Source organism: Tasmannia lanceolata, unplaced genomic scaffold, assembly GCF_043159265.1.
Source record: "Tasmannia lanceolata isolate RefF3 unplaced genomic scaffold, GAP_Taslan_0.1 ptg000024l, whole genome shotgun sequence".
Classification (NCBI taxonomy): Eukaryota; Viridiplantae; Streptophyta; class Magnoliopsida; order Canellales; family Winteraceae; genus Tasmannia; species Tasmannia lanceolata.
In genome coordinates this window covers 2,846,449-2,918,537 of record NW_027518701.1, presented here as the reverse complement: position 1 = coordinate 2,918,537, position 72,089 = coordinate 2,846,449, and the positions used below count along the sequence as shown (strand labels likewise).

The 72,089-nt window shown below is 40.0% G+C and overlaps 4 protein-coding genes across 4 annotated transcripts; 2 read left to right on the top strand and 2 right to left on the bottom strand.

The window, feature by feature from the left end:
• Nucleotides 1–7,992: 7,992 nt before the first annotated feature.
• On the top strand, nt 7,993–8,853 carry LOC143857441 (uncharacterized). Its single transcript, XM_077367867.1, has one exon. The coding sequence runs from the start codon at nt 7,993–7,995 to the stop codon at nt 8,851–8,853; it is 861 nt and encodes a 286-aa protein (XP_077223982.1).
• Nucleotides 8,854–25,559: 16,706 nt separating this feature from the next.
• On the top strand, nt 25,560–30,178 carry LOC143857260 (glucan endo-1,3-beta-glucosidase-like). The gene is made up of 5 exons (XM_077367677.1): nt 25,560–25,767; nt 26,675–27,072; nt 27,422–28,003; nt 29,099–29,405; nt 29,904–30,178. Exons 1-5 carry the CDS (start codon nt 25,692–25,694, stop codon nt 29,930–29,932), a joined length of 1,392 nt encoding a protein of 463 aa, XP_077223792.1. The 5' UTR covers nt 25,560–25,691; the 3' UTR covers nt 29,933–30,178.
• Nucleotides 30,179–38,495: 8,317 nt separating this feature from the next.
• LOC143857244 (luminal-binding protein 5) lies at nt 38,496–45,381 on the bottom strand. The gene is made up of 8 exons (XM_077367665.1): nt 45,245–45,381; nt 43,108–43,375; nt 42,784–42,998; nt 42,411–42,653; nt 40,862–41,341; nt 39,946–40,100; nt 39,309–39,391; nt 38,496–39,193 (listed from the first exon to the last, which is right to left on the bottom strand). The coding sequence occupies exons 1-8, from the start codon at nt 45,300–45,302 to the stop codon at nt 38,698–38,700; spliced, it is 1,998 nt and encodes a 665-aa protein (XP_077223780.1). The 5' UTR covers nt 45,303–45,381; the 3' UTR covers nt 38,496–38,697.
• Nucleotides 45,382–48,161: 2,780 nt separating this feature from the next.
• LOC143857439 (protein FAR1-RELATED SEQUENCE 5-like) lies at nt 48,162–49,700 on the bottom strand. The gene has a single exon (XM_077367864.1). The coding sequence runs from the start codon at nt 49,698–49,700 to the stop codon at nt 48,162–48,164; it is 1,539 nt and encodes a 512-aa protein (XP_077223979.1).
• Between the last annotated feature and the right edge of the window lie 22,389 nt (nt 49,701–72,089).

Here is a 72,089-nt window from a genome sequence, read left to right as displayed (position 1 = left end):
AACGCTGCGTATTGTTAACACATAAATCCAAAAACACACTTTCGTGTTCGGATTGTTAACGGGTCACCGTGGAGGGCTGATTTGACCCCTAATTCCGTAACAAGCTTTTGACTTTTCATCTGATGAATTATATAATTATATTGATTGTGTGTTTGTACACTAAGGACCTATTTGTTTTAGATTATGAGAACCGATTGTGACCCCAAAACTATCTGAAACAAGAAACAACACTACTTTACTTCATTGGAAACAAGTTTGAACTGTGGTAATGACTGCCACTAAAACCTAAACCTTTTAGGTGTGGTCGCTGGACCACTTGTAAAAGTTATAGTGGCGGTTTTTTTGGTTATCAACGGCGGTCATGACTATCGGTAAAAATCATTTTGTTGTAGTGAACCCAAAAGAGGGTGAATTGGGTTTCATAAAAATTCTTGCCCTTGTTAATTATAAATTAAAACCAAAGAGCGAATTCAAACAATTAAGCACAAAAGAAGATAAAAACCAAATACACAAATAAAAGATAGAGATAGAGAGAGAATAGAGTGCTCTGGGATTTATAGTGGTTCGGTTCTCAACCTAGAGGCCTACTCCACTCCACCAAGATAGCTTGATGGCACCCAATCTACTTATGGTGAAGGTTAAACCTTTTACAATCCGAGGATGGTTCCGCGCCTCACCACTTGCAGTCGGAAAAGGCTACGCGTCTCTCAACACTCGTTCTAGCAGATGGCATTGTCTCTCCAAATGCTCGCTAATTACAAAGATGAATCAAGAAAAGAAATAATACAAAATGCCTTTGCAAGGCTACAAGAGATGTATAAAGATGTACAGATGAATCATATATCCAATCCCTTTGTATATAGTTCAATGGAGGCTCCATGGGGTTTCCAACTCAAAATTATATTCAAAATGGGTCTTGGAGTATTAGAATTGAGTTTCAAGGGTTGGGAAACCCTTATATAGGCTCTAGACACAAAACTAGCCGTTTTAGGGGCAATTCCATAAATTCCAAGCAATATGAAAAAGTAGCCGTTATAGCCCTAACGGTCACATTGGTCGCCAGACCCGGTCGACCGAGGAACAGTTTCTGTTCATTTTTTATATTTTCGGCCCAATGGCCTCTCAGTCGACTGACAGTCGACCGGTTCGTTTTTCCCTTCTTTGGGTTTTTCATTTTGGCTTCTTTTGGGCTTTGTTCCATGGTTTTTTATCTCCCACTTTAACATTCTTTGGGACCTTATTTTAGTTGTCTTGGAGCCTCTAAAGCACCTATGCTTGGGGATTGGACTTTTACATTCTAAACACTTCAAACTATAGAATCTTCAACTAGATCTTCTAGGCTTCAAGTAGGGCAATCTTGGATCTTATAAGGCTTCTTTAAGCTTCTTTTGATGCTCCATTTATGATCCAATGCCTTGATCGAAGCTCCCTTGATTTTTCTCAAATACAAATATAGATTTCTACAACTTACGAGCAAACTCATTAGTATCAAAATCACTAGTGTTTGGAATCATGAAATGCTAAGGATTGAACCTTTGGGCTTACAATGTGTATTAGGACAGCCATCCATCTATTTTATGAAAGAGAAGAAGTCATTATTCTTACTTCCTATTTTGTTCTATCAAAAAACCTATTTTAAGTGTTCCTGTTTTGTTCTTTCATTTGGTTATTCTTTATACTAATATTATTTCAAAAGTTTCTGACGATTGAATCGCTTCTCTAAGTCTGTACTTTGATGCTAATCAAACCCTCCGGATTGTGATGGATTTTGCAGCAACAGTTCTGCCTATCCATTGGTGATGGCACCTCACCCATCTGTACCAGATTGTTGTGGTCAATGCGATTGAGCCGTTGCGCATGGAGCATGACCTTTGAAGCCATGCAGACGGACCTTCGAAATTCAGTTTTTATTTTATTTTAATGTTTTTCCCCTTATTAGATACTTGGTTTTATAGTAGACATGGTAGCTATTAGATGCTTGGTTTTTATAGTAAACATGGGAGTGAGAATATTCTGTGCAGAAATATATGCTATCACGATATACTTTTGTGTGACATATCTAGCACATATTTGTAAGATCAATACCTACTTAGCAGTTAACGCTTTTCTTTGCAAAAATCCCCTGAAAGACACCCTGTTTGTTTTGGATTTTGAGAAGTGATTTGTGAGTCCAAAACTGACTATTGGTCTCAAATCCAATAATCAGTTTTGGACTTGCAATCACTTCTCATTCTAGGATCATCCAATCCTACATACCTTCTTAGCAATTCAGCTCGTGGTTGCAAATCAGATAGAACCACCTTTTCTCTTTCTTTTTTTTTATTTGCATTTAAATCACATTTTAGTATAATTTATAATTTACAATTCCGTTTGGATTGCAAGAAAAACGTTTCTGGTAAAAACACTTTTTGACTGTTTGAATTACCAAGCTGAAAAGGAAAAAAATTTCCAAAAAAAAAAAAAAAAAAAAAAAACGTTTTTCTTGTGTTTTGTTTACGGGAAAAACTTCTTTCAACTTCAATCTAATGCCACAACCCACGACCAGTGACTTGCAACCAATAGACAAAAAGTTGATGCACTCTACATGGTTAAATAGACATATATATATTTACAATTTATAAGTTTGAAGTAAACCAATTAACATGATTTAAAAAATAGAATAACAGATCTTGTATTAAAACAAGTTTCATAAGAGCAATGTTTGAGCTACTATAATAACTTATATGCCTTAAAAATAGAATAACATATCTTGTATTTAAACAAATGCCATAAGAACCATGTTTGCCGAGAGTTACTACAACCGTCAAAGAGTCTTTTTTAAGTAGAATATGAGATCAAAGCACAGAAGGAACAAAGTCAAGAAGCAAAATAACAAATCACAAAGCATGAAGAGAACTTTTTCTCTTGAATATTTTAATCAAAAACTAGTGAACAAGCCGTGCGATGCACGGGGTGTCAAAAGAAACTAACTTTTAAAAATATATGACAGTGGAAAAAATGCATTCAATAAGAAGAAATAAGGCAAAGAATTAAGATAAAAATATATATAAATGTAACAGGGGATAGACACCATCGGCTGTGCCTTAAATTTATAGCTACATACTAAAATCCAATTGCAGACACGGGTATTGAATTCTTTTCCATTCAAAAAGAAAAAAAAAGCATTGCAGGCTATCTTACAGAGAAATTATATGTTCATAAGTTCACATCAAAAAGGTCATTTGGAATCTTGCCCAACTGAACACTGGTTTTGCTACCTAACTGAACACATGCAATCCAAAACCCAAGGCTGGAAAGGTGATCATGACAAAAGAATAAAATAGAAGTTCAATACCCGTGCAACAAATACATGGATCAACCAAATTTCTGTAATGGATACCACAGTAAGAAATCAGTGTATTGGAAAGACATCTCTAACAATTTAAGATACTCAAATGTGTTATAGAATCAAGATAAGCCAGCAATTAAAAAAGGAGTATAGATGCACCTCTGTGAGACCACCAGGAGAACGATGAAATCCTCGTGAATGAGGATTGCCAAAAGTCTTTTCGTATTCTAGAGAGAGAGAGAGAGAGAGAGAGAGGTGGGGAGGTGCGAAAATCCTTTTTCTTTCTCTTTAAATCGTAAGTAATAAAGAGGGAGAGAGATTATAGGAGATTTAATTGGCTGCTACGGATAGGCCATGCGTCCAAATCCTCCCCACTTTCTCTTTATACCGTAAAAAATAAAGAGAGAGAGAGAGAGAGAGAGAGAGAGAGAGAGAGAGAGAATTAATTGGTTGCTAAAATGTAAAAAATAAAGAGGGAGAGAGATTATAGGAGATTTAATTGGTTGCTATAGATAGGCCATGCGTCAAAATTCTCTCCCACTTTCTTTTTAAAATGTAACTAATAAAGAGGGAGAGAGAGATTATAGGAGATTTCATTGGTTGCTATGGAGAGAAATAAGGAAGTTGTGGAATTCCTTTTCAAAGTAGACGTTGGAAAGAGCGGTAAAACGTAACTAATAAAGAGGGAGAGAGATTATATGAGATTTAATTGGTTGCTATATATGGAGAGAAAAATAAGGAAGTTGTGGAATTCCTTTTCAAAGTAGACGGTGGAAAGAAAGGTTCTCACGTGGCACAACCACGTTGGTTGCAAAAGAGATCAACGATTGCCCTGTGGAGCAAGTAAGGCTTACAGTTCCGGTTACAGATGACCCGACATTGCGAACAATAACGTTCAAAAGGTGTAAGGAGTTACAAGCTGTGTTCTTGTATCTTTTGTAAATCAATTCTTCGATTATCGACAAAATCCAATTAGCATTGATTCTCTATGCGCACAGATGATATCATCAGGCTTCCATTAGGAAACCTGATGATATCAACTCTTCCAACCAAATCCATGAGAATTCCAGGAACAAAATGGACTATGTCGTTGAATCCCGGGCCTTTCAACATAAAAGAGCATGTTTTAATTACCATCCTCGCTGACTCGGCAAATTTTTCTTTTGCACTGCTTGTAGTTTCGATAGTAATGTTTTTTATCATCAGAGAATTAACCCTTTAGAGCTACATACTAAAATCCAATTACAAGCACAGGTATTGAATTCTTTTCCATTAAAAAAAAACATTGCAGGCTATCTTACACAGAAATTACATGTTCATAAGTTCACATCAAGGAGGTCATTTGGAGTCTTGTCGAACACTGGTTTTGCCATGCAATCCAAAACCCAAGGCTAGAAAGGTGATCATGACAAAAGAATAAAATTGAAGTTCAGTACCCGTGCAACAAATATATGGATCAACCAAATTTCTCTAATGGATAATCACATTGAATCATGGAATATTAGCCACAATAAGAAATCAATGTATAGGAAAGACATCTCTAACATTTTAAGATAGTCAAATATGTTATAGAATCAAGATAAGTCAGAAATTAAAAAAGGAGTATAAATGCACCTCTGTGGGACATCCAGGAGAACGATGAAATCCTCGTGAATGACGATTGCCAAAATCCTTTTTCTTTCTCTTTAAAACGTAACTAATAAAGAGGGAGAGAGATTAAGAGGGAGAGAGATTATAGGAGATTTAATTGGTTGGAATGGAGAAAAATAAGGAAGTTGTGGAATTCCTTTTCAAAGTAGACGGTGGAAAGAGGGGTAAAACGTAATTAGTAAAGAGGGAGAGAGATTATAGGAGATTTAATTAGTTGCTATGGAGAGAAATAAGGAAGTTGTGGAATTCCTTTTCAAAGTAGACGGTGGAAAGAGGGGTTGCCACGTAATTAGTTGCTAGTGAGGAAGCCCGTGCGATGCACGGGGCAAACCAACAAAAGCAATACTTTGGTGGTACTGAGAAAGAAAAGAGAAAGAAAAAAAATAGGCCTAAATTGATCCATCAATGAACATTAAAAAGAAAAAAATTGGCCAATTTAGAAGTCTATGTAGGTAGATACCAATTTTGTGCAGTGATAAATCGACTCACAAATATCTTAAATCAACCCCATGTGTCTATCTCTCTCCTCTTTCTCTCTCTAACCCAGAGGAGAGAGAAAGACACATGGGGAGTCGATTTAAGATATATGGGGGTCGATTTTAGTATTTCTCTCCCTCTCACACGTTTCCAAACCATAAAATTAAGACTTTCAAATAGTAATCTAATAAAATCCCTAAAACTTCTACCAAAACAATAATAATTGGCCCTTTTAATCTTCAACCAAACCTCCAACAAAATCTCTAATCTATCCATATCCCAAATTTTCTCCAACTCTCTCTCTCTCTCTCTCTCTCTCTCTCTAAAACCTAGCTCTCATTGTCTAAAATTCCCAACTCAATCTTAAATCAATTAGGGCCAATTTGGATGCCGAGAAGATTTTGATTTGGAATTCTCACATTTACTGCCCTTTTGCGTTGACATTTGGATCCCGATCAAATCCTTGAATTTCCAATTCAGCGATTCACAGTGAAAAAATCAAATTTCCAAATAAGCTGTGGAAATAAGAAATTAGAAATCCACAGATCTGGCAGTTTCCTTCACCCTCTTGGCTCCTGAACCTCTCCCCTGCAGCAGGAATTACCCCCTTCCCTCTCTGTCTCCCTCAACATGAGCTGGCAGATCTATTCATTTTGTACTAAAAACTCAATTCCAAATCCAAATACAAAATTTGAGGTATCCAAATGGACCCTTAGTGAAATCTGGAACTACCTATAACATTCCTAAATAACTCCCTCGCTTAAAACTCTCCATGGATAGGTATTGATAGGATTCAATTACATTTGCTTAATTTTGATTTTTCAGAAAATTCAAAAATTAGAATAAAGTTTGCTATGAATGTCCACTAAAATATGAATAAATAGATACCCTTCCTTATTATTATTATTAGAATGTGAAAAGATATGAATCATAAAATTAAGAAAAAAATACGGTATATAGAGGCAAACCCATGGGTTGAAGTGTAATTTGAAAAAAAAAACCACTACGAATTGGGGATATGATAAATGAACCCCTTTTCATCTCTTGGGACACCCAGCAGCTGCATTGTACGTGCCAATCAGGTCACTTCATTCCTTAAATGTGAAGTTTTCATTTACAGATACACTGTAGTAATGAAAAGGGGCGCATTTATCATTTCCCGGAATTGGAAATTGACTTCTAATATAATCTTGATCTTAGCCATGGAATTATGGATGTCCTTCATTATGAATTGAGACCCTAGGTTGAAGAATGAGAGGAGGACATGTCAAAACATGAAGCTGAATAGACTAATTCTTCATTTCTTGTTATTTTTCCTTGAGAAGAATGGATGTGGTTTTCTGTTACGGCTCAGTTTTCTCTTCCTATTTTCTCTCCATCAGATTAGTAGTTTCTTTTGTTAGAAGATTTAGTTTTATTTCCTAGGAGTCCTAGTTTAGAAAGAGTCCTTTTCTTAGGTTGTTCTACTTTAGAAAGAGCCCTTTCCTTAGTTGGTTTCTTAAAGAGACAATAATGAATATGTATTGAAAATTGCATGTGGGAATAAACAGAAAAGAGTTATTTTAATATTGTGCATCTGCACCAGAGGAATCCCTTCCCCTCTTAAAATTGTGGGAGTTTGCTCGTTTGATCTTTTTTTCTTGCAGGTTGCCCTTGATAGGTAGTTCGATCCTATCATATGGTATTAGAGCCTTGGTTCTTGCATGCCAAGAAAGCCTAGCAAGATGGAAGAGCGTGTGGGAAAGTTGGAAGAAGAGGTTGCCCTGGTATCGAATGTCCTGAACGAGCTCCGGGAATCTATGAAAAATAAGTTCGATACTATTGCGAATTTGATAGAACGATTGACGATAGGGAGTCCAGCTACTACTCATTCAGTTTCTATTGGCAATAATCAAGGTATTGTCGTTGACAGTCGAATCCAGACTCGCTTTACACGAATTGATTTTCCCAAGTTCAAGGGTCAAGATCCGACGGAATGGGTCTATAAGGCAGAACAATTTTTTGCCTATCATAGGACACCTGACGATCAAAAAGTATTGTTGGCCTCTTTTCACCTAGATGGAGCTGTGTCCCAGTGGTTCCAATGGTATCACAACGTGCAGCCGAGCCTCACATGGAACGAGATGATTGATGCCGTCTGTGTTCGTTTTGGTCCGACAGATTATGAGAATTTTCATGGAGCTCTATCGAAGATCCAACAAAAGGGGACCTTGCAGGCCTACCAAGAAGAATTTGAAAGACTTGCTAACCGGGTAACCGGTTGGACAGAAGAAGCATTGATAGGCAGTTTTGTACAAGGGCTGCGTGAAGAGATTGGACTGGAGGTTATGATGTTCAAGCCATCTTCATTGACGGATGCTATGGGGTTAGCACGCCAACAGGATGCCAAGTTGCAACGCCTACGTCGGGTGGATCGAATTACTCAAAGCCGCTACAACTCAACAAACATCGAAGCAACACATGCTAGCAGATTTTCGTAGCCTAAGGCCCCACCAAGAACGGTGGTTGCCCCTATTAAACGTCTAACCTTGGCTGAGATGAAGGCTCGACGTGATCAAGGCCTATGCTTTAATTGTGATGAAAAATTTGTTCCGGGGCATCGTTGTAAGACAATGCAAGTGTTTATCCTTGCAGGAGAAGATGATGAGACAACTCCTGATGATGAGGGAACTACAGAGAATGAGGATAATATTCCAAAAGTGTCATTATATGCGTTGGCTAGCGTTACAAGTGCACAAACCATGAGGTTGCAAGCCTTCATTAAGAAACAGGTGGTGAGTGTGTTAATTGACACCGACAACACACATAACTTTGTGGCGGCAGAATCGGTTCAAAGGTTGGGTTATTCGATGAAATTGGGTCCAAGCTTCGAAGTTTTAGTAGCCAATGGTAACAAGTTAAGATGTCATGAAATTTGTGAGAGTGTGTGCATCAACCTTGGAGGTTTGGAACTTATAACAGATTTGTATGCCTTGCCATTACATGGATCTGACATTGTTTTGGGAGTTCAATGGTTGAAGTCACTAGGTACTATTATTTGGAATTTTGAAAACCTTAGAATGACCTTTGATTATCTAGGAGAGCAGCACACTTTACGTGGGATTCAAAATTCTAAAGTGCAAACTGTGGAAGGCAAGGAGTTGACTCAGTTACTGAAGCAAAAGTCATGGGGATTTTTGGCTCAAATTGATTTTAATACCCAACTTGAAGAAGGCAAGAATACACATGAGGATCTTGCAATATTACTAGAAGAATACCATGATGTATTTCAAGAACCAAAGGGGCTCCCACCTCATCATTCTCATGATCATCATATTCCATTGAAGTCTGGAGCGCAACCTGTCAATGTGAGACCCTACCGTTACCCACATTTGCAGAAAATGAGATTGAAAAATTAGTTCGAGAAATGCTTGAGACTGGAGTGGTTCGCCCTAGCAAGAGCCCATTTTCTTCCCCAGTACTATTGGTGAGGAAGAAGGACGGGTCATGGAGGATGTGTATCGACTACATGTCCCTCAATCAAGTCACCATAAAAGATAAGTTTCCTATCCCTACTATTGATGAATTATTAGATGAACTACATGGAGCGAAGTTTTTCTCAAAATTGGATTTGAGATCCGGGTACCATCAAATACGTGTGCATGAATCTGATATTCCTAACACAGCATTTCGCACTCATGAAGGTCATTATGAATTTTTAGTTATGCCCTTCGGGTTGACTCATGCTCCGTCAACATTTCAAAGTCTTATGAATGAGGTTTTTCGTGACCATTTATGCAAATTTGTCCTAGTATTCTTCGATGATATATTGATATATAGTAAGTGTTGGACGGATCATCTCAATCATGTCCAAATAGTTCTGGATAAGTTGCGGCACCATCATCTGGCGGATAAACGTTCAAAATGCTCTTTCGGCCAAATATGCATTGAATATTTGGCTCACATAATTTTGGGAGAAGGAGTTGCAGCTGACCCTGAGAAGATCCGTGCCATGGAAGAGTGGCCACATCCTACCAATTTGAAATCATTGCGTGGTTTTTTGGGTTTAACAGGATATTACAAGAAATTTGTGAAAGGCTACGGTGAGATTACTAAACCACTTACTGTGCTCTTATGCAAAGATGGGTTCCATTGGAATGAGGAAGCGGAAGGGGCATTTGTGAAGCTTAAGGCTGCTATGTCATCCACCCCCGTGATGGCTCTACCAGATTTTTCAAGGCCATTCGATATAGAATGTGATGCTTCTGGAACAGGCATTGGAGGTGTGTTGATGCAAGATGGGCAGCCCATTGCATTTTGTAGCAAGGTCCTATCCAGCCAACATTCGTCATTGTCTACATATGAGCGTGAGATGCTTGCCCTTGTTCACATGGTAACCACATGGCGTCACTATTTGTTGGGCAGGAAGTCATCAAAGCTTAAAGTATCTCTTAGAGCAACGTGTAAGCTCAACTGCTCAACAAAAATGGGCAGCCAAGCTAATGGGATATGATTATGAAATCTTATATCAAAGGGGTAAGGAGAACCTTGCAGCTGATGGGTTATCACGACAATTTGAGAATGGGTCAGTTGAAGCATCAATGTCAGCATTATCTATTCCATATAATACATTGGTGGAGGATATATGTAAAGAGCTGGAGCATCACCATGATACAAAAGAATTGCTTGACAAGCTTCAAATCAACTCACAAGGGTTGGATGGTTATTCTTGGGACAGGGAAGAATCGTGGTGCCCAAAACATCCAATATCATTGACAAATTGTTACAGGAATTTCACTCAACTACCGAAGCCGGACATTCGGGTCCTTTACGCACATACAAAGGCTTTCAAGATACTTTTATTGGCGAGGAATGAAGAGGCAGGTTAGGGAATATGTGGCTACTTGTGATGTTTTCCAGAGGAACAAATCCGAGAATCTTTCGCCTCCAGGATTGCTTCATCCATTGCCCATTCCAGATTTGATTTGGTCAGATATTTTTATGGGTTTTATCGAAGGGTTACCAAGGTCTCAAGGCCAAACAACTATCATGGTGGTGGTGAACCGTTTGTCTAAATATGCACACTGTATAGCTCTTGCACACCCTTACACAGCCGCTTCGGTGGTGCATGCCTTTGTTCGAGAGGTGGAGCGTCTACATGGCACACCTACATCGATTGTTAGCGATCGAGATAAAGTATTCCTGAGCAATTTTTGGCAGGAGTATTTTCGTCTCCAAGGAACTAAGCTGTGTATGAGTTCGGCTTATCATCCACAAACAGATGGGCAAACTGAAGTGGTCAACCGTTGCCTTGAAACATATTTACGTTGCTTTGTTGGGGCCCAACCTAAGCAGTGGGTGCACTGGTTGTCATGGGCTGAATGGTGGTATAACACCACATACCATGAATCAATAGAAATGTCGCCATTTGAAGCTGTTTACGGACGACCACCTCCATCCCATGTGACTTATACATCTGGCAATACTATGGTGGTACAACTGAACAAGGAGCTATATGACCGTGACCAAGTCTTGCATAGCTTTAAGGAGCATTTGACAATGGCTCAAGTTCGAATGAAATCACAGGCTGATAAGCATCGTACGGAGAGAGAGTTCGTTGTTGGAGATTGGGACTACAGCCTTATAGGCAATCTACAATAGCTGTCCGCTCTAACCTCAAGTTAGCCCCCAAATTTTATGGACCATTCCAAATAATCCAACGAATTGGGCCAGTTGCGTACAAACTACTCTTGCCGTCCTCTGCCAAGATCCACCCCGTCTTCCATGTATCATGTCTTAAGAAGAAACTTGGTTAAGGGATGTCATCCCAAGTAGACTTGCCTCCACTTACAGAAGAAGGGTTGCTAAAACCTGAGCCAGAAGCCGTTTTGGAACGACGAATGATCAAATGCAAGAATAGGGCTGTCACTGAAGTTCTGATTAAATGGACTAATATGCCTAAGGAAGAAGCTAACTGGGAGCTATGGTACAACATACAACAACGTTTTCCTAACTTTACACCTTGAGGCCAAGGCGTGTTTTCAAGGGAGGGTGACGTTACGGCTCAGTTTTCTCTTCCTATTTTCTCTCCATCAGATTAGTAGTTTCTTTTGTTAGAAGATTTAGTTTTATTTCCTAGGAGTCATAGTTTAGAAAGAGTCCTTTTCTTAGGTTGCACTACTTTAGAAAGAGTCCTTTTCTTAGTTGGTTTCTTAAAGAGACAATAATGAATATGTATTAGAAATTGCTTGTGGGAATAAACAGAAAAGAGTTATTTGAATATTGTGTATCTGCACCAGAGGAATCCCTTCCCCTCTTAAAATTGTGGGAGTTTGCTCGTTTGATCTTTTTTTCCTGCAGGTTGCCCTTGATAGGTAGTTCGATCCTATCATTTTCTAATTTGATCTTGGTCTCAACCATGGATTCCTTATGTCACCCATGCCACGATGCTCAAATTCTCAAAAGAGAGAAGTGAGATTGTGGCAGACAAGAGAATAATTTGGGAATAACAGAAAGCAATATCAAATCCTGGATAAGCATAAATCACACGTCCCGATAAACTTGTAGAAGCAGTTATCAGCTAAGAAAAAAAGACAAAATTTTGGCAATAACAGAAAGCAATATCAAACCCTGGATAAGCATAAATCCACACGTCCAAATAAACTTGTAAAAGCAATTATCAGCTAAGAAAAAAAGTGAAAATTTTGGCAATAACAGAAAGCAATATCAAACCCTGGATAAGCATAAATCCACATGTCCAAATAAACTTGTAAAAGCAATTATCAGCTAAGAAAAAAGAAGAAGAAATACTCACTACAGAGAATGAAACACTAAGATACTATCAACAATATTATTGACATCATGTTTTTGCGCGCGAGAGAGAGAGAGAGAGAGAGAGAGAGAGAGAGAGAGAGAGAGATTTAATACCAATAAAAATAACAAATCAAAACCGTCTGGCAAATATTGATGCATTTATGGAGTGAATAAGAGACTAAAATAGTTTAGATACCATTTTTTAAGGGGGACAGAGAGAAATTTAATAGCAAAGAAATTTCCATTAGAAAGCATTTAATCCTAAAGTACAATGGGCACACTTCTTAGGATGATCCAAACCGTTCATTTGATGGGCCACAACATAAATCATCTCTAGAAGATCCTAAGTCCTAACCCTCCAATCTATAAAGGTTTCTATATTGTGTTGTCCCTCTACCAATCCAAGGGTTATGATCATCCTAGAGGGATGATTTATAGGGTGGCCCAAAAAATAAATGGTTTGGATTATGGTGTGCGGCCCTGCATGCAAAAAAAAAAATGTTACGAACCTAAATCAGTTGGCAACGGTTTTGATCATCTTGGAGGGAAGATCAGCCTCTTGATCCACTTCGAGGGAAGGATCAATCCTCCTTTGTGCAAAAAAGACACACTTTCTAACATGTGCTTATATAAAGCACTTAAACATAAACATAGAGACAAATAAACATAAACATAGAAATAGCTAAATAAAGATAATCTCAATCTAAATTAGTATTCTAATCTATCCTAACTACTAAAAATAGCAGATCTGGTGAGATCTGATCTTATTATCTAAAATACCAACTAATTTATTCTTCCTAAGTGGGACCAACTAATTAGGCACGTAACATTCCACCCCTTGCCCTCAAGGTTGGAGATTAAGCCTTGGGGGAAAATCAAATCTTGCATACTTTTCAAAAATCTCGAGATTAGTCAACATTTCATATGTTGTTGTCATCAGAGGTTGTGGTAGTTCTATTTTCAAATTGATCTTATCGTATCGCTCATCAGAGCTCCTTTGTTGTGTGTTTTTTTTTTTTTTTTTTGGAATGATTTGGATGCTGACGCACGAATGATTGTGGGTGAGAATCTTTTCGATGGCGTTTGACATGTTGTGAGGAGCGGAAGACTCTTCGGCGGTGACCTTTCTTTAGTGACTTTTCGTGGTTTCTTCTATTCGATTTCTTTCGCTCTTCTTCTTTTCTCCCCTTTTTGTGTTTCTTCTTTTTATTGTGGAAGCCTTCTCGATTGCTATGCTTATTTTATTCAAGCCTTCCTCAAACCTTCGATAATCTTCCATCAAGTCCAAAACAAGTGCCTTGATCTCTCTTATATTCTCCTCCCACAGATCCATTGTTGCTCAGATTTGTTCCTACACGTGGATGGATTGTGCTGCTTTGATACCACTTGTTATGAACGTAAATCAGTTCGTAACGGTTTTGATCTTCTTGGAGGGAAGATCAGCCTCTTGATCCACATCGAGGGAAGGATCAATCCTCCTTTGTGCAAAAAGACACACTTTCTAAGATATTTTCTTCATTTCTTCATTGACAGTAACATGTGCTTATATAAAGCACTTAAACATAAACATAGAAATAGATAAACATAAACATAGAAATAGCTAAATAAAGTAATCTCAATCTAAATTAATATTCTAATCTATCCTAACTACTAAAAATAACAGATCTGGTGAGATCTGATCTTATTATCTAAAATACCAACTAATTTATTCTTCCTAAGTGGGACCGACTAATTAGGCATGTAACAAAATATAATGAGGCATACATTGGTTCGATGATCTAAACCAATTCACTTGGAGTTGGTCGGCCCTGACCCAAATTTTTTCTCCATAGGATGACCCTATCCATCCGATCCATGGAGGTTTCTATCAGAGTGTTAGGATCATCTTGTGGAGAAGAATTTAGAAATGATTGAAAGGAAATTTTATGTAGTGGAAAGATTTGTTTTACATGATAGATAGGATGAAAAGCCCGGATGGGAAATGGAGAAATTTTTTGAAGGAAAATCGTGATGATTTTATTTACGTTTTAAAACGTAAGTAATTGAGAGAGATTGTAGGAGGTTGAGTGTATTTACAACGAAGTTTGTTGAAAGAGATTTTATTAAGCTTTATAGAGATTTTAGAAGGCTTTAAAACTTAGATTTTCTTGAGAGAAAATTTAGGAAAAATTCATGAGATCCTAGATGGGGTAGGAAAATAGTCCAATTTAATTTGCCATTTTCAACATATTTTTAGGGAAAGAATTTCCGTTTAGGAAAAATTCATGCTATCCTAGATGGGGTAGGAAATAGTCCAATTTAAGTTGCTATTTTCAGCAGATTTTTAGGGAAAGAATTTCCGTTTACAAAGGAAATTTACGTTATGATTATGATGCCACGTAGGATTTAAGGCGGATGGGGAGGCTGTCCACGTGGGCGTGAACAGTGAAACCCCCATCCTGCTATAATATAATAGATAATTAGATATTTACACCACTTGCACTTCACATTTTTACACTTCTTCCCTTTTATAAACCATCCCAAAACAAACCCTAGAGATTCAAACTCCAAAATCCTATTCTAATCTAGCTTCCTCCACTTTTTAAAAACTAATAAAATCCCAATCTAACTCTACCTCTTTCTAAAACCTAATAACCATTTTAGAAACTTATTTAACTCAACCTCTCCGCCACTTTCCAAAATCAAGTTTGTTTCAACCCAACCTCCTAAAGCTACCAAATAACATTCTAACAGTAACTCCAGCAAAATTAGAAACTTCGAAATCCTAGTTTAACTAGGAAGCGTCCGCCTGCCTGAATTGGCCTATCTTCTCCGGCGCACGTGTAGAGTCTGCGATGACTCTGCACACTTCCCTCAGCGCTAACTCGCTACTAGTCATGCCAAGCTACTTTGCAGGCTTCTTCAAATTCGTTTGTTCGGTATTATCAACTTCTTCAAGTAATGTAATGTTTCTGCACATGCCGTATTCATGAAGTTTGGATTTGGCTTATGTATCAGAGAGGATATTCTAAGCTTGAATGCTTCAAACATCAGATTCCTCTAACTGAGACTCTCTCATCTCTTCAACTGTTTTTATCTGATGAACACCTGTTTTCCATGGATGTTATTGCTTCGGACTTTTAGGGCTTTCATGTCTAGGTACGACCTCCTCCAAAGGTTTTGTTGATTTGACACCAACATTGGAACTTCCGCTTTTAATTTTTCTTTCAGATTAGTCTCTAGATGTAGACAATATGGAAGACTAACTCGATCAGAAGACCACTATTATGAAGCTTCGTCATACACCACATTTCTTGAAACTTCATATGGCTAGTTTCTGGGTTCACACATCTCCAACCCTTCCTTTCAAAGTTATACCCGGTAAAGACACACTGTAGTGCTTTTTTATCAAACTTGTTGCTCAGATAGTTGGGCACAAAGAGATAACATACTAAACTAAAAGCTCTTAATGATTTGAGATTTTGATACAGTGGTGAGATAAATCCAAGCTTTCGCTGTGGATGATAATTTGTCACATAAGTGGCGGTTCTCATACACTCGGCCAAAAACCGAGACGATAAGTTCTTCACATGCATCATACCACGTGAAACTTTTGCCAAGTGCCAATTCTTTCTCTTTGCCACCCTATTTTGCCGAGGTGTATCAGTCACTCTTCACCTATTCTTAGAACTCTGTGAACATTCCAAGAACTTCTGATTTTTCTTTTAGAAAATAAACCCGCACAAAATGCGAGATATAATCAATGAATATCAGTAAATAATTCATACATCCGATGGATGGTATTCTCACTTTTCCAAAGACGTAAGAGTGCACTAGCCCGAGTGGTTTCTTCGCTCGAAACGTTGTATGGAAGTTGATGCGCCTTTCCATATTGATGCACGACACACACTGTGTCATGTCAAACCTCTAGATCAGGAAGTCCCTTCACCAGTTGCACGGGCCTTCTATTTATCGCAATTTGTAGTTTTACACACAAATTTCACTTACAATCCACAATAGTAGCTCCCACCAAGGCAACAACCATGAAAAATGGTAGTTTGTCAAAAAAGAAGAAGTAGAACTACGTCTATATTGATAGGGAAATGTTATCAGCACTACTGTATTTTGATGATCGCACTCCTCACTTTATTAAAAGTATGGTATGGCCCGCACCATACGATGATCCAAACCGTCCATTAGATGGGCCACACCCTAAATAGTTTGTGCCCCAAAAATCATTTCCATAGGTTGATCTCAACCCTCCGACCTATAAAGGGACTGAATGATCCTAACCCTCTATAGATCTGATGGTCAGGATCAACCTATGGAAATGGTTTTTGGGGCACAACCTATTTAAGGTGTGGCCCATCTATTGGACGGTTTGGATAATCCTATGGTGCGGGCCGCTGTGGACCCCGATCCGAGAGAGGCGGCGGTGAGGGACGAGCCCCACCCTCTAAGGTCTCTATGGATCATCCACGTGAATGGAGAGCTCTACCAAGGAACTCTCGAAAGAAGAATGCCCCTCACAGCATGAGTGGCGATAAAAAGGTGAGATACCTCTCAATTCGGGGACTAGCCCAGATTCGAGGCGTACCTTAAACAAAGAAGAGTCGCCATCTAAGGAAAAAGGCAAATGGGCCCTGGATCCCATACTATGCTCTGTTGCAACGGATAACCAGAGATATAAAATAAGGTTCGTGCCTGGTTACGAATTCGGAAGGTCTAAAGAGCACCTCATCCGCCCAAGTGCAAACACCTGGTCTCTTATGCCATTTACTTAATAATTTTGAAGAGTTTTGGGCGAAAATCATATGAAATGGGAACACAAATCTCCGAGAAGACGTCTATCTAATCATGCATGTCTCGGAGGAATAATAAACACACATAAAAGAAATAAAAGTGTCACCTGAGAATAACTAGGTTATGAATGTCAAACCTAAATTGGTGTCTAAGTTCTGGTGTGCAAACACATGCATGTTACAGCTAAAAGCATAAGGTCTGCGCAATAAAGTAAGAAAACACTGCAAAACATAGAAAATGACTCGATACCATACAATCCTAAAACTCTAATCTATACCTAGGCCCGAGTCTTTAGATGATCTGATGTTCATCCAAAGAAGCCTACGTATCCCCGCCTCCACAAGAATCAAGGCAACGTAGTTCTTCGCACCTATTCTAAGCTATGATGCCTAAGACATCTAGACCTCTATCCTAGACTCGATCTAAAAGACCGGACTAGTTCTTAAAGCTTCTTGTGTGATTATTTAAATTCCAATGGATTGTAGATTTTAGGACACCCTATATGCCCTAACTAAATGCAGGTTAGCCCTAAGCTAATGCAGGTGGTTCCTATAATCTATGTGTAGCCAGGCTGTATATCCTAGGAAAAACAGTAGGATCTATCGCATCTTAGACCTAGTCATCAATTAGCGATGTGGATCGCCAACTGACCAGACGGAGGCGTAAAACTCCTAGCTAGGACTCACTCCTAACTCTAACACAAACAAATAAAACACACAACAAACAAACAACGAACGAGGGAGCAACTCCCGACTCAAAAACTCTTTAACTAGGACAACCTCCTAACTCTAGAGGAAGATCCTTTCGAAAAAACAATATTTTGAAAGATTTTTTGCAATTTTGAAATATTTAAAATGTTTATTTTTAAAGGTTTGGCTGGACTTGGGATGTGGATCCCAAGCTGCACTACGTACCCTATGGAAAGGGATCAAGCCAACGTAGTTCGGAACAAATTTCCTAACTACTTTTAATGACTCAAGATTTTTGAGATTTTTGGTTTTTCAGATGTTTTTGTTATTTTTAAGTGTTTTTTTACTCAAGGGGAACAAATCCTATCATCATAAGGGGAGGACAGACTCCCGATATCCCGCAAAGGTTGGACAGCATCCTATGCTTTGCGGGGGAAAAGAACAGAAACACAGCTCTGCAAGGGTTGGACAGCATCCTATACCTTGCAGGAGCGGATAGAAAAACACAAGATTTGATGAGAGGTTGGATAAAATCCTAACCCCTATGATGATAGGACTGACTCCTGAAAGAAAAACAGACTCTCTAGCTAAGGACAGACTCCTAGGCTAAGGACTGACTCTGAAAATAAGATTCTAAGAAGGAGGTGCAAATGAGACAAAGCCTGTCTCCTAAAAGAAAAAGAGATAAAGAAGGGTGCTAGTGAGACTATCAAGCTAAGATAAAACTCACAAGTAACAAGGAAAAAGAGACCTTGCGCATATTTAGCAAAGGTAAAACACCCAGCCGGGCCGGACAGCTACCTAGCCCTAGGGTGCAACAAATGTGCAACCCAATACCCATAAGGGTAAGGGGTATGTTGCCAAGCCGAGTAGGGTGTTTTCCCAAAACCAAATGATGCACAAAGAGGAGGTTTAGTAAAAGAATGAGACTGGGTAAGTCTATTAGATACATAGGTAGGATAAAGAAAAATGTTAACAAGGAAAAAGAGACCTTGTGCATATTTGGCAAAGGTAAAAACACCCAGCCAGGCCGGACAGCTACCTAGCCCTAGGGTGCAACAAATGTGCATCCCAATACCCATAAGAGTAAGGGGTATGTTGCCAAGCCGAGCAAGGTGTTCTCCCAAAACCAAAAGACGCACAAAGATGAGGTTTAGAAAGAAAAATGAGATTGGGTGAGACTCCTAAACAAAAAGATGAGCTCCAAGAGAGGTGCTGACGAGACATGGCATGTCTCCTAAGGATAGACTCACTAATGAGACAAAGCTTGTCTCTAAAGGATACAACTTTCTCTGTCTGAGACATAGCCTGTCTCCCTGAGAGGGCTCTAGAGAACTCTTTCATTGCCCTTGCAATGAATGGATTTCTAATTTCTAGGGGATACACACCATAAAGACTTGGACAAGTCTTTAAATAAATGAGAGGAGTACTACTTGGACTAAGCAAGTCCCCTAAGGATGGGCTTAGGCTAGCGCCTTCATCGCCCTTGCAACGAGAGGGAATTCTAATATCTAAAGAATTTTAACAGAAATCTATAAGACTGTGTTAGTCTATCAAAAAGAGAAGAAAAGGCTACCAGATAATCGCCAATTTCATTCTAAAAATAAATCAAGTGCTAAGCAAAGAAGAATTTTCAAATAAAAAGAATATACAATCTATAGCAATCATAAAATGATAAATAACATTAATTAATCCAGACCAGCCGCTGGATAGCCTAATAAAGTAAAAAAACAATATCAAACACTTCAAAACCAACCACAAACCCCAATACGGGGACTCCAATGAAATCAGATGATGCCAAAGTAATCATCTGATATCAAATACACATGATAATATTTCTAATCCCGCCTTGAGATCAGACAGTACTCATGTCGATGATTCGAATAGAGTAGTTATCTGATCTCCTTCTTCCTATTAACAATTCATTTAAATAATAAGGAATGAGTATAATAAGCTTTGAGATAATCTCACCTGAACAATCTATTTATTACCGTCTTTGAACCCTAATTCAAAGCTTAGTATAAAAGAAAAGTAATAAATTCTCAATATTTTATACAAATTTTTCTAATGATATTTCTAATCTATACAAAGTATAAATTAAAAGAGGCATTTATTTAATATATGCAAGCAGCGAAATATAACTAAATCTAAAGATATGATATTTGCTATTGTCAGGGTGAAATAAGGCTGTTAATATCAAAATGGAAATGGCTACCACTATTAAGGTGTGAGAGAGAAAATTCTAAGACTTATTAAGGCTGGATAAGCCTAAAATGAAAAGGGGAGCGCTATTCAGACTATGTAAGTCCTCTAATAATGGGCTTGGGCTATCGCCTTCATCGCCCTTGCAATGATAAGGCTCCTAATGTACAAGGAATACAAACCTAAAAGACTGGGCAAGTCTTTTAAGTAAAGAGGAGAGTGCTACTTGGACTGATCAAGTCCCCTAATGAAATCAAGACATGATGATGAATACCCTTAAGGAGGTATTTCTCAAAGAAGGGAATTTTAAGTGCAAGAGAATGCAAGGCAAGACAATTATTTGCAAATGATATGTTCAAATGAAAAGAAAAAGGTTTAGTTTGCCATAGAAAAAGAATCCCAAGAATTTGGAAAGCATGGAAATGCATTTGGAAATGATTTGAAGAATTTTGAGAGCTTAAATGTCTAGGAATGCTAAGTTCTTTTAGTTCAAGTGCAAGTCTCTATCATAGCTCCTTAACATTTTTTTAATTAACCATTTTCCAACATCTTTTACAGATTTCCAATATGTTTAATTAAGATTCAAATCATTCGTAGATCACTTGTTCGCATATCAGTATCAAGTTTAACAAGGCATTGTTAAAGCACAACCAAACCCCCAATTTTTACTAAAACGCATCAAAATGTAAAACAAGTTATGGAAATTTACTAATACATGATTTATAACTTGCTAGTATGTTTACATATCCAAAATAATCATTAGAAATGATTTAGAATCAAAACAATAACAAAAAGCAAACTATATCATATTAATGACATAAGGTGTAGAAAATGTGATTTTCTGAGGAAAATTTGACCATCTAGACATCAAAACCATCAAAACTCACAATTATCAAAGTTGTAGATCTCATGATTAGTGACATTTTATCTTTTGACCACTTCGGCCAACTCCAGCCAGAAGTGGTTAGAAAATGATCATCTCTAGGTTATCGCCATTAAAAAGCACATTAGGTGTTTGGCTGAAAGTTTACACTCAATTTTGACACCCAAAATGTTGGTTCTGAAGAAATTGCACAATAAGAAAGTTTCAAGAAAATTTGTAAGGAACAACTTTCCTTTCTACGGTTCTGGCCAATTCTGACCATAAATGATCTGAAAACAGCCGACAATGTACTGTGTACAGCATGACAATTTTTTCGAAACAGCTGAAATCTTACAAAGGGATTTTGACAATCAAAACAGCGGTTCTGGTAAAAATTTGCACAACAAGAAAAGTTTGAGAAATTTTATATGAAGCAACTTTCCTTTGTACGGCTTTGGCCAACTTTGACCAGAAATGATCCGAAAACAGCCGACAATGTACTGTACATAGGGTCTTAACTCAAAATCGAACTCTAAAAAAAAAAAAAAAAAAAATCCTAGCTGAAACAGAGCATACAACGAAAGGAGAAAATAAAACAGTTGGTTTAATTATCAAGGTGTGAGGGCTGTTCGTATACAAATGGGATAGGGGCTGTCCATATACAAATGGAGCATGGGGGCTGTGAGCTTTGGCTTAATAAAATATGGTCTGTTAGGGGAAACAAGATAGAAATGGTATCGAGAGAATAATTTAGGGCATTGTGAGGCCACAAGAAAAATGATCTAAATGAGGCCTGTTAGGGTGAAAATGAAGGTGAAGGTAAAGGTGTTGGTTGCAAATGCAGAGTCTAATGGTATTAACACAAAGAGGTAACCTCTAACACATTTCTCTAATATGGAGCTTATAAATTATGCATCATTTTTAGCACTTATTCAGTGATCTACAACACAGCTCGAATCTTCAGCACAACTTGAATAAAAATATGCATAATAAACTTCAAACAAAATATAAAGAAAACAGAACAGACTTGTAGAATTTATCGTTACAAACATTAATCAAAACCGGTTGAAATGAAACCTAGTCTATAAACATCAAGGCAAACTAAAAGGAATAATTTCTTTGTTAAATTCAATGTGAAAATTTTTTATTCCTAAAAGACTAAAGAGTAGATGGAAAAGAGAGGAAAATATTATTAACCTAATTTAAAACCCTCAAAACCAAGAAGGTAAATCCAAATGAATAGGGATACATGAACTCACAGAATTTCTGCAAGAACAATTTAAACATATAAAGGGACTTATAGTGAAGATAAAAAATAAAAAATAAAAAATCCTATAATAATATAACAGAACTTACAAGATCAATAAAGAGCTAAAATTTCTCTAAAAAAAAAATCAAATCGAAGCATAGATCTTCTGTCGAAAGTACATATAAGATGATAAAATCATAGAGTCGATCGAAAGTTCAGATCTTCCAAAACTCAATTTAAAAGAATACGGTTCCTATCACAAATATATGCAAATCACGAAATTAATTAGGAACTTTGATCCTTCTAACCAAAGCCTAGATCTCTAACTAAAATCAACTAAATAAGATGATCGAAGGCATCAAAACCCCCTTAAACTTCAAATTTGTGCAATGAAAATACAAATCTAAGCCGAAAAAAATTGTAGATCTTAAATTCGGTTAACAAAATGTGGACTAGAAAGAATTTCTAAGATACACAAGTAAAAAAAAAAATTAACAATGATTTTTACGCAGATTAAAAAGAAGTAAACACACAAATATACTAACCTGAGAAGAAGGAGATTGTCTTGAGCTCGCCGAGGCTTGACCAGAGCTTGTCAGAAAAGAAGAGTTGCCGGAACTTAAAACAATAAAATCTGTGTTTCTTCTTCTTCTTCTTTTTCTTTTTTTTTTTTTTGAATCTGAACTCTGAGCTTTAAATCTGCTGAAATTATCAAATCCTAATGAATCTTTTCTTCTTTAATAGAAGATAATGAAGAAGACGAGCCAGCCGCTGTTGTTATGAGGCTAACGATTTCAGATATGAAATTCCTATGATCTAAATAAAGAAAATGAACCGAATCGCATCATAACAGAGCAGATCTAGTTTTTTTAAGAATGTTAGGGTTTGAAGAAGGAACGAAATGGTTGATCTGAAAAGAAATAAAGATCTGAGGGAAGAAAATGAAGAAAAATGACAAGATCTGCAACAAAACGATCGGATCTAAAGTAGATCTAAGGCATGAGATGAACAGATCTAAGTTTTTTTGTGAAAAACTAGGGTTTCTAAAGTGAATACACAGAGAAATCAGCAAATCTAAAGAAGAATAAAAGGAAGAACAATAAAATCTCACGATCAAGATCTGGCCGGAACTAAACCGGAGATTGATCGGAGAGAAAGAAACGGGAATAAAGGTTTGGGATTTGGGGAAAGCTCTCGTTCTCTCTCTTCTCTAATTCTCGTTAATTTGGAAAAATCCGATCCTTGAAAAATGAGCGAAATTTGCTATTTATAGGCAAACCGAAAAACTGATATCGGCACTCTATGTTGATGAGCGCACACATGCGCGACCCCAGCTGGCTAATGCACCCTCCCCACGCTTGATAACTGCACTAACTCCACTTGTCTTTTTCAAATTTTCTTGGTGGATTTTTCTGAAATTTTGCCGAGACAATTCTGAGATCCTAAGGCTTCTGAAAATGTATTCAATGGTATTTGGGGTCTTTGGATAACTTGAATTTTTCCTAAAATACAAAGTTTTTAGGGTAAAATGAAAAACCTAGTGGGCCACCCCCTATTTACACTACACACACCCTCTCAACCCGATTGCTGGGCAAACGAGTCCTGATCTCGATGAAATTCTGCAAGGGGTTAAAAGAGACCCTAATCCAGCCTAGGGCGAAGTTTGAGACCCTAATGCTGAGATTCAGATGGATTTGGCACGAGCCGGGAGAGTTTAGGGCTTAGTCAAAATGGGGTGTCTACAGCCGGCCACCGTACTTTTAATAAAGTGAGGACTGCGATCATCAAAACACAGTAGTGCTGATAACATTTCCCTTTTTGATAAGTGGATGTGAAGTGTTATCCACACTCCTTTGTTTTGATTGCAGCACTCCTCACTTTTCATTGAACACTTCTTTGATGACTACGGACAGCCTTCCAAAATTTGTGATACTAGTGTAAGGCAGGGCTTGCAGGGGCCTTGTGCTCTTCCTACATGTATCATTTTTAGGGTGCCATTATTAAAACAATTGAGTGCATATATCATCACATCCCTATGTGTTTTTCTTAAACATCCATTTGCAAGTCATTGATTAAAAACAATCACATCTAGGGGTGTAAACGAGCCGAGCCGAGCCGAGCTTGGCCAGGCTCGGCTCGGCTCGTTAAGCTCAAAAGCCAGGCTCGGCTCGGGCTCAGGCTCGAACCAGGCTCAGCTCGGCTCGGCTCGGCCAGGCTCGCGAGCCTTATCGAGCTCGAATTATATTAATTTTACACCCCTCATTTTCCCTGGACAGCCCTATCTAGTGTTTTTTTACTACACTTTTTACACTAGGGGCCTTTTAGTGTATATATTAATATATAATATATATATTTAAATATATTAAATTCTTAACGAGCCTTAACGAGCCGAGCCTGGCCTAACTCGGGCTCGGCTTGTTAAGCTTAACGAGCCAGCTGGGCTCAGCTCGTTAAGGATTCGAGCCGAGCTTGAGCCGAGCTTTTTTCGAGCCGAGCTCGAGCTCGAGCGAGCTTCTGAGCCCGAGCCAAAATTGACACCCTTAATCACATCCCTATGTGTTTTTCTTAAACATCCATTTGTAAGTCATTGATTAAAATTACAGGTGCACTTTGTAGTATTCTTCTTACAAATTTAATGTGAGAATACAATTCTGAAAATGTTTAAAAAGATTGTCATCCCAATGAGAAAAAAACCTTAACCTAAGAGAAAAGCTGTGAATTTCCATTTTTATATTGTATTAGAACTCCAACTTTGCCAGGAAAGAAGATTCAAAAGCAAAAGTACAAAGTGAAAAGGAAAAATATACACATTCCCATCTAAACTAAAGCAAGAAAATCACATATCAACCCCAACACTGGTAGACATTTTAAAACAAAAGAGACCTCCAAAATCTCCTTTTCCAAATTACAATCTTCTAGCTAAATCTTCTCTCCCTACCATTATCTCAAGTGGGTCTAATGCACTCCTAATCAAACTCTCCTCTTTCAGTTCTTTTGGCCACCCTCTGTCAATTTAATTGAATAAAAGCTTCAAATCACCTTTAATTCCATTGTTACTCTAGATTTCCAATATTTTTTTTAATGGGGTCAATTTGGCAAGCAAGTAGGAAGGAAAGAAAAAATATACAAACTCAAAGCTATATTCAAACCCTTACTAGAAGCATGCTCAAACCCTTTCACAAATTACAATCATGTATGCTAAACCTTCTCTCCCAAATTACAACAATAGAAGCACTCTTATTATTATTTTTCCATTTCAAAAAAAAAAAAAAACCCTCTCCGAACTTTTATATCAAGTGGCTCTAATCCTCTCCTAATCAAACTTTCGTCTTTCGTTTCTTTTGGCTACCCTCTATCTATTTAATATAATAAAAGCACCAAATCACCTTTACATCAATTGCTAATCTTCTTTTCCAATATTTTTCAAGTGGGTCAATTTGGCAAGCAATCTAGGAGGAGAGAAAGAAAAGTTAAAGACCCAAAGTTAAATCCAAACCCTTAATAGAAGCAACTTCAGGCAGAAAAGGTCCCATACACACCTTCAACATAGCATCAAGAAGTCCACAATGCAAAGAAAAGAATCTCCTCAAAGTTTCCTCTTAAACCAATGATTATCATCCTTCCACCAGTAGGATCTGTTCTTCATCCCTCCTTGAATACATGGAGAAAACCATAGGCGCCATCTCCGCTCCAATCGTCAGTCTCTCGATTTTCCTTGCTGTGTCCCTCATTGGAGGTACACAACTCTACCTTATCTTTCCAATCTATGAATCGGCATTTTTTGTAGTAATTTTTTTGTAGATATGGTTCTGTTTAGATTCCTTGAATTCCTCCTTAACCAGTAATTAGCTATTGAGACACAATGACAAGGTCTAAAGATTTTTTTTAAAAATTAAAAAAAAAAGACTATCGAGTAATTGGAAGAGTATTGGTTTTTTTTTGTTTGCAAATGAGACATTAAGGCCTCCTGGAAGCCATTTACTATGGATTTACCGGGTACCAACATCAGATAAATTAAATGAATAAGACAAAATCTATTGAATAGTGAGCCTATGAGGCCGCTCTCTCATGCAACAGCCAGTCAGCGAAATGCCCTCTGCGATCGAACCTAGCAAATCCCTAATAAATATTTTCAAATAATCATATTTAAAACTATTTGCGTAAAAGATTATATGCAAATAATTTTAGAGATATCCAAAGAGGCCTGAAAGCCCGAAAATCCAAAATAACAAAGAATCGACCAAAGATAATCTACAGCTTGATTTAAATGAGTAAAATGCAAAAAAGAGATCATAATTAATTTCTGTTAACAAATTCTAATCATGTTTAACATCAAAGTAAGAATTTAGCATACACACACAATAACAATGCTAAACTGAAGTGCGCCCTTGCAAAAACCAAATTGCAATAGCACCCCATTGTTTCCATGTCACCCCGTGCATTTATTATTCCTTTGATTTTACATTTTTCAGTGCCATTATAAATGCAGTTGGGTGACGTTGATCAAATGGTGCGCCCTTGTGGCTGGATTTTTGCAAGGGTGCCCTTCAGTTTAGCATAGAGAGAGATTATTTCCACATCTGATAATGTGGTTAGGCAATTATTATAGCTGAATAATTTGGTTTAGAAAATGATTTGTTCAGGCGTAAGGGCGAGCATTGGTGTCAACTACGGCACAATCGCGAACGACCTCCCCCCGCCGATTCAAGTCGCACGATTTCTCCTACAGAACACTCTACTCAACCGTATAAAGCTCTACGATGTCAATCCCGCCATCTTACAAGCCTTCGCCCACACCGGAATTCCAATATCCGTCACTGTGGCCAACGATCAAATCGGGGAGCTCACCGAGCTTTCATTTGCTCAACAATGGGTGAAAAGCAACATCCTTCCTTACACTTCCAACACAAACATAATACGGATCTTAGTTGGAAATGAAGTCGTTACTACTGCCAACAAGATGCTAATTGCGAGCCTCGTACCCGCAATGCAAAACCTTCACGCGGCCCTCGTCGGAGCATCGCTCAGCCATCGAATCAAGGTCTTTGAAGTATACATGATTAAATAACACTATCTCTAATAGCTCAAGCTTTTGAAGTAATTGGTTGTTTCACATGGTATAAGAGCAATTGTCACGAGGCAGGTTCTGGGTTCAAAACCCAACACCTCCTTGATATTAAAAATCCATGTGTACGGCAACCTGAAAGAGGGCCACATGTGACATTTGTTTGGCCAACTCAAAAAAAAAGAAAAAGAAAAAAAGAGGGGCCACATGTAAGAGAGACAGATATAAAGTATAAAGGATTAAATAGGAGAGTGTTAAAGTATAAATTAATAATTAACACCATCTATAATAAATTAAGCTTTTTGAGTAATTGGTTGTTTCACAGGTCTCCACTGCACACTCCCTCGGCATCCTCTCCTCCTCCAACCCGCCATCCACAGGAAAATTTCGGCGAGGCTACGAAACAACTGTCTTCAAGCCATTGCTAAGCTTCTTAAAGGCCACAAATGCACCTTTTATGATAAACCCATATCCATTTTTTGGCTTCTCGGGTGATACATTGAACTATGCTCTATTTAGGCCAAACCCCGGGGTTATTGATAGGAACACACAACTCACCTATACAAACATGTTGGATGGACAATTGGATGCCATTTACTCCGCAATTAAGCTTCTTGGGTTCAAGGATGTGGACATTGTTATAGCCGAAACGGGTTGGCCTTCGGTTGGAGACCCTGGGCAAGTCGGAGTTGATCTAGAAAGTGCAGCGGCCTATAATGGCAACCTTGTTAGACATGTGACTTCCGGCGTGGGCACGCCTCTCATGCCCAATCGAACATTTGAGACATATATCTTCTCACTCTTCAATGAGAATCTTAAGCCAGGGCCAACCTCTGAGAGGAATTTTGGGCTCTTCCGGCCGGATATGACTCCGGTATATGACATCAACGGTATCTTACGGCATAAGGTATGGCTCACAATCACATGCTATGTTCATTACTAGAGACTATTATACAATTTCTATATGTGTACATATATACTTATGAGATTAACTTGATAGATAAGAGAAAATGTCCATGACTAAGTGTACATGTGACATGTGTGTGGTGATCGGGACCATTCATATAATATCATCACTGGCTCCCAGTGCCGAATCGGATCTCCATTCGCAAGATTGAAGCGTGGAAAGAATCAATGGTTTGAAGGCATCTTAAAGGATATCTTTTTCCATTAAGCTTGATCAAAGGTCTAGAAACATCCCACGAAAGGCAGGACCAAGTGCAATATGCCAGACTCAACAACATTCATGGACCTGATCAGCATCATTCTCCATTTCTTCATGAAATTTTTTTCCATGGAATACTAGTTTATTCAGGGGTGGGAGAGGGAGAGAATTGGGAGGGCATGAGTGAGGAGAGAATGCGAAGTGGCTGAAAAACAAAAATAGTGAAAAGGAAAACTTTGCTCAAAATAGAGTTTTATTTTTCCTACTTCTCCGCCACTTCTTTTCCTCCTCTCAGTAGGGCCAGCTCAAATTCTCTCCCTCTCCCACTTCTTTGAAAAAATTGCCATGGTTGCCAAACATGGCCTTAGGCTCTATTTCTTTCGAAGTAAGATAGGCATAAAATGTATTTTAGTCCACCTCATCTATGCATTGGGTGGTGCCAACCATTTTACCTCATATTTTGATTGGGTAGGTCTCACGATCTTTGCCAAGCTCATGAATAATGTGGAGCCCGCCATTTTTCACCTCAGATTTTGATGGGGCGGGACTCATTATTTTGTACACCCATGGTTGAAGAATGCTAGTTTGTGGTATAAATTACAAGAGGAATGCTAAACTGAAGGCTTCCCGTGCAAAAGCCGTAGGATCCATGAAACCAAAGTGCATTATTTCTTTACTTTCACATTTTTAAGTGCTTTGATGGTGCGGATCAATGGGGGCGCCCTTTAGTTTAACATTCCTCAAATTACAAAAGTATACAATGAACAAGAGTGTCAAAATTGAAAGAGGGAGTGCAGATCACTATCGGTAATCCATTCCCTATCTTCATTGAAACAGGCAAAAGAGTCGATGCCCGGGAACCCAAGTCCGGCTGTAGTGCCTATAAATCCGTTGCCTGTCCAGGGAAAGACATGGTGCATGCCAAAACCAAGCGCGGAATCTAAGCTCTTACAAGCGAACATTGACTACGTATGCGGTCAGGGTGTCGATTGCCGGCCTATACAGGCTGGAGGTGCATGCTTCCTACCAAACACTGTCCGAGCCCACGCCGCTTATGCCATGAACGCTTACTACCAGGCCACAGGACGGAATGCTTATGACTGTGACTTCAGACAAACTGGAGTGATCACTGTTGTTGATCCAAGTATTGCTCTTAGCCTTCTCCAATAGCTTTATATTCTTTCTTATTTCCGAGATTTTATATGGTGCGTGCATGTGGTCCAGTATTTTTCAGAGAGTACAGTGGGGCCCACTTCGTAGGATGATCCAAACCGTTCATCTGTTGGGCCACAACGTAAATAGGCTGTATCTCTGTATGGTGATCCTAACTCTTCCATATGTAGAGGGACTGCACATTTATAGAAGCCTCTTAGATTGGAGGGTTAGGAGTCATCCTATGGAGATAATTTATGGGGGTACAACCTACTTATGTTGTGGCCCAACAAATGAGCCTAAATTTATCATTTCCCTCTGAAGGGTGGAAACAAAATAATTCCTAGGAAAAAAATTTCCCCAAGAAATAATTTCTCTGCAATCCAGATAGGGTAAATGACATGGCTATTAAAAGTTTGGCACCCTAGCACCACCTTTCTCTAAAATATTGTACTTTAAGCAGTAATTGCTTTAAATTTACCCTTTGTAGGTTATGGAAGCTGCAAATACAACTCATGAAGATGGTGAAGATAACAAAGGCCTGTCTACTGAAAATTCATGTGGTTTTGTAGTAGGTAGAGGATACAGGTTATGTATGATTCTGATTCGTGTAAGCTAGTTATTGTGAGTCTTTTCAATTTCTTCATATTGCTTCCCTTTTTTATTTTCCATAGAAAGGGGTTTATGATTAGAGGTGTCTAAGTAATACATTTTGAAACACATTTTCTTCTTTTCTTCCTACTGTATATATGACAATTTCATGTTTCAGCAGTAAGGATAGCTACATTAACATTGTTAGATGGGATCTGCTAGGGACCATGACAGAAGGCATTTCACGGGCGGGCTGTTGCATGAGAGAGCAACCACATAGGTACTGATTTTGTCTTATTCATTCAATACATGTGAGGTGGCTTCTCTCTCATGTAACACAGCCCGCCCACTGATTTTGTTGAGATATAAGTAGGCACTGATTTTCGTTTTTAACCATCAGTTTCAAGGCCACAGATCGAACGATTTGGATTATTGGATCATGTATACGTGTACAAACAAGTTTTGGTGGGAAATGTATAAGCCCCAAAACGGTTTTAAATTTTAGGAAAAATTACATTTACACCCCCTCTAGTTTCTGACACATCCACTTCTACCCCTATAGTTTAAAACGTGACAACTAAACCCCCTTTAGTTTCAATTTGTATAAGGTAGGCCCCCTCAGTTGACGGTTCGTCCACAGATTGAAGGGTTAGGATGATCTTATGGAGCTGATTTTTTGGGCCTTATCTATGTAAGGACCCATCAAATTTTAATAATGAGGGGGCCTACCTTATACAATATTAAAAGGTAGTGATAAATCGACCTCCATATAGGGCAGTGCTTAGAGAGAGAGAGAGACATGCGGGTTGATTAAAGATATTTGGGGCAAACATTTTTACAACGAATCAAACTCTAATTTTTTAGGCAAACATTTTAAACATGTTTTTTTGGCCAACTTTCAAAATTTACCCCTCCCATATTTGTAAATGAGAAAACTTCTCACCTCAGTTTCTTGTGTTCCGCAGTTTCTTGTGTTCCGCTTTTTTACTACGTTTTTTTAACCAATGCCATAGTAAACTCGAATTTTTTCCTTCCCCTGTTTTTTCCGAATCACATTTTGCTGACTATGGGCCTGACCATGGTATGCAAAATGCAGTTGTTTAATGATCCGTTCAAAACATTTACGGCAAAAATCTCTTCTGGAAAAAACATTTAAAATGTGTATTAAACTCGTTTTTTTCGCCAACTTTCCAACTTTACCCTATTTTGTAAATGACAAAATTTTAACTTATTAAATGCTTTTTTTGTAGTTGTGTATATGAATGTTTTTTTACTAAGTATTGTTTTCGCCTTTTCACGGCTGCCTAAGGTTAAATTTTAGGCTTTAATGTATATGTGACGTTTCCCACCATTTGACCTCTCTCTCTCTCTCTCTCTCTCTCTCTCTCTCTCTCTCTCTCTCTCCACACACACAAATAAACCGTTGGTGGGCCCAACAGAAACCGTTGGTGGGATGGTGGGCCCATCTATGAACAACGTAGGCCCCGCCCATACCTCACCATAGGATAATCCAAACCGTCCATTTGATGGGCCATAAATGTAAATAGGTTGCGTCACAAAATATCATTTCCATAGGTTGATCCTAGCCCTCCGATCTAAATAGAAACTACATCTTATGCAACCTCTATAGATTGTAGGGTTGTGATCATTCTATGGAAATGATTTTTGGGGCACAACCTAATTACATTGTGGCCCATCAAATGAATGGTTTGGATCATCCTATGGAGTTGGTTGTAAAGTAACATTAAGGCCCGCCCACAACATAGGACGATCTAAGCCGTCCATGGTTTGGATAATCTTATAGAGTTGGTCGTACAGTAACATTAAGGCCCAATCGTAGGCCCAACTGATATTTTTTCAAATTGAAGCGTACCGTCTACAACATAGGATGATCCAAGGCGTCCATGGTTTGGATCATCCTATAGTGTGGTTCGTACAGTAACATTAAGGCCTAATTTAGGCCCCACTCATATTTTTGAAAATGAAGTGTACCGTCCAAACCATAGGATGATCCGAGCCGCCCATTTGATGGGCCATAACGTAAATGGGTTGCGCCCCCCAAAATCATTGGCATAGGATGATCACAACCCTCCAATCTATAGAGGTTTCCATAATAAGCAATTTCTCTTTATATCTGAGGGCTAGGATCAAGATGTGGACGGTGGACCAACAGATCTGATCACACGGAGGCAACACAAGCTGTGCCCAGAGTCTACTCAGCATTTTCTTTGAAGACAATAAATTGGGTGAGTCTAATTAAAAAAACAAGCAGTTTCCTTCTTTTTTTTCTCAAGATTATGGCTGTTGGTATAAACCCGACTGTAAAATGGCAAGTTTTTTAAGATTGCGGTCAAACCTGGGTGGACCGGCCGGACGGTCCAAGGTTCGGAACTAAACAGAAGAATGACCCTACTGTGAGGTGCTCATTGAATGAAAATAACCAATGAAACATGATGCTATATATGAATGACCACTGTAAATTTCGGAATTTTTTTTTTTTTGGAATGGTAGCTATATTAATAAAAAGGACCGAGATGAGAACAGACAAAACAACAGGAACAATGAGGGATGCTAAACTCACAGTAGCCCTTGTAGAAAGTGGCTACAAGGGCGGCTCCATTGGATCCGCGTCATTTCCTTTAACCGTTATCAGTGCCATGTTAAATGCACTGGGTGCATTTGGATTACTGGAATCAAGAATCGGTATCGATATCACATTCCAATCCTATTCCAATTCCCACCATAAACGGTATGGAAATTCCAATTCAAACGTTTATTAGGGAATCATGAGCATCAACTTCATCTTCTTTCTCCAACCAGCTCTTGCTAAAACTCATTAAAAGTACACTAGTCACAAAAAAAAAAAATCTGCATAAAATCGAGAAACAAGAAATACTCTGAATAAACCTAGAAATAACAATACCCAAAATCACAAGTAGATACAAGAAATAAAAATAAATATGCATAACTACAAATCAAATCCATATGTTCTAGAAAGAAGAATGGCATCTACCAAACCTCTCTCTCTCTCTCTCTCTCTCTAAGCAAGAAGAACAGATCATGCCGAAGGAGTAACTGAGCAGAGCATGTCGTCTCCCATCATACCAGCAAGGGGGATAAAAAGTATAGGGTTTGGGTGAGAGTGGCGAGTGGAAGGGCTTTTTGAGTGTGTGGGGTGGAGGTTCATGAAAGAAGAGGGGTTGGGGCTGAGGCGAGGGAATAGGGCTTGGGTGAGGGTACTGATGGGGTTTGCAGCAAAAAGAAATTATATTGGTTGCAGCTGTAGGTAGCCATCAATGGAGTGGTCTATTCCATGTCCAGTGAAAATTTCTGGGCATCTTGAAGTGGGGAGGGCGGTGGTTGAAGGGAAAAAAATTCTCAAGAAAGCGTATAGAAGGAGATGGGAATCAGAATACCACCACTTAGGGTGGGTAACAAAATCCGCCCAAGATTCCAGGATATTTTCCGCCCGTCATATTCATTCCCTTACCAGGTTTTGAACCAAATCGGCAGAATTAACTTAAAAAGAATCAGATACCGATTCTCAATCCCTATTCCGACGATCCAAACGCACCCTTAGAGTTAGGGATGACGTGGATCCAATGGTGCGGCCCTTATGGCCGTTTTCTACAAAAGGCTCCTGTGAGTTTAGAAATAACAACAAACAAAAACAAAATCAACGGGGTAAAAAATTGAACAGCTCCAAATCTTCCTTCTCCTCCCCTTGTCTAGCAAGCTCATCTCCACACCTTTGCAGATCGAGGCGCATGCTTAAAGAAAATAGATGATGAATTGAATTTCATCAAAGAATCCCGCAAATCTCCGAGTATAAGGCCTAATGCCTTGGAGCAAGCGAATCACATTCAAGGAATCATCAAATAGTGGTTAAAGAGAGATCAACGGTCCAATCAACAAGAAAAAAGGCCTCCATTGAACAAAGTATATTTTCATCTCAGTCAGAAGTAGCACCTAAAGACTAGAGACTGACAGAATGAAGAGTTTTTCAAGAGAACAGTAGAATGATATAAGTGTCACTGTGTGGACCCCGATCCGAGGACGGTGCCGAGGGACGCGAGATCCCTCCTGCAATCATCTAAGATCTCCACAACGTGAAGGAGAGCTCTACCAGGGAACTCTCGAAACTATTGCCACCCTCACAGCATAGCATGAGTGGCGATATAAAAAGAAAGAGATACATCCTGATCCGGAGCCAGGGCTCGAAACTAAGATATATCTGAAAATAACTCAAAGTCGTCATCCATGGATGCGCCATGGAACCAAAACAAATGCTCTGTTTGCAATGGATAACCAGAGATACAAAAGGTCCGTGCCTGATGACGAATGGAGAAGGTCCGAAGAGCGCCCCCAATTCGCCCGAGTGCGAACACTTGGTCTCTTATGCCATTTTCATTAACTTCGAAGAAGTTTGGGTAAAAATCATGTGAAATGGGAACAAATATCCCCGAGTGAACGTCTACCTAATCACGGGGATGAAATAATAAACACACATAAAGTAAGATAAAAGATGTGTCACCTAATGACAACTAGGTTATGAGTGACATGCCTAACAGGTGTCTAAGTTCTGGTGGACGAACATATGCATGCTACAGCTAAAGGTATAGGTCTGCACAAGAAAGTAAGAAAACACAACAAAATATACAATATAACACAACAAATCCTAAAACTCTAAATGATTTAGCCCGAGTCCTCGGATGGTCTGGTATTCATCCAAAGAAGCCTACGTATCCCCGCCTCCACGAGAATCAAGGCAACGTAGTTCTTCGCGCCTATTCTAAGCTAGGATGCCTAAGACACCTAGACCTCTATCTTAGACTCGATCTAAAAGACCGGACTAGTTATTAAAAGCTTCTTGTACGATTATTTAAATTCCAGTGAATTGTGAATTTTAGGACACCCTATATGCCATAACTAAATGCAGATTAGCCCTAAGCTAATGCAGGTGGTTCCTACAACCTATGTGTAACTAGGCTGTATTTCCTAAGGAAAACAAAGGGTTGCTAACGTATCCAAGACCTAGTCATCAGCCGGCGATGTGAATCGCCAACTGACCGGACGGAGGCGCTCCTATAACTCTAGGACAAACCCCTAACTCTAAAACAAGCACACAACAAACAGACAACAAATCAAAGACAAGACCATAACTCTAAAACTCTCTATCTAAGACAAAACCCTAACTCTAGAGGAAGAATTTTTTCGAAAGCAATGTTTTGGAAGATTTTTGGTATTTTTAAAAGGGTTAAATGATTTATTTACAAAGGTTTGGCTGGACCTGGGATAAGAATCCCAAGCTGCACTACGTACCTCGTGAAAGAGGATCAAGCCAACGTAGTTCGAAACGAACTCTCAAACTACGCTTCTAAAAGAAACACTCAACACTTTAGATTTTTTTAAGGGTTTATGATGTTTTCAAATGTTTTTGAAATGCTTTTATATTTTTGACGATTTAAAAGAAGTGTTAACACCTTTTTAGCTAAAGGGGATCCGATAGAAGAGCCTCATTACCCACCATATCGCGGTAGAGTAATTTAGAAGGAAACGGGATCCCTAAAGCCTGGGGGGAAAGAAAACAAGCGAGGGAACTAAAATTCCGATACGAGACAAAAGATCTCAAAGAGATGACCAAAAGCTGACGAGGCTTAGCTAGAATCCAAAAGAGAGGAATTCTAACCTGCGAGGGAAAACCCTAAATAAACGAGAGATGAAAAACCTTCTAACCCTAAGGGCAAACTTCTAAACAAAAGGGACAAACAAGAACCCTATAGGAAGAACTACGGAACAATCAGCCACTAAGGAAGGGTCCTAACTAGTTAAACGCTCTGAGAGAAGGAAATCCCTTAACCTGCGAGAACTCTAAGGCAGGAAGGGAAGAGGTTGGCTCAAGAAACGTTCCATCGTCGCCGAACCCAAGAGAAAGATGAGAAGAGCCCCCAAAATCGATGGGATCCCGAAACTCGAAAATGATACAAAGGAATGCGCAAAGAACAATCCCGAAAAGAAAGGAAACCCCTCAAACCCTGTGAAGACCCTAAGATAGGAAAAATGATAGGAAGGGCAAGGGGTTGGCTCAAGAAACATTCCCTCATCGCCTGGCGTCGACAGCAGGATTTCCGAAATCAATGACAGTACCAAACATTGGAAACAAACCTGAACTCCGATGAGAACCCCAAAGACATGCGACTCAACCAACTATGACAACTATGCGACTCGCTGATTTCAAATAAAGCCTTTCCCAAAACCCAAAGCTAAGAAAGTGGTGTATGGATTCAACAAAAATGAAATAAATGTTTAAAAACACAGATAGCTTGAATTCAATTATAAACTGAAAATCTCAACGGCATTACAACTATCCAAAACATACCTGAATTCACATGAACTGCAGAGAAACATGTCCAAACATATGAAGAGATGAAATCCCAATTGCTTTATAGATACCAAATTTTACTAACATATCATGGAATTATCACTTGCTACTAATGATCGTTATGCAATCCCGACCTTTAAGGCTCCGTATGGTTGCCGGGTTTTTTTTGTTCCTGGGAGTTATGTGGGAGAAAAAATACCCTGTGAGATAGGTGGGAAAAAAAAGTCCTAGAAGTATCCTGGTAAAATAAAAATCCCATGTTTGGTTATGTGGGAGAAAAAAATATCCTGGGAGATATGGTGGGAAAAAAAAAACCTTTGTTTGGTTGGTTGAACTGTTGGGTAGAAAAAAATTCTTCTCAAGCTTATTTTTGGTTCCTGAGTTTATTTTTGTTCCTGGGGTTATCTTGGGATGGGATGAAAAGGCAATCATTACAAAAGTGGGATTAAAAAATTCACCCCACAAATAATCATTACAAGAGTGGGATTAAAAAAAACCTTAGTGCTAAAAGGCAACCAAACATGGGATGGGACCAAAATTTAACTTACTCTCCCACATAACTCCCAGGAACAAAAAAAACCCGGCAACCAAACAGAGCATAAGAGAGTTTTGGAGAGGCCCGAGCAGGTGGGGGGTTCTTCACAGAACAGGAAGATTTAAATGCTTCTATCTGTAACTGGCATTTCAAATAGTCCCCATTGTTTTGCTCCAAGCACTTCTTCAAAGCTTCCACATCACATTGAGACATCTTCTTCACGCTAATCCCAACCTTCTCATCCATCATGGAACCACAATAATAAATACAGATTATCAAGCTTTGACTCCAACTTGCCGTTTGTTTGATTATTTGTCAGAAAGGAGGGGTTGCAGCCGGAAAACCAACTTGGAACCCTAATTGGAATGGGTTGGATTTAACAGGATTGCCGGAATTGGATCCTGAAATTGGAGCGAAGGGGTGGTGGTAATTGGAATCGAGATGAAGAGTTGGAATTAGAGAGAAGGATGCCTGGATTTTAGAAATGGGTTTCAACAGAGGTGGAGATGGGTTTGGGGATTTGGAGAAGACGATGGTGGTTGGTGGTGGAGTGAAATGGCAGAGGAGATGGAGGTGGGTTTGGGTTTCAAAGGCACAGGGGATTAAAAAATTAGATGAGAAATTAGAGGTGGCTGTGGAATGGGGTTTGCCGGATTCCGACGGGGTGTGGTCGGAGAAGAAGAGATAGGGTGGAAGAGGGTAAGGTAGAAGAGGGTTTGGGTGTAGCAGGTGATGGTAGAGGTTGCAGATGGAGGTCAGAAATGGTGGCGGTGGCTGAGATGAGGATCGATTGGAGGTTGGAAATCGTGGTCGGAAGTGGTTGGCCGGTGATGGGAGGTGGGAGATGATCGGCTTCTTCCTCTCTCCCTCTCTCTGCAAATCAGAGGATTTTTTTTTCTCCCCTGCGGCTGCAGAAATATGAGGTTTTGGGTTTTGGGTTTTGGGAAGTGGGTTTTGGGTTCAAAGGAAGAAGTTCAAGGAGGTGGAGGTGATGGTGGTGGGAAGATGGGTCGGAGGTGGTTGCCAGAGTGGAGACCAGAGATGGGGTAAGGAAGACAAGCTGAGGCCGAGCCTCCCTCTCTCCTTCGCGGCTGCAGAAACCAGCTCCCCTCTCTTCTTCTTCTTTTTTTTTCTTTTTTTAGAAAATGAGATCCCTCCTCTAACCCTAATTCGTTTGGGGCTTAATAAAGTGAAGAAAAAACGTAAATTCGACCCCCCCCCCCCCCCCCCCCCCAAATTACTTACTGGACCAACCCCATGCAGTGTATTTGCGACTAATCCTTTGTTCTATGGGGGGGGGGGGGCTCGGGTAAGATGAATCTAAGTAAAACTAAAAATGTATTCTACCCCTCCTTTTCCAGGACAGCCCCCTATTGCATGGTGACTACTCTTTTGCCGGATAGGTGATTACATGGTAATGGCACCCTTCTTTTCCGTAATATGAAGCTATACTAAGGGCACAAACTCGGCTTGTCCTTTTGATTACCATGCTTCGCTCGATTCACTTGAAACCTTGCTGAGACCTACATAGGATCTGGAACTACCCTATAACTGATTTTGGGACACAGATTCAATTGTTTTAAGGAGATTTATTCAAACAGGTTTATTTGGGGTTCGGTCAAAATGGGGTGTCTACACACTGGAAAAAAAAGCTTCTACCTTTCAAAAAACAAGGTAGAAATGTAACACAATGTTTTTCTTCCTCTGTTGTCTCCATTTTCTTCTCTCTGTTAGCAAAAACAAAAGAAACTCTCTTAGCGTCTCGCTCTGAAAATCCTAAAGTTCATCATGAGAATCGTCATCTTCGCCTGACTCGCCACTAGGAGCACCACCAGATCTCTGATAAACGGCGGTGATGATTGGATTACACACAGCTTCCACCTCCTTCAACTTCTCATCATAATCCTCCTTGTCGGCGGTCTGATTCTCGTCCAGCCATTCCAAAGTCTCCTTCACAGCAGTCTCAACCTTCTCCTTCTCTTCAGATTCCAACTTGTCGGCTAACTTGTCCTTGTCGTTAATCTGGTTCTTCATGTTGTACACATAAGTTTCCAGGCTGTTCCTCGCGTCTATCTTCTCCTTAACCTTCTTGTCCTCGTCCGCAAACTCTTCTGCCTCTCGGACCATCCGATCAATCTCATCCTGGCTCAACCGACCCTTGTCGTTTGTGATTGTGATTTGCTCTGATCGTTTAGCGGCCTTGTCCTCTGCCCTCACATTTAGGATTCCATTTGCGTCTACTTCGAATGTGACTTCAATCTGAGGCGTGCCCCTGTTCATACACAAGTACTTAATAATTTGGTTCAAGTCTTTGATGGAGATTTGGGGGGCATTTGAGAGAGAGAGAGAGAGCATTTTCTACTAGCAGATAAAAGCAGAAGACAAACCTTGGAGCTGGAGGGATTCCTGAGAGATCGAATTTTCCTAGCTCCCTGCAGTCCTTTGTGAGACTCCTCTCACCCTCAAAAACCTAAAAAATTACCAACCAAATTCGCAAACGCATAAGCACAAGTAAGATCTAAACAGAATTTCATACAACTAATTGATGATTATGTCTAATAGAACTCAGATAGACTGAGGCCCCGTTTGTTGTGGATTTTGAGAACCGATTGCAAGTTCAAAACTGATTATTGAACTCAACAGAGTTTTGGACTCGCAATCAGTTTTCAAAATCCAAAACAAACAGGGCCTAAGATGGGTTTGCAGTGCTGAAAATCACAAAAATATGGTTATAAACATATTTTCAAAACCCCACACGCCATCGTCGACTTGCTGGAGTCAATTAGCTCTCTTTTACCTTGGCCGCATTATCTTCAGAGTATGCATTTTACCCAACAAAGACTAAAAAGTCAATAAAAACTCCTATGACAATAATTATGACTGTGGCAACGGGGTACTCAGTTACATAGTGCTCGATCGTGCCACACCGGGTCAACTGGGATTTGCATTGGCTGCATTTTGGCCCGCACCCACAGATTAAGAGACTTGTAAGATGTGTGAAATCAAGGGGAAAATGTCGAGTACCTGAATTGAGACAGTTGTCTGATGGTCCTGGTAAGTAGTGAAGACTTGAGATTTCTTTGTGGGGATGACGGTGTTTCTTGGAATCAGCTTAGTCATCACACCACCAACGGTCTCGATACCAAGTGAAAGAGGGGCAACGTCCAGGAGAAGTATGTCTGCATCCAGTAAGTCAATGAAATTCCGAGTCACTCCAGCTAACAACTATCAAAGCCCACCAAAATTAATAATAGTAAGCAGCATACAAATAGATGAAGCATTCCGGCCATTTCAAAACCAAATGAATCTTAGGGCATGTTCAGCAAGACTTCTCATTCTCAGCTGAAGAAATGGGTGGACATGGGATAATCATAATCTCCAGAAGCGACACAGTGTAGCTTCAGAAAATCTGATTCTTCCCTGGCATTTGTGCTGTATTTTTGAGAAATTGGTGTGGCAGGTCGGGTTTACTCACTGGAAGAGTTGCCAGAAACAGCCTCAGTTTTTTTGTTTTTTTTTGGGGGACAAAATTCAAAGCTAATATTGCCATACTACAATGAAAAATCACAACCAAGTGAGACATGGAATTCGATTGACATAACTTAGGCCCTGTTTGTTTTGGTTTTTGAGAACCACTTGTGAGTCCAAAACTGATTATTGGACTCATTTACATTTAGGCCCTGCTCATTTGGGATTGTCAAACAGATTATTGGACTCGAAATTAAACATAATTTTGAGCCCAATAATCACCTAATTTTTCCATAACTATAATTAAATTCCACATCATAGCAAATTATACTTTAAAATTATAAAGCCAATATTCCACTAAGATATCAGTCTTTGATACTATTTAGATTAGGGTCTATCATAAAAAAATTGAGGTATACTCATTTGATGGTTTTTTATTATTCATTGTGGAAAGTAGAAAAGAATGGTATACCTTTTGTTTCTTCACCACCTTCTCCACTTAAGATGCTTCCTTGTACAGCAGCACCAAAAGCAACAGCCTCATCTGGGTTCACTCCCTTGTTGGGCTCTTTCCCATCAAAGTAATCCTTAAGAAGCTGTTGAACCTTAGGAATCCTAGTGCTTCCTCCAACAAGAACAATCTCATCAATTTGCTTCTTCTCCAAACCAGCATCTTCCATGGCCTTCTTCACAGGTCCCATAGTCTTCCTGAACAGATCATTGTTCAGTTCTTCAAAACGGGCCCGGGTGAGCGGTTCAGAGAAATCCAGCCCGTCATACAGAGATTCAATCTCCACTCTGATCTGGTGCTGGCTGCTCAATGCTCTCTTGGCACGCTCAGCCTCCCTTCTTAGCTTTCCTAGAGCCCTGTTGTCTTTGCTGATGTCCTTTCCGTGTTTCTTCTTGATCAATTTGATAAAGTACTCCATGATTCTCTGATCAAAGTCCTCACCTGCAGGACAATAAAACATCAATTTCGATAAATGGCTCCTCACTCTACAATACAACCAGTTCTTTAGAACCTTTTAATTTTATGGAAGTTTGCATCCAGTTGATTGCATCAACTCGTAGCAATCCAAAGTGCTAATCTTATTCTGAGATATTCTTCAGAAATGTTTCTCAAAGTTGCCAAAAAAGCTCGGTTGAGTAACTTTTCATGCTATAAAAAGCATAACTACCAAGAAACTAGACGAGCAAGCTCTGATACTGAGAAATTCAACTTGGGTTCACTGAAAACTCAGTTGATTGAGTTTCTCATGTTTAAAAAACATTCTAAGTGGGTGGTTGCTTTTTCATGTTTGAAATATAAGATTTAAGTTTTTCAGAGCTAGAAGAAAAGAATAACACTTACAGACAACTTGGCAACCTTTTTTAACTGTACAAGGACAACTACACTTCGTGAACTATATTCATGTTTTGTACAAGGATAACAACACTTCATGAACCATATTTAAGTTTTGTAAACAATTAGCTACTAAAGTTTGTGCAAATTGTTGAATGATTCCCTATAATATTTCCCCAAGTGTTTCTCAACACGTTAAGCAACCTAAATGGTAACTATTTGTAGAAATAAGAACAATAAGAAAAAGTTAATGGTTGCTGAAAACTCAGTTGATTGAGTTTCTCATGTTTAAAAAACATTCAAAGTGGGTGGTTGCTTTTTTTTTTTTTTTTTTTTTTTTGAATAATTTGCTTTTTTCATGTTTGAAATATAAGAGTGAAGTGTTTCAGAGCTAGAAGAACAGAAAAACACTTAAATACAAGTTGACAACCTTTTCTAACTGTACAAGGACAACTACAGTTCATGAAGAATATTTAAGTTTTGTATAAGAATAAGTACACTTCATGAACTATATTTAAGTTTTGTAAACAATTAGCTACTAAAGTTGGTGCAAATTGTAGAATGATTCCCTATAATATTTCCCCAAGTGTTTCTCAACACGTTAAGCAACCTAAATGGCAACTATTTGTAGAAAAAAGAACAATAACAAAAAGTGAATGGTTGCTGATAAAGTTCTTACCTCCCAAATGAGTGTCTCCATGTGTGGCCAGAACCTCAAAAACCCCGTTATCAATTGTCAGGATACTAACATCAAATGTGCCACCACCAAGGTCAAACACTAAGATGTTCTTCTCCCCACCTTTCTTGTCTAGACCATAGGCAATGGCTGCAGCAGTTGGTTCATTAATTATTCTTGCTACATTTAGGCCAGCAATTACACCAGCATCCTTGGTAGCCTGCCTCTGGGCGTCGTTAAAATATGCTGAAGAGAATATAGAAGAAAAACCATGTAAAAATTTGTAGTCATTCAAAAGAGAAACCCATAAAATGGCATGTCAATAGCTTGAGAACAAGCAGAAAAAAAAAGGCATCCAATGAATAATTTTGTTTACCAGGGACAGTGACAACAGCATCCTTTATTTTCTTCCCAAGGAATGCTTCAGCTGTCTCTTTCATTTTAGTTAGAACCATGGCGCTGATCTCTTCAGGGCTAAAAACCTTGGTTTCCCCATCCTTAATTTTAACTTGGATATAAGGTTTTCCATCTCTGTTAACAATCTTGTATGGAACAAGCTTCATATCTTTCTGCACCTCTTTGTCTTCAAACCTGGGGCAGATATATTACTATTTCAGTAAGCATATTCCTGTTAAATTACAAATATAAGAAAAAGATAGCACACTCAGAATGACACAAATGGAACAGGGTGAAAACTCACTTTCTTCCAATCAGTCTTTTGACGTCAAAAATAGTTCTTTCGGCATTGACAGCAGCCTGGTTCTTTGCAGCCTCACCGATCAATCTCTCATTATCCGTGAATGCCACCCAAGATGGGGTGATGCGGTTTCCTTGGTCATTGGCTATAATTTCCACGTGACCATTTCTATAAACACCAACACATGAATACGTTGTACCAAGGTCAATCCCAATGACTGTTCCCAACTTGGTCGCCTCCTCTTTAGCAATGGTGAATGCAAATAGACATCCTGAGACAAAATTATACATACCATTCCATTATATCAGCAGATTGACTCAAAATTAAAAGAGAGGAAGAGATTACCAAGAAAGTAAAGTAGCCACGACTACAATTTAATCACAATGACCGTATCAACAATGCTAAAACGTGTGGCAGTATGAAAGAGATACAGTGTTTAGACACCAGGAAACTTTTAGAAAGGCGCTAATATTGTTACACCCTTGATTTGAATCATCCACACTTCCAACCCCCTGCCTTCTATATTAAAAATTTTCATTGGATGTTCCAGTTCCCTGAGCTGTACAAGAAAATGGAGGATTCTAAATGGAAAGAGGGTGGTGGCACCAAAGCAAGAGGATGTAAATATCAGCTTCATTCTCAAAATGATTAAATATCCTGGTTAGAGAGGCGGGCTACCTCAATTCGACAAATGAACCATGTGCCAATATAAAAAATGATGACTATAGAAAACATGGCACGATGAGACATCCACATACATGATGATGAAATCGGAAGACATGGTAATGTAAATGTAAGTAGAACACACAACAAAACTATCAAAAGAAAATGGTACAAAAAAAAACAGAGAAAACAAGAGTTATTCAAGAATGGGTGTATTTGTTACAGAGATTTTTTCACATCCATCATGACTAAGTGCATAGCCCAGAAATCATCCTTTTCACTTCAATGTGAAGGGATGGGATTCATCTGTCTAAAAATAATGTCTTTTAATCTCTGTCGTTCACATTAAAGTAAAAGGCTAATTCTCAGCAATACACACAGTAGAACGGAAGTTCACTAGTATAAAAAGAGGACAAGCGCAGTAGCTGTGAATAGAAGCTAGTTAAGAATGGGCAGTTGTCCATTCTCGTTGGTCTAAGTTGTGGAAATACAACAATTAATGGGGTTGCCACAGCAGTTCGTGGAGTCAATATTGCTTCGAACAATGAGAGCAGTTGTGTTGCACTAAGAGACAATAAAACAAGAAAAAATTTATGAAGTTGCACAAGAAAATGATATCGTTGTACAAAAAATTTATATCAAGCAAATAACAAGGGATGATTCAGTTCGTCATTTCCAATTTAGAAAAAGAACCTTGTTGAGATACTGTAATTTTGAAAGGGAAACATTCCATTTCAATGATTTGAGCAAATAACAGAAAATTGTTCAAACTTCCAAGAGACTTTTATCTTTAATTTTTTTTTTATCAATGATTAAAAATATTTTCAATATAAACAACCTCATGATTCTAGATAACTAAAACAAACTTCACAAAAAATCAAAGCTACTTTCATGATCCTCAGAGTACTATACCAAAAAGGCAAAAATTAATGTTTCAAGTAAGCAGATCTCTAATCTCTTCAGATTTCTGTTCTAACAGAATCAAAGATTTCTAATTTTTTTTTTTTAATGGACAGATTTCTAGTTTGTATTAATAGAAAAAGTGATTTCCCCTGAATTACTGGCAAGTAATTACTAGTATTAAATTGAACCAGATCCACACATCGCATTCTACATTAATTACTGATTATTACCTAAATCTGCGAAGAGAAATCATTTCAGAGCTTAAAAAATTCATGATCTCAACAAAAATTGCATAATCACATCAGATCCACTCCTAAAAAATTAAAATGAAAATAAATGCATCCAGCATAGTTATAAAATGAAAAAATTCGCATTGCTTCCTATCATAAAAGATCAAATCTGCAATGAAATTCAAAGGAAAATACAAAGGAATCGAAACAGATCTAATGTATTTCTCGAAGAACCTAAAAAGTAAAATCCAGTTTTTTCAAAAGAAAAAGTTCATACTTTTATTTTAAAAAAAGAGATCGAACTAAAAAGAATTAATTAAATTGGAGGAAAAATAAAAATTTACCTGATAATACGATCAATAGCAAGATCAGAGATCCTCGATCTCTCCACGATCGATCCATGGCGTAAATTAGGGTTTTTTTTTTCTTTTCTTTTTCCGCTTTCTGATTCTAATCTTCTTACGAGTGTGATTTAAAAGCTATTTATAGAGGGCTTCATGTCCGGAACGCGTCACGTAAAATAAGAACGAGGGAACATGTCATATGAGATGACGTGGACCAATAGGATTGCGAGTACTAAAGGTTTCCACCAATTGGAAGTGTTTTGATGTTGGGGCAATTCTGACCGTTCGATCTGGGTTTTCAATTGGTAGCAAAACAGGATGCGGATTTGATTAGTAAAAGGGAGTTTCTAAAAGTTTGACACGTGTATAAGAATAAGTTTTTTCAGTTGTACTAATCTCAGTTTTTGTTGGATTAAAGAAATGATTTTTCAGTTACATTAATCTCAGCCATTCATCAGAAAGGTAAAATCCACTGTTTCAAAAGGGTGTGATAAATTTGCACCCCCTGTAGGATAATTCGCCTCCGTTAATGCTTTTTTTTTTTTTTAACGTGTGCTTTTCAACGTCAATTCACATTAGGGGTGCGAATTTATCATTGCCCTTTCAAAAACGAGTTTTTTTTTATCAAAAAGTACTGTGGGGCCCATAGGATGATTCAAACCGTCTATTTGATGGGCCACAACGAAAATATATTGTGCCCAAAAATTCCTTTCCATAGGATAATCCTAGCCCTCTAATCCATAGAGGATAATCCTATAGATCCGAGGGTTGGGATCATATCATGAAAATGATTTTTGGGGCACAACCTTGTAGCACATCAAATGGACGATTTGGATCATCCTATGGTGTTTGCCCTACAGCACTTTTTGAAAAATACTTTCTTACACCATAAAAAAAAACGACTGCTATTATGGAGACCGAGTGTGGAACCATGATTGGAACCTAACAAATCTCCACATGCCACATGGCATGTTTTTGCCATTTTCATGGAAAAAAAAGCCAAAAATCAAGGACAAGAAAGGCTATTTGTTCGGTTCCACTCTGGGTCCCCAACTGGGTTATCTCCTAGTAATATTTTTTCTCCATATCGTCCGTGAGATCTCTTTCCGCGTCAGTTTCAGAGGTCAACGAAAATTTCTAGTTATTTTGTGAAGACCATTGCAATTTGAGGAATGATAGATGCAAGGAGCCCTTGCATAGCCTTGCATCTATCATTCCTCTTGCAATTTTTTACAAAAATGTTTTATAAAGTTTATGAAATGCTCAAGAATTTTCATTGAAGTTTTTGGGGAAAGGTTTGCTTTTTGTTTTTTCTCCAGAATTATCTAATCTTTGCACCCACAGATAAGCTACTGATATTCGCACTACCATGTTTTAATAATTGCACAAACTCACCATGTCTTTTCTTTTTAAATTGGCTTGTGAGAGCTTTTTGGGAACTGTAATAACCTTGGTCAGTAATAAAAGAAAAGACGAGTTGGTGCAATTATTAAAACATGGTTGTGCTGATATCACTTCCCTATGTGTGTGTGTGTGTGTGTGTATATATATATATATATATATATATATATATATATATATAACTTAGCTACACCGCCGGCTTAAAATACAATGGGCCCACATTGTTTTGGTGATCCAAGGAATTTATTTGATTGGCCCTCACATAGATAGGGTGTCCACCAAAAATCAGCTCCATAGGATCATTCCAACCCTACGATTTGTGGAGGCAAAAATGAACGTGTAAAAACCTTCACAAATTTGTCTATTTTTGCCTCCACAGTTTGAAGGGTTTGGATGATCCTATGGAGCTGATTTTTGGTGGACACCCTATCTATGTGAGGGCCAATCAAATGAATGGTTTGGATCACCAAAACAATGTGGGCCCATTGTATTTTAAGCCGGCGGTGTAGCTAAGTTAGGTACACCGGCAGTGTAGCTTCACTTTCCTCTATATATATATATATATATATATATATATATATATATATATATATATATATATATATATATATAGGGAGCTGATATTTCCGCTCCCCTTTTAGACTAATCAGCTCCAAGTTACTTTTTCACCCTAGCAAATGACAAGAACACCCTTTTGGCATGTTCTGTTATCTTCACATGCTAAATTTGCCCTTGATTGCTTTAAGCAGATGGTCAACGTCAAAAGCCACAAAAACATGCTGATGCCAAATTTGCCCCTGTTATCTTAGTAATGACTGCATCAACCCGTTTTTGGTGTGGCATCCTATTAGAAAATCTAAAAGAGATCATTATTTCTTTTAGTATATGCCAAATATATTTTCATGCATCAACAAAAATAATATGTTTATTTATTTCCAGTAAAAGACAAAAAAAATCCAAGGAACGAAACTAATCTTAAAACAACAACTCCCAGATCTCAACTAGCAGCCCATCCCAACTTCTTATCAATCTTTAGCCTGCAAGCATGACCAATAGTTACATATTATGGGGCAATCAAAAAATGAATTGGGGATGGTTGCTTCATTTCATTCAAATGCAAGATTGAAAAACTGAATAATTATTCTAACCTGCCACAAAAGTTGTGCCTTTACTCACTCTTATAAATGAACAAGGACTATGTATGTTCCATACCTGCAATAACAGATAAAATTTGAGACTACTTTTTTTTTTGGATTGGAAATATGAGCTACTTGAAGACAATTAGGATACCAAATTCTGTGCACACTTACTTGAAGACAATGCAGAGACTTTATATTGGCAAGTGCGACTGTTATGTCCAACGCCTTTGCATACACCAAATTTTCGGTTCCTTTCAACAATCTCAAATGCGGAATGATCACGTCTTGTAGAGCTATCGTCTTTTCTTTTCTGTGAACCCATTGGATGCCCTTTGTGAGGATGGACATTAGGTTCATGAATGAAGGGAAATGGAACATCAACAAGTTGAGCAGTTTGGATTCGGGCATCTTCCTTTTGGACTAGAGGCATTTGTTGGTATTTTTTCATGAAACTCCTTTAGTAGACAATCTATTTGTACACCTTCACTATCCAGTGCACCATCAATGTTAGTAAATGATCTTATGTCAATTCCCCACTGTTGGTGTATGTCATCAAGTTCCAATGTTCCATCTTTCTTAACCCTAATTTTGTGCGCACAAGGAAGACCCGCACAAGGAAGACCCATTGTATTTGAAAAATGACCTCTGCATGTAACCACTTGTGTGGCGGATGTGGCCAGCTCATATTGCTTAAAAATCTCTCCAAGTGCATGTATGGAAACATGAGTAACAAGTTCTTTAAATAATGGAATATGAAATTTATATTGAATGTGAACTTTTTCACTACAAAGTCTTGCTTTGATTTCTTGAAATTGATTTTCTATTGCAAGACAAATTTTTCCTTTGACCTCACGAAAGTCGCCAATCGAAACTTGAAGATATTTCTTGAGCATTGCATGTGCACCTTCTGCCCTTGATGTCACATGATTTCCAAAATGCATATATTTCACGGTCCATGCATATACAAATTTCTCTTTGAAAGGAAGCCAAGTATTTCTAAGATAGTTGAGAATGAATACCTTTTCTTTGTATTGGATTTCAAGAAGCTTCCAAGCCGTATCAAATGTTGATTCATCTGGAGACTTTATCAAATATGTCCAAGTTGATAAAAACATGTCCCACTCTTCTTTTTCTTCAAACTGAGACTTACATTTTGAAAGAACATTCTTTTCAATATGCCATACACATAAAAGATGTGTAGTCCTTGGAAAAACAACTTGAATGGCATTCATCAGAGCTAACTCTCTGTCAGACACAATCACCAAAGGATGACCATCAACACCCAAAAATTTTCCAAATGTCTCCAATGCCCACACATAGTCCTCTTCCTCCTCTCTTTGCAGGAAAGCAAAACAAGAATAAAATGAAGTATTGAAACTCGTTACACCAACTATATCAAGTAATGGCATTTTATATCTATTTGTCTTATACGTGCAATCCATCAAAAAGACATAAGAATAGCTATTTGTCAAAGCAACCGATAATGGATGTGCAAAGAACAAATGAGTCAAATGACCACTCTTATCATGCTTAAAATCATATATGAAACCACCTTGACCAATATCTTCAAATAAAGCTTGAATAGGTGTACGACCCAATAAGCTCTCATTTCGTATTTTCGCCTTTGCATTATATAAAGTTCTAGCAATTGCTTGAAGATTTTGATTACTTTGCTGAAGTGAAGTAAGTATTTGTCGTGGTGGAATACCGGCTATTGTCATCTCTTTGATTTGCTCAATCTCTTCTTTAGAAAACTGGCGACAAGAGGGATGTCCTGACATATCACTTAAAGATACATGATTATGCGAAATATTTTTAAGCACCACCCACCAAATTCCATCAACTCGTTTCTTTCCCCAAATTTCAAAAGGACAATTAATAAGCCGAGATGCCGTTGTTCTTTTCCCTCCACCCATTATTTTCCCTTGAGATACCAATTTTCTACGCCGCTACTTCCCTCCTCTATCACAACCAATAATAACATAACGATCTCTTTTAGATTTTCTAATACATGTTGCATATCCTTGAAGTAAGACCATGTCGCGAATATTAGCAATAAGTTCTTCGCAATTTGAGAAAGTTTTTGTTGATAAGGAAAACAATATGTTAGACTCAACATTGTTTGCTTGATTGTTTATCTCCACCTCTCCATCATCTACATATGAAGGAATAGATGGATGATAGAGTTCTGCAATTTGTTCTAAGCTATTAGTGCTAACGAGCTCGATGATCTCGGTGAGCTCCAAAATTCCTTCCGTTGAAAAACTTTGCTCCATTTTTGTTAGACCAAATTAGAAAATCAGAAGGACGAACATGGCGAGATAGAGAGGGCGAAGGACAAACATGGTAGTTTATGTGCTCTGCTCATGAAAGCCATGGCCCATCAAAATAAAATCACAATATATAATCATTCTCAGTATAAGTTATCTCTACAAGCTTTCATGGTCAGAAGGAGAAAAAAATGAGGAAGAGATGGATTAAAGAAATCAGTGAAGCAAAAATAGGAATTTCCATGAAAAAAGACGAATCAGTTTTAGATGAATACCATTTTTGCTGCAACTCCTCAATCCCCAAAACAATGAAATTAGGGTTTTTGCCAAAGCAACGCTTTTATACCCGAGATTTTACATGATAAGCACTTCCCTCAATAGGTATTTGGTTAATCTAAGCCGTTCATTTGTTGGTCCCACCAAAGATAGTCCATACCGGAAAACAGGTACCTGCTTAAAGCACTTCCCTCAATAGGCATCCTAACCGTTTGATACCGCTGCCCTCAATACGTTTTTGTGGCTTATGACTTTGACCATATGCTTAAAGCAATAAGGGCAAATTTGGCATGTGAAGATAACAGAACATGCCACAAGGGTGTTCTTGTCATTTGCTAGGGTGAAAAAGAAACTTGGAGCGGAAGTCTAAAAGGGGAGCAGAAATATCAGCTCCCTATATATATATATATATATATATATATATATATATATATATATATATATATATATATAATAACTAGTGGGACAACCCGTGCAATGCACGGGTGCACCTGTTAGTAACAACTCAAAAGTTATAGAAAGAAATCCAAAGTTTTAAAAGCATGTAGAATAGAAATAATAATTATAAACTCATAATCAAAGAACTATCAATGACTGAAAAATAATAAAAATATCAGTTGAGACTTGAGGCTAATAAAAGACATAGTAAGAGCTAAAAAACTCATAATCCAAAGTTTTTTGACATTCAAAACTGATGAAGAGTATTACGAACAAAGTAATAAGAAGAAAAATTTATGAGGGTTAGAATCCTCCAATTGGAAGATAGAGAGAGATAAATAAAAGGTTCGGATCCCATAATTTGTTCGAATCCCATTTTAACTCAATTTATGAATGCTTCGCTGTATTATGGGTTGCTAATGGCAATTGAACCTTCTCTGTTCCACTGGTGGGAGGCACAACCTTGTGTGTAAAATGGACATAGTTCGTATGCTGGGCGATAGTCACAGCATACAAGTCACTATGCACCTGGCCAGGTGGACCTCACGACATTAAATCTGGTCGCCATCTACAAAAGGATTCTCGTACAAGGATAATTTTGTAGGGAGAGGGATCTTCTTCTCATCTGTATCCTCTACCTCTTCTTCTTCAGCTCCTTCAGATTCGTCCTCCATCTCGGTCTCCGCGTGGGTTTCCGATCCAGAATCCGGTGGATTCTCACGGCTCGGTGGTCGGCACATCTTGCAGAGTGGAGGAGGATTCCGTGACAATTATGATCTCCGTCGGGGTGAGAGGTGTTGGGGGAGATCGCCCTAGATGGGCCAGTGGGGCGAATTTGATCCCTCTTGGGGTCCGGTGGATCAACCCCGAAGCAGGCCTTTTGGGCGATTCTGTAGGAGGTTGGAAGAAGTTTGGCTCTGAGCCGGCAGTTGGGCAGAGAAGCTGGCCTCACCGATCTGAAGAGGAGGAGTGGCTACCCGTCCGAAGCAAGAAGGGAAGACGAATGGAGAGTGCCTTCCACAAAAGAAAGAATAGAGAACTGGGAGATTGGAGATGTTGCAGATGTGCTTTCAGGAATTTTCGAAGGAGGGTTAGATGTTGGAAGTGTCATAAAGTCTGGTCCAGTTCGGACTTCAATTTTCCAGGGCACCAAGAACAGTCAACGGATCCGGTGGTGAGGAGGCGGCTTGTTCCTAAACCAACAGCGCCTCAAGCAGAGAATGTTAGAATGGAGCCGTTGCTTCCTGCAACTTCGGAAGGTGTAGCTTTCAACCTTGAAGTGGTCCCCCTTAAGTCTATTAGTAATGCAGACTTAGGCTTATGGGGGAAGATGAAAGAAGGGTGGGATGGTGATCTGGATGCGCTGGAAGACTGGCTCTCTCGCAATAGCAGTCAAGAGACTGAAGCTGTGGTGTATAAAATTGCTCCTTTAGAAATCCAAATTTCCATCCCAGCGGGCGCTAATCGATCTCACTTAATCAGAGATTGGTGCTCTCCATCCCATTCTCCTCTGGAAGATCTACAGAAGTGGGATACAAAATTTCCTAAGGCGGGGAAGCCTTCTTGGTGGAAAATAGAAGGAGTTCCGCCTGAAGCATGGTGCGCCGATAATTTTCAGCGTATAGGGAGGAAAATAGGCCAGGTGGTGGAGGTAGATTTGTCGTGTTATGCGGGTTTTGGATATGAAGTGGGTAGGATGCTGATCATGTCTGAAGGACGCCCCGGAAGTGAACTATCTCTCCAAAGCTCTATCGATGGCACAATTCGTTGGATTCTAGCCTCCCGGGAAAGAGTTGACGACGACCCGATCTCTGCAAAAATCTCCTCTCCTTCTCCGGCGGGGCAGATGGTTTCCGAAGAAGAGTTGGGTCTTCCTTTAAATACTCCTACTGAAGGGGTAAGTGAAGCTGAAGTAGTTCACCATCCCATAACTGCAATCCATGATGTCTTCAATGCCATCAATGAAGCCTCAGCATTGCTGTCTGTGCCGGAGATAAATGCTGGGGTCGTCGGGTTGGTGGAGTCGGAGATTCCTTCACATTCAGCCTATTGTGCGCAGAAAGCGGCACCGGTTAGCAGCATCTCACCTGGCAAAAATGTTGAATTTCAAAAAGGGGGTCCCCCACATGCATACAGGTGGTCCAGTGTAGCTGGTCCTATTCAAGACTCATCAGCAATAGCTACTCCTTACTCTAAGGTCAACAGCTTTGAAGATATTATCTCAGCCTTATCCCCTCCGCACCACAGCGACTCTCCTCGAGTAGATGTAATCTACGTGCCCGATTCGGGTCCAATGGAATTTTTTGAAAGAGAAGTTGCTTCAGAGGACCTTTGGGCTTCTCCACTGGTGATCCCTGGGAACCAGGAGGAGAGCCTCCTCCACGACTCAAGCACAATGGGCGCTACTCGCACGTATTCTGAGACTGAGGAGGAGATCGGTGACAACCGGGTGTGGGGGTATAGTCTGCAACGTCACAAGAGTAGGTGTATCCTTATCTCTCGTGATGACCGTTTCTTCATTCAGTGCCGGGTGGGGCAAAGGAAGGTGATCATTGATTATAGTGGTTTGGGAGGTATGAAGCATTTATTCTCTGGTGAAGTTAGGGAGTGGTCCTTTCGCTCGCTCGTCAGGGTATCGCTTGGAAGTTTCTCCCATCTTTGTCCACTGAGATGGTGTAGCAAGGCGGATTTTCAGCTCCTGCCTTGTGCCTCAGAACTCTCTTATGTCCCTCCACGGAATGACTCGGGCTTGGTTTCTTCCCAACAGGTGCTTGAATTGATGGTGGATCATACCATGCACATTAGTTCTCATCTGGGTCTAATATTTCCGGGTCCCGTTGAGGAATATAGGTCTAGCATAAAGGCGGCAGAACTACGGGAGGTCGCTGGAGTGTCATCTCCAGTCTCCATATCCGAAGTAAACCTGAAACGCACGGAGCGCGAATTGGTGAGACTTCAATCGGATATCATTTATGATTCTGGATCGCATAGCAAAGGTCTCACATCCCAGAAAAAGGAAGAAAGTCTGGTATCAGGGCGGGGAGGAATTCATCGGAATACAGTTGTTAATGAAGATTTTATCCTGGAATATAAACGGCTTGGGCTCTCGGGAGAAAAGAATTCAAATCAAAGCATTAGTTAAACATCGGCGCCCTGAGGTTGTTTGTCTTCAGGAAACAAAGATGGAGCAAATCCGTAACATAGATATGAGAAGCATGGGGTTCAATACTGACTGGAATTTTGCTTTCTTAGCATCCAAAGGAGCTTCAGGGGGCATCTTGGTGGCTTGGGATTCAGTCTTGTGGGACAGCACGGATGTTTGGCGTGGAGTTTTCTCTCTCTCCGTTGCTTTCCGAAAATGCAATGATAATTCAGTCTGGTTCTTCTCAGGCGTCTATGGTCCTTTGTCATCCTCTGAGAAGTGTCTTTTTTGGGAAGAATTAAATCAGACGCGACGCCTATGTTCCGCTCCTTGGTGTATCGGGGGGGATTTCAATGAAGTTCTAGGATCAAGAGATCGACTTGGGGGTCAGCGAGTCACTGCGGGCATGAGATCTTTCGCTGATTTCATCGCAATCAACGAGCTCGCAGATTTACCTTTGGGTGGCTCCTCTTTCATCTGGGCCAGAGCTTCGACCCGGAGTCGGCTTGACCGATTTCTTCTCTCGGGTGACTGGTTGGCAATTCTTTCTGAAGTCTATCAGCAGGCTTTACCCCATTCAGTTTCCGACCATTGCCCTCTCCTTTTGTCTCCTAAAATGGAGTTCTGGGGCCCGCCCCCCTTCAGATTTGAATTAGCTTGGCTGGAAAATCCCCAAATGGAGGCTCTCTTAGTCCGATGGTGGTCTGAAAGCGTCTTTGAAGGTCCAGGGGACGTAGTTATAGGCAAAAAATTACGCTTCATTAAGGGGAAATTAAAAGAGTGGGATAAGGAGCAGAAAGAAGTGGACCAAGGCAGGAAGAGGATTCTTGAGGACAGATTGATGGAGATAAATACATTGGCAGAGAGTGGTTTGGCCTCGGCGGAGGATTATGAGCAACAAGGAAGATTAATTCAAGAGCATAAAGAGTTGTTGATGCTTAAAGAAATCTCTTGGCGCCAAAGATCTCGAGTCAAGTGGTTGTTGGAGGGAGATAAAAACACAGCCTTCTTCCATGCCATGGCTAGTGCTCGCAGAAGAAGGAACATAATTGAATCCTTAGAAGTGGAGGGGGAGATTGTATCTGACAAGGAGCGAATTATTGAAGAAATTATTGAATTCTACAGATCTTTATACTCAGCTGATGGGATGTTACGCCCAATTCCTCAAGACATTTGTTTTGCTAGCTTAAGCCTGGAAGCCTCAGCCGGATTGGAAATCCCTTTCTCTGAGGTGGAAATCCGATCAACACTATTTTCTCTGGCAAAAGATAAAGCCCCTGGACCCGATGGTTTTTGTTTGGCTTTCTTTCAAACTTGCTGGGAAACAGTAAAATCGGACATTCTTCGATTCTTCATAGAATTTTTTGAGGGAGCCATCCTTGACAAAGGGACAGGTGCAACTTTTCTCGTCCTCATTCCAAAAATTGAAGGAGCAACAAAAAGCTCGGATTTTCGCCCGATTAGCTTGGTGGGCAGCCTTTACAAAGTCCTCGCAAAGGTTCTGGCGGATCGTATCAAAGTGGTTCTTCCTTCAATTATATCGGTCTGTCAAAGTGCCTTTATAAGCAACCGGCAAATTCTTGATTGTTCTTTAACAGCCAATGAAGCCATTGACTATTATCGGAGGAAGGGGGAAGATGGCATTCTATGCAAGCTTGACATGGAGAAGGCATATGACCGAGTGGATTGGGCAGCATTAGATTTTCTCATGGGTCGTATGGGCTTTGGGGGTCGGTGGAGAGGGTGGATCCGGAACTGCTTATCGTCCGCCTGGTTTTCTGTCCTCATCAACGGATCAGCAAAAGGATTCTTCAAATCTTCTAGAGGATTGCGGCAGGGCGATCCTCTCTCTCCTTTTCTTTTCCTGATTGTGGCGAATCACTGTGCAGACTGCTGAAAAAAGGAAGTGAGTTGGGGCTATATCAAGGGTTCCTTATTGGCGAGAGTAAGGTGGAAGTATCGCTTCTTCAGTTTGCGGATGACACTCTTCTGTTCTGTTCTCCGGTCATATCCCAGATTCTTAACCTTAAAGCTATGCTTCGTTGTTATGAGATGGTTTCGGGTCAAAGATCTAATTTCGCAAAATCTCGGTTGTTCGCGATCAACGTTTCTGAGAGCGATGCATCCTTTTTCGCCGGAATTATGGGGTGTGGTTTAGATGTCTTTCCAGCAACCTATCTGGGTCTTCCTCTTGGTGTGGGTCGACCGAAACACAACCTATGGGCTCCTATTATTCAAAGGATTGAGCGACGTTTGGCCACCTGGAAGCGCCGGTTGGTTTCCAAAGGAGGTAGATTAGTGCTTATAAAGGTGTAGACACCCCCATTTTGCTCTGCCTTAATCGATAAATAAATTAGGGTTTTTCCATCGGTTTTCCAATGTCTTTCCTTCCCGCGTTTGTTACATTTCGCATTTTCCCGCTAAATGTTGAGAATGATTATTCAGAAAAATCCGAGCAAAAGAGAATGTAGGGCCCGCTGGTGTGGGACCCGTTTGTGTGGGGCCCGCTGATGTGGGACCCGTTTGTGTGGGGCCCGCTGATGTGGGACCCGTTTTTGTGGGGCCCGCTGGTGTGGGACCCGTTTTTGTGGGACCCGCTGGTGTGGGGCCCGTTTTTGTGGGGCCCGCCTGTGTGGGACCCGCTTTTGTGGGACCCGTTTTTGTGGGGCCCGCTGGTGTGGGACCCGCTTGCGTGGGACCCGCTTTTGTGGGGCCCGCTGTTGTGGGACCCGCTTATGTGGTCAAAGAGAGAATATGGACAGTCATCATTTTCTTTGTTTTTAAAGTGAGCGTAATGAGTGGTTTTGGTTTTCGCATGGCATCCAATGCCATTTGAAAATTATTTTTTATTTTTTTATTTATTATTTTGCAAAAAAAATGGGAAATGGGAGGGGGACATGAGGGGGACAAACTCATCATGAGTTCTTCTCTCATGATGGTCTCCCCACTCAAGCTCTCTCTCTGCAAGGAAGAAAAACAAAAAAAAAAAAAAGAAAAAAGGAAGGAGAACGAGAACCAGAGGGGAGAGAAAAAACGACAGTGGAAAATCAAAGAGAGAAAGACCAAGGAAAAAAAAGAGAAAAAAAGAAAAAAAGAAAAAAGGAAGGAGAACGAGAACCAGAGGGGAGAGAAAAAACGACAGTGGAAAATCAAAGAGAGAAAGACCAAGGAAAAAAAAGAGAAAAAAAGAAAAAAAGAAAGAGGGAGAGAAAGAGAGAATTGCAGAGGGAGAGAGCTCATCATCTCCGGCAAATCCGCCGGAGATCCAACCTTCATCTCCTCTTCCCTCACCGGCCGCCACCACCGCCTTCTCCGGCAACCTCTACACCTCCAATCCTACGGCTTCCATTTTCTCCGGCCGTGCTCTGATCGTCTTCCCCCATTTTCCTCCGGCCTTTTCTGCAAATCTGAGATTCATTTTTTCCGATCTAAGCTCCGATCTGAGATCCTTCTCTGATACTTCTCCGATCCATCTCCGATTCATTTCCGATCCAAACCTTAGCTCCGATCGTCTTCTCCGATCTTTGTAATCCGTCGCGATCTCCTCAATTTACTGCAAACCTATTCTCTTACTGTTGATCGAGGAAGAACCAGAGTAGATTGGACCAAAGCATAGCTAGAATTGACTAAAAGAAGGTATTTTCCTTCATAATTCTTCTCATTTTATTTTCAATGCTTATGCTTAGAACTGGAAATTTAAATCATGTTTTCTTTGGATGTTAGCTTTTCCTGTGTGATTTTTTTTATATATACAAAGTTTATGTTTCAGTTGATTGTATTTGAGTAGATTTGATTAGGAATCTGGTTTCGTTGTTTTAATGGATGTTCCTAACAATTTGGTTAAAAAAAATAAAAATAAAAAATAATAATAATAATAAGAGAAAAACTACTGTGAAAGGAAGTCTTCGCTGGATTTTCTGAGATTTTGATATTTCTAGTTATGGGGGCCCGTTTGTGTGGGACCCGTTTACGCTTGTGTGGGACCCGCTGATGTGGGGCCCGTTTATGTAGGACCCGTTTGTGTGGGACCCGCTTTTGTGTGGGGCCCGCTGGTGTGGGGCCCGCTGATGTGTGGGGCCCGCTGATGTGGGGGGCCCGCTGATGTGGGGGGGCCCGCTGATGTGGGGGGCCCGCTGATGTGGGGGGGCCCGCTGATGTGTGGGACCCGTTGTGTGTGGGGCCCGCTGATGTGTGGGACCCGCTGATGTGGGGCCCGTTTATGTAGGACCCGCTTGTGTGGGACCCGCTTTTGTGTGGGGCCCGCTGGCGTGGGGCCCGCTGGCGTGGGGCCCGCTGGTGCGGGGCCCGCTGATGTGTGGGGCCCGCTGATGTGTGGGGCCCGCTGTGTGTGGGGCCCGCTGATGTGTGGGGCCCGGTTGTGTGGGACCTGCTGTGTGTGGGACCCGCTTATGTGGGGCCCGCTGATGTGGGACCCGTTTGTGTGAGGCCCGTTTCTGTGGATTTCTTCTTTTTTTCTAGAGTCTGTCATAGAGAGTTTAGGATTCCGTCCTTCCATCTTTCAGAGTCAGTCTTCAGCATAGGAGTCAGTCATTCAGTCTTTCAGGGGTCTGTCCTATCATCATAGGGGTTAGGATTCTGTTCATCCTCTCATCCAATCACGTGATTTTATTCACTCCTGCAAGGTATAGGATGCTGTCCAACCCTCGCAGAGTTGTTATTCTGTTCATCCCCCCCCGCAAAGCATAGGATGCTGTCCAACCTTTGCGGGATATCAGGAGTCTGTCCTCCACTTGTGATGATAGGATTTTGTCCTCTTGTGTCGAAAAAAAATCAAAAACATCTGAAAAATCAAAAATCTCAAAAATCTCGAGTCATTAGAGTGTAGTTAGGAAAATCTGTTCGGAACTACGTGTGGCTTGATCCCCATCGCGGGGTACGTAGGCAATTTGGCACTCCCAAGTTCAGTCGCACCTTTCTCTATCTTTCTCATTCCCTCACACTATTTCATCATCTCTTCCATCCTTTTTTTCACTAACCTCGAGAATTTAAATCGATTTGTCTTGTGTCTTTCGGAACCGTTGGATCACGGTTTCCGTCGTAAGAACCCTTAGATCCCAATTTAGGAACACTTACGTCATGTCGTGTCCTAGGTTTTAGGGAGTCTTAGGGAGTCCTAGAGTTAGGAGTCCAGCCTCATCACGGACGCTTGCTATGTATAGCAACCGTGCCATAGGTCTAGTTACACTAGTCACCCGATCTTTCCCTAGGACAAGCCTAGTAAACTAGGATGTAGGCAAACCTGCATTAGTCTAAGGGACAACTTGCATTCAGATAAGAATCATATAGCATCTTAGATGAAATCCTAAGATAATAAAATCCTCAACTTGAATTAAATAACTTCTTTTAAAACTGTTGAAACAGTCAAATCCGTCTAAGTCGGTGTCCTAGTTGAGTTAGGCATATGTAGCTTAGCTTAGGTGCACCGAACTACGTCGACTCTGATCCCAGTGAGGCTTGGGTACGTAGGCAGCTTGGATGTCTGACGGCATACCACCCGCGAGTCGGCACCACAACAAATTGTGGTGTTTTGTATATTAATTTTCTTGTAAATACTTAATCAAATCAGTTAGGGTTTTCCATGAAATTAGAATTCTAGGAGAACTTTCACTTAGAATGAATCCAGACAAATTAATAAATCAAGATACACATCTAGGATTCACATTGAAATTAGATTCTAGGATGCATGTCACTTAGTTCGCACATTAACATAGAGTTGAATGAGCCATTTAAAATAAATTTAAAAGAGTTAGCTTTTGGAATCGAAGACCGATTATCGGACAAGAATGGTGCATGTGGTGGATAACTCCCCATACCTTCCATTCTCGTAACCAGGTAGCGAGTCTAGATTTCTGGTTAATTATGGGTCCTAGATCCCACATCTAGGTGGCGACTCTGTCAGTCTCTTTCGTGTGGAATTCGGATTGCCTTAGTGATCCCAAGTCCACAGGAAAGACGAATTCAAATCAACACTAAGAAGCACACGCCAATCGCGTGGGTACGAGAGACCAAAAGAGAGAGACGTGACGGCTCGCGCCCCACCCCTCTCGCGGGATCGTGTCCCACAGTCTGGCGACTCTGCTGGGGACCACCTAACTTCATTAAAATTTCAAAAGATAATTCATTTGAATTTAATTTAACTGGCTCATGAAAACTCTATACTTGTTAGATTAGTTTGTCTCGTTTTATTTTCTCATCACATTTTACTCAAACTTAATTTAACAAAACCCGAAGGCATCATAGATTGCGCGAACTTATTGCACACACTTACATCACTTGCATCTAAACCCTTGCATCTCACATGCACACACGTCCTATTTTAGGAACCCGGAGTGTTATCTAGCATGGTTGACTGGGATTTCATCACCTGGTGCCTCTGTGCTAGAGAAGCATTCCACCCTTAGCCTAGTACCTTTATGGTGCGTAAACGGATCTCTTGTTCACGTACTGATACGCCGGACACTGGTACAGTATATCGAACATGGATTCGCGCTAAGGGAACTCTTGGCCTTACCCCTAGATTAACCCACACATGCATGTAGTATACGAACACATGTGTATCACGTGTGTAAGCCTAGTTTAGGATATCCTACCCATTTGTGTCTAGATTAGGCCGTAGTCCATCTTCCAATGGCTACGATCGGTCCTAGGTACACAAACAAAGTCATGAGTCGAGATCCTCTCTCCACTCCGCTAGATTAGGATTAGGGTTGATGCCTTCAGGTAACACTGTTAAAATGTGCGAAGACTAAAAACTTTTCCTTTGGGGTTAGGATATAAATCCCATCATTTCCAAAGATCTCATAGGATTAGTTATTCTTGATCTTCCCGTTGAAAGTAATCCTATGCAATCTCATCTAATCTCTCAATCATGTGTCTATCATTCGTCTCTTGTGGGATTCGATTGTGTCTTCATTGGCGGAAATTGTGTCTCAATCATTTGATCGTGCAAACTTGATGATCTGATCGTAATTGTACCCTTAGTTTTTTTTTACTCTTAAGGGCAACCTTTTTCAAGAATATTTCTGCTAAATCCTTCAGAGTTTACTCTCATAATCCTTGAACTAAGGGCATTCCCCTATGCGAATCTGTCAGCATTGTCATGTCTTGGTCCTTTAGGATTCATTCTATTGTCCCAACTACTTGTGAACCAGCTTTCGGCAAGCCTCCGAAACCAGACAGTTGCAGCAGTTAAAGTTTTGTCATTTCCTATTTTATGATTGAGTCAGTCATCATGGTCAGGACAATTGTTGAGTCCGGTCTTACAGTTCAAGGTCAATGGCTAGTCCAGGCAAGTTATCTTTTGCTTTTCTTTTGATTGAGAGTTGTGAATCCTGAGCATGTTCAGGATAGGTTGTCAGATGTAAGAACTTTCTCTTTAAATAAAATTTGAGTCTCAATAATTCACTTGTGTCCGTTTCTTAAGTGTGCTTCTGATCTTAAAATAAGACTCCCTCCTCAAATGAGGACAAAATTGATGAAACTTCACTTGGGTCACAACAATTACTTGAACAAGAGGAGGAGCGCCAATCCCAGCCTTTCAAAGATGAAATTGAAGTGGTAAACACTGGCACTGAAACCTTGATCCAGTAAATGCCGATTGAAAATACATTACCCTCTGAAGAGTGTGAAGAATTGGTAAACCCATTTTGAGGATAAAAAGATGGTCCGGTAAGCGTTACCATTAATGCCAGGAGAAAGACCCAGATAGAAGGTTCAAGAAAGAATGAAGTGAATATCATATGCTATGCAAGGGGCATGGAGTGGAAACAACTTTCATATTTCCAATGAATGACCTTGGTTCTCAAATTCATAACATGAAGCCATCAAATTCGAGATAAGAAGTTCAAGAGCAAGCATTGAAAAGTGATCATCAGATATCAAGAGTTACAAATCCATAGATGGAGGATGTCGAAGAACAAGTTTCGCTCTATGAAAGTCGAAGGCGCGTATTAGAATCTTGAAAGAAGAAGATCTATTATCTCTTACCTGGAAATGCCGTCAAACTCCGTAAAAAAAATAAATAATCAGTACCAGAGGGACTCTAGTAAACTAGATCGACTCCCAATCTGAACATCGGAAGGCCTTCTTTGGCCGAATAAATCCCAAAATCAGAACCCAATGTCAAAACAAATACATGTTTGCAAACCCTTTGAGCCTGAATGAAATTTTCTTGAAAACCCATCAAACTAGGGGCATTCGCCCCGAACTACGCGAGACCTGATCCCTACACTGGGGTACGTAGGCAGCTCGGTTAAACTGAGTTCGGTCGATTCAAAAAAGAAAATCAATTCAATCAATCCAAAAAAAAAAAGAAATTCAATCATTTCAGAAAAAAAGAGGGACAAGTTCCTAAAGAAGAGAAGTCAATTATTCCAGAAAGAAGAAAAAAAAAGAAAAATCAATAAACTTTCGAACAATTTATCTTCAAACTAGGGGCATTCGCCCTGAACTATACACGACCTGATTCCTACCTTGGGATATGTAGGCAACCTGTTCACAGGTTCGGTCGAAATCTTTGTTGAGCCTTAAGCCATTCTTTGAAAAGCCCTATCCTACCTATAAAGTCCTTCCGGTGTTCAGAACTAATGATCTAGGTCCCGAAACACAAAGAGTGAAAAAAAAAATGATGAATAAGAAAAAGAACGGAGTTTGAAGATTTGCTAGACTGAAAACCTGAAAGGGCGGTCTAGGCAAAATTTAAGATCATTCCCCTGCTAAGTTGAAAACCTGAAAGGGCGGCTTAGGCAAAAGCTAAGGGGATAGCCTGCTGAATAGAAAACCTAGAAGGGCGGTTCAGGCAAAAGTTAAGGCTAGCACGGTCCGCCAAGTTAAAAACCCCGAAGAGGTGACTTGGTCATGGTAAGAGAATCATTATAAGAAGGCTACAGCCGGTATCAAGACTGAAGATCAACTGAAGTTCAAGCAAATTTATGAGAAGGCTACAGCCGGTATCAAGATTAAGGATCAACCGAAGTTCAAGCAAATTCAAATGACATCCTCAAAACTGGGGGCATTGAAGCTAAGCAATCTTAGGGGTCGTAATTAAATCCTTGAAGCAATACTGTTTTAAGGAAAAAGTCCAGTGTTTACCAATTGAAAAACCATTCCTCGAAAGGATGGACTTACCAAATAAAATGTTAACTAAGTCAGAAGCATTATCGTGTTTGTCTGTATAATTAGTCAATCTTTGTCATTCTATGTTCACTCCTTCAGAGCTGCTCAATCCTTTGAGTAGTGCCTTTTATTTAAGTTTTCTCTTTAAAAAAAGTCAATCGTCATCCATGTGTCCACATGATGCAACTGTCTCGGTGAAGGAGGCCCGGCCTCATCAGCTCATTGCGATTGTACCTGAAAGAGCTCGAGAATCCAGTCAAACAGCTTCAGTTCAAAGATGATCAACCCAGAAGAATTCAGAAGTAGAAACATCAGAAAGCCCAACTTCCGTAAAAAGATCATACCCCAGGAAGGCATCTTAAGCTTGGAAGAGCCTCAAATGCAATGATGGTCGAGCCAATTTCTCAGAAAGATGAACCGTTAAAATTCAGAATTTCCTTCCAGTTAGTTAAATACTATCATGGTCAAGAAATGTTTATCAAGAGGCAAGTCCCACTTTTCCATGATTATATCCAAGAGAGCCGTTGTTCTAGATTACCAATTTCAAGTGTCTTGTTCAAGGTTTCAGTTATCCAAATCCCCAAAGACAGGACCAGCTGTCCCTTTGAGAAAAATCTTGTTGAAGTTTCATAAAAGTGTTCCTAATCCATTCTGGTTAGTAATGGTTCTTCGTTCCTAAGATTTGCCGTCTCATCATACGTCAAAGTCTTGGTTTCCAATATCTTTACCGGGCACGATCTATATATCCCCGATTTCATTGAGTTCAAAAAAAAAAAAAAAAAAAAATCCAAATTCATCAAATCCAATTCTACGTCAAATTCATGAAAAATCCAAAATTCATCAAATCAAAAAAAAAAAAAAAAAAAAATCCAAAATTCATCAAATCCAATTCTACGTCAAATTCAAATTCCCAAATTCATCAAATCCAATTCTACGTCAAATTCAAATTCCCAAATTCATCAAATCCAATTCTACGTCAAATTCAAATTCCCCAAATTCATCAAATCTAATTCTACGTCAAATTCAAATTCCCCAAATTCATCAAATCCAATTCTACGTCAAATTCAAATTCATGAAAAATCTCCAAATTCTTCATTGTCAAATTCATTGATTCATCTCAACCGAAGTGGAAGCCGTACAAATACGGTATTTCATTCTGAGTTCATTCACAAATTGTCTCTTACTCTCTTTGAGCATCATACAAATATGATACCTCATTTCTTTGGAACTCCGTAAAAATACGGTATTCCATTCTCTTCTGAGTCCATTCAAAAATGTTCTCTTATTGTTTGAGCATCATACAAATATGATACCTCATTTCCTTGGAACTCCGTAAAAATACGGTATTCCATTCTCTTCTAGTCCATACAACTATGGTCTCTTACTCTCTTTGAGCATCATACAAATATGATACCTCATTTCTTTGGAACTCCGTAAAAATACGGTATTCCATTCTCTTCTGAGTCCATTCAAAAATGTTCTCTTATTCTCTTTGAGCATCATACAAATATGATGTCTCATTTCCTTGGAAGCCGTAAAAATATGGTATTCCATTCTCTTCTGAGTCCATTCAAACATGTTCTCTTATTCTCTTTGAGCACCATACAAATATGATGTCTCATTTTCTTGGAACTCCGTAAAAATATGGTATTCCATTCTCTTCTGAGTCCATTCAAAAATGTTCTCTTATTCTTTGAGCATCATACAAATATGATACCTCATTTCCTTGGAACTCCGTAAAAATACGGTATTCCATTCTCTTCTAGTCCATACAACTATGGTCTCTTATTCTCTTTGAGCATCATACAAATATGATACCTCATTTCCTTGGAACTCCGTAAAAATACGGTATTCCATTCTCTTCTGAGTCCATTCAAAAATGTTCTCTTATTCCCTTTGAGCATCATACAAATATGATACCTCATTTCCTTGGAACTCCGTAAAAATACGGTATTCCATTCTCTTCTGAGTCCATTCAAAAATGTTCTCTTATTCTCTTTGAGCATCATACAAATATGATACCTCATTTCTTTGGAACTCCGTAAAAATACGGTGTTCCATTCTCTTCTGAGTCCATTCAAAATGTTCTCTTATTCCCTTTGAGCATCATACAAATATGATACCTCATTTCCTTGGAACTCCGTAAAAATACGGTATTCCATTCTTTTCGAGTCCATACAACTACGTTTTCTTATTCTCTTTGAGCATAATACAAATGTGATGCCTCATTTCCTTGGAAGCCGTAAAAATACGGTATTTCATTCTGAGTCCATTCAAAAATGGTCTCTTCTCTTTGAACATCATATAAATGTGATGTCGAGCGGCACCGCAGCCGGATTTTTTTACTGCATTCCAATTCTAGGACTTCGTTTTAGGTCTTGCATTAGGTAGTAAATGTTTGCGTCTAGGTTCCGTTTTGTGTAGAGTCTTTTGTCGATTAAAGCTACGCAAAATGGTTCTGTTATTTTGACTTTGGTATCCAATGACTACGTCATCTCTACCAAAGAGGGGCATCTGTAGACACCCCCATTTTGCTCTGCCTTAATCGATAAATAAATTAGGGTTTTTCCATCGGTTTTCCAATGTCTTTCCTTCCCGCGTTTGTTACATTTCGCATTTTCCCGCTAAATGTTGAGAATGATTATTCAGAAAAATCCGAGCAAAAGAGAATGTAGGGCCCGCTGGTGTGGGACCCGTTTGTGTGGGGCCCGCTGATGTGGGACCCGTTTGTGTGGGGCCCGCTGATGTGGGACCCGTTTTTGTGGGGCCCGCTGGTGTGGGACCCGTTTTTGTGGGACCCGCTGGTGTGGGGCCCATTTTTGTGGGGCCCGCCTGTGTGGGACCCGCTTTTGTGGGACCCGTTTTTGTGGGGCCCGCTGGTGTGGGACCCGCTTGCGTGGGACCCGCTTTTGTGGGGCCCGCTGTTGTGGGACAAAGAGAGAATATGGACAGTCATCATTTTCTTTGTTTTTAAAGTGAGCGTAATGAGTGGTTTTGGTTTTCGCATGGCATCCAATGCCATTTGAAAATTATTTTTTATTTTTTTATTTATTATTTTGCAAAAAAAATGGGAAATGGGAGGGGGACATGAGGGGGACAAACTCATCATGAGTTCTTCTCTCATGATGGTCTCCCCACTCAAGCTCTCTCTCTGCAAGGAAGAAAAACAAAAAAGAAAAAAAGAAAAAAGGAAGGAGAACGAGAACAAGAGGGGAGAGAAAAAACGACAGTGGAAAATCAAAGAGAGAAAGACCAAGGAAAAAAAAGAGAAAAAAAGAAAAAAAGAAAGAGGGAGAGAAAGAGAGAATTGCAGAGGGAGAGAGCTCATCATCTCCGGCAAATCCGCCGGAGATCCAACCTTCATCTCCTCTTCCCTCACCGGCCGCCACCACCGCCTTCTCCGGCAACCTCTACACCTCCAATCCTACGGCTTCCATTTTCTCCGGCCGTGCTCTGATCGTCTTCCCCCATTTTCCTCCGGCCTTTTCTGCAAATCTGAGATTCATTTTTTCCGATCTAAGCTCCGATCTGAGATCCTTCTCTGATACTTCTCCGATCCATCTCCGATTCATTTCCGATCCAAACCTTAGCTCCGATCGTCTTCTCCGATCTTTGTAATCCGTCGCGATCTCCTCAATTTACTGCAAACCTATTCTCTTACTGTTGATCGAGGAAGAACCAGAGTAGATTGGACCAAAGCATAGCTAGAATTGACTAAAAGAAGGTATTTTCCTTCATAATTCTTCTCATTTTATTTTCAATGCTTATGCTTAGAACTGGAAATTTAAATCATGTTTTCTTTGGATGTTAGCTTTTCCTGTGTGATTTTTTTTATATATACAAAGTTTATGTTTCAGTTGATTGTATTTGAGTAGATTTGATTAGGAATCTGGTTTCGTTGTTTTAATGGATGTTCCTAACAATTTGGTTAAAAAAAATAAAAATAAAAAATAATAATAATAATAAGAGAAAAACTACTGTGAAAGGAAGTCTTCGCTGGATTTTCTGAGATTTTGATATTTCTAGTTATGGGGGCCCGTTTGTGTGGGACCCGTTTACGCTTGTGTGGGACCCGCTGATGTGGGGCCCGTTTATGTAGGACCCGTTTGTGTGGGACCCGCTTTTGTGTGGGGCCCGCTGATGTGTGGGGCCCGCTGATGTGTGGGGCCCGCTGATGTGGGGGGCCCGCTGATGTGGGGGGCCCGCTGATGTGGGGGGGCCCGCTGATGTGTGGGGCCCGCTGATGTGGGGGGGCCCGCTGATGTGTGGGACCCGCTGTGTGTGGGGCCCGCTGATGTGTGGGACCCGCTGATGTGGGGCCCGTTTATGTAGGACCCGCTGGCGTGGGGCCCGCTGGTGTGGGGCCCGCTGATGTGTGGGGCCCGCTGATTTGTGGGGCCCGCTGTGTGTGGGGCCCGCTGATGTGTGGGGCCCGGTTGTGTGGGACCCGCTGATGTGGGGCCTGCTGTGTGTGGGACCCGTTTGTGTGGGGCCCGCTGATGTGGGACCCGTTTGTGTGAGGCCCGTTTCTGTGGATTTCTTCTTTTTTTCTAGAGTCTGTCATAGAGAGTTTAGGATTCCGTCCTTCCATCTTTCAGAGTCAGTCTTCAGCATAGGAGTCAGTCATTCAGTCTTTCAGGGGTCTGTCCTATCATCATAGGGGTTAGGATTCTGTTCATCCTCTCATCCAATCACGTGATTTTATTCACTCCTGCAAGGTATAGGATGCTGTCCAACCCTCGCAGAGTTGTTATTCTGTTCATCCCCCCCGCAAAGCATAGGATGCTGTCCAACCTTTGCGGGATATCAGGAGTCTGTCCTCCACTTGTGATGATAGGATTTTGTCCTCTTGTGTCGAAAAAAAATCAAAAACATCTGAAAAATCAAAAATCTCAAAAATCTCGAGTCATTAGAGTGTAGTTAGGAAAATCTGTTCGGAACTACGTGTGGCTTGATCCCCATCGCGGGGTACGTAGGCAATTTGGCACTCCCAAGTTCAGTCGCACCTTTCTCTATCTTTCTCATTCCCTCACACTATTTCATCATCTCTTCCATCCTTTTTTTCACTAACCTCGAGAATTTAAATCGATTTGTCTTGTGTCTTTCGGAACCGTTGGATCACGGTTTCCGTCGTAAGAACCCTTAGATCCCAATTTAGGAACACTTACGTCATGTCGTGTCCTAGGTTTTAGGGAATCTTAGGTTTTAGGGAGTCCTAGAGTTAGGAGTCCAGCCTCATCACGGACGCTTGCTATGTATAGCAACCGTGCCATAGGTCTAGTTACACTAGTCACCCGATCTTTCCCTAGGACAAGCCTAGTAAACTAGGATGTAGGCAAACCTGCATTAGTCTAAGGGACAACTTGCATTCAGATAAGAATCATATAGCATCTTAGATGAAATCCTAAGATAATAAAATCCTCAACTTGAATTAAATAACTTCTTTTAAAACTGTTGAAACAGTCAAATCCGTCTAAGTCGGTGTCCTAGTTGAGTTAGGCATATGTAGCTTAGCTTAGGTGCACCGAACTACGTCGACTCTGATCCCAGTGAGGCTTGGGTACGTAGGCAGCTTGGATGTCTGACGGCATACCACCCGCGAGTCGGCACCACAACAAATTGTGGTGTTTTGTATATTAATTTTCTTGTAAATACTTAATCAAATCAGTTAGGGTTTTCCATGAAATTAGAATTCTAGGAGAACTTTCACTTAGAATGAATCCAGACAAATTAATAAATCAAGATACACATCTAGGATTCACATTGAAATTAGATTCTAGGATGCATGTCACTTAGTTCGCACATTAACATAGAGTTGAATGAGCCATTTAAAATAAATTTAAAAGAGTTAGCTTTTGGAATCGAAGACCGATTATCGGACAAGAATGGTGCATGTGGTGGATAACTCCCCATACCTTCCATTCTCGTAACCAGGTAGCGAGTCTAGATTTCTGGTTAATTATGGGTCCTAGATCCCACATCTAGGTGGCGACTCTGTCAGTCTCTTTCGTGTGGAATTCGGATTGCCTTAGTGATCCCAAGTCCACAGGAAAGACGAATTCAAATCAACACTAAGAAGCACACGCCAATCGCGTGGGTACGAGAGACCAAAAGAGAGAGACGTGACGGCTCGCGCCCCACCCCTCTCGCGGGATCGTGTCCCACAAAAGGCCGTTCTATCCAATATGCCGATGTATTTTCTATCTCTTTTTCAATGTCCCGCCTCGGTTGCTAAACGCATCGAACAAATTCAGAGACGCTTCCTGTGGGGCGGATCAGGGTCTTCCAAGGGGGTCTCCCTGATTAAATGGAGTATGGTCTGCTTGCCTACTAAAAATGGAGGTTTGGGTATCAGGAGGGTTCAGAGTTTTAACCAGGCCCTTATGGGCAAGTGGCTGTGGAGATTTGGCGAAGAACAATCCTCTTTGTGGGTCCGGGTCATTGGAAGTAAGTATGGTTCAGATCATGGGCATTGGGACTCTGTTGATAATTTTAAACTCAAAGGTCTCACGGTTTGGAGGGATATCTTGAAGTTGAAGTTGTTATTTGCTCCTGGCGTCCGATTCAGAGTATATAGGGGGATCAGATTCGGTTTTGGCAGGATCCTTGGTGTTCGGACGATCCTCTTCAAGTCATGTTTCCTGACTGATTCATCGTTTCATCTCAAAAAGAGGCCTGGGTATCGGAATGTTTTGCAAGGGAACATGGGATGGTGGCTTGGTCTCCTAAGTTTCGCAGAGACTTCTTTGTTAGGGAGTTAAACTCTTACAGCGCCCTCCTCTCCTTATTGGATTCTTGCTTCATCAAGTCTTCGGGCGTAGATCGTCGGATTTGGATTTGGAATCCTTCGGGGATATTTTCAGTCAAATCGTTTTATAACCATCTGATCCCTTCTTTAGTGGAGCATGTGTCCTCCTCGGTTTGGAGACAATCTTGCCCTCCGAGAGTTGCTTTCTTTGGGTGGTCGGTTAGCTGGGGCCGCATTCAAACTATGGATTTTTTGAGGAAACGAGGAATGTGGTTGGTAGATCACTGTCCTCTATGTTTATCCGCTGGGGAATCCATTGACCACCTTTTCATACACTGTAAGGTTGCTCGCCATATTTGGGGTCTTATTTTTTCTCGTTTTGGAATCAGTTGGGTCCCCTCCAACTCTATGGCTGAATTCATTCAGAGTTGGGCCTGGACTCCTTGGAAAAGGAAAGGCAGAACGCTGTGGAAGATGTGTCTCCTGGCCTCATGGTGGTTCTTGTGGAAAGAGAGGAATGCTCGTATCTTTGAAGGGAAGGCTAGATCTCCCTATTGGATTTATATTCAGTTGATAGCTGCGGTCATATCCTGGGCTCGAAGCCTTCCTCTGTTTCGTTTTGTTTCAGCTTTCGACCTCTGGGAAGGATGGTCAATCATATGCTTGGAATCGGCTACCAAAGTGAAAATCCTCCCCTCCTGGATTCCTCCTCCTTCGGGGTCCCTGAAACTTAACTTTGACGGATCGTCTATCGGCAATCCAGGAATGGCAGGAGTAGGGGGGTTATGTAGAAACCACAAAGGGGAAGTCCTCTGGGCCTACTCGGGGCCTATCGGAGTGGCAGACTCAAACGAGGCAGAGGTCCGAGCCGTTCATAGCGGGCTTCTCTCGATGCCTCGTCTAGAGTGCGACAAAATTATCGTCGAAGGGGATTCCTTAAATGTTATTCGCTGGCTTTCGGGTAACGCTTCTCCCCCTTGGCGATTTTTGCCTCTCTTAGAGGAAATAGAGGACAGAGCTAAGGGCTCCTCAATAGTTTTTCGCCATGTCAGGAGATCAGCCAATGCGGAAGCAGACACCCTTGCCAAGAAAGGAGTCTTTCGGGCCGCATTTGAGTGCTTTAACTATCTACCTCCTTGAATTATTGTACTGCTATCTTTGTATTATCTTTGTTCCTTCAGGACCACCTCGGTTCTGTTTTTACACACATATATATATATATATATATATATATATATATATATATTCTGTTGCCCTTTTCAAAAAAAAAAGAGGATGCTGATAGTTCCTCAGTGCATGCACATACTAAACATGTTAGATTGAATATACATGCATGTAAGATTGGTCTACTAAATCACAATAAGAGACTCCCTCAATTAGCCCAAAACTATTGTTGTGTGATCTGCCCCTGATCTTCCAATCGTACTTATAGCAACAATTGAGAAGAGCTTCTGCTCCATCAAATTTCTCACCTCTCAAGATTGGCCCCGGAGCATATAGTAGATGCCAACCAGTGTACATTTGGGCATATTCAGTGTACATTAGTGTACATTCAGTGTCTCTACGCATGCGTTCAAGCCCAAAATCAATTTCAGGATACAATGAAGATGTACAAATGCATGACTTGGCACAAAGCTACTGAAACAGACAGTTTCACCATGTCTCCTCAAGAATGATGATCCCCATTGAAACAATGGGCTCTTACAGAGTAAACACTATCAACCTTCATTTTCTGACAAAATATTACAGTGGCATAAAATAATATATCTAAAAAATTTCTCTTCCCAGCTGTAAATTAATTAATTGTATACAATGGGTGGACGGAGGAAACCAAAGTTTATCCAAATAATCCATATAATAATTGACATAGTGAAACTATCCATTATCAAAATAATTTATAGCAATATCACCTACCAAACACTTCAAGTACCATCCAAAAAAAAAAAAACTTAAACAGGTCAAGTCGATAAAAATAGATGTTTCAATTGACCCATTCTGATGTTTCCCCATTTCCCCTCTTTATGAGAGAACAAATCTGCTGCAAGAGTAGAAACTGAATAATCGAGATGATTCCTCGTATTAAAACACAAATCGTGATACCTCATTAAAATTACAATCATTATACATATTCGATACTCGAAGAAAGTAAAAATCAGCCCTGAAAGCATGATAAAAGATGATCTCACTGCCAGTTAATATAAAAAACCTTTGGGTTTCACCATGCAGATCTGCCAGGTTCCCACAATTGAAAAAATTAAAAGGAAAGTGAAAGCAAATGCAGATTTGCTTACTAATA

Excerpts from the sequence above, each read along its gene's own strand:
- LOC143857441 (XM_077367867.1), top strand. The coding sequence starts at position 7,993 with ATGAAGGCTCGACGTGATCAAGGCCTATGCTTTAATTGTGATGAAAAA.
- LOC143857260 (XM_077367677.1), top strand. The coding sequence starts at position 25,692 with ATGGAGAAAACCATAGGCGCCATCTCCGCTCCAATCGTCAGTCTCTCG. Across the intron at positions 28,004-29,098 it reads ACGGTATCTTACGGCATAAG|GCAAAAGAGTCGATGCCCGG; the intron begins GTATGGCTCACA and ends TCATTGAAACAG. Across the intron at positions 29,406-29,903 it reads GATCACTGTTGTTGATCCAA|GTTATGGAAGCTGCAAATAC; the intron begins GTATTGCTCTTA and ends TACCCTTTGTAG.
- LOC143857244 (XM_077367665.1), bottom strand. The coding sequence starts at position 45,302 with ATGGATCGATCGTGGAGAGATCGAGGATCTCTGATCTTGCTATTGATC. Across the intron at positions 40,101-40,861 it reads AGGTGGTGAAGAAACAAAAG|ACATACTTCTCCTGGACGTT; the intron begins GTATACCATTCT and ends TACTGGATGCAG. Across the intron at positions 39,194-39,308 it reads GGAATCCCTCCAGCTCCAAG|GGGCACGCCTCAGATTGAAG; the intron begins GTTTGTCTTCTG and ends GTGTATGAACAG.
- LOC143857439 (XM_077367864.1), bottom strand. The coding sequence starts at position 49,700 with ATGGGTGGAGGGAAAAGAACAACGGCATCTCGGCTTATTAATTGTCCT.